The sequence below is a fragment of the Limanda limanda genome, chromosome 4 (genome assembly GCF_963576545.1).
Source record: "Limanda limanda chromosome 4, fLimLim1.1, whole genome shotgun sequence".
Lineage (NCBI taxonomy): Eukaryota > Metazoa > Chordata > Actinopteri > Pleuronectiformes > Pleuronectidae > Limanda > Limanda limanda.
This window is the reverse complement of record NC_083639.1, coordinates 16,144,889-16,216,977: the sequence shown is the minus strand read 5'-3', so window position 1 is coordinate 16,216,977 and position 72,089 is coordinate 16,144,889. Positions and strand designations below refer to the sequence as shown.

Genomic DNA, 72,089 nt, shown 5'->3' with positions numbered 1-72,089 from the left:
CTGAATTGTGATAAGTGCTGCTGCTGTGTTTATCTTTGAAATATCGGAGCTTGTTAAAATGATAAATCATTGAATAACATTATAACTTTATTTCCCCTTTTTAATAAATACTTTTGTAATTAAAGTATCTGTAGTCTGTGATTATTTGTGCATATGTATGTGATTGCAGCTGGATTATGATCGCCTGTGCTCGAACTTAGAAGCCTTCACTGTTTATTAAGTAATCGTTAATATTAAAATATTGACATTATTAATTTGACATTTATCATTATGAGACTGATAATTATAGCTTGACATCGTTGGTCCCTGGGAAACCAGGGTGGTGCCCCCCCCTTTCTCAATTATTAATATAGATAGTATTATTCTTAAATTGATAATTTTATTGTTTTTGACTAATTATTTTCATTATTCTTGGTTGATAACCTTATCATTGTTAATTGATAGCTTGTACTTTCTAATTGATAATTCCTATTTTCTCATTAGTGGTTTTATTGTTATTTGATTACTGATCATCTTCAATTAATAATTTAATTATTTTTGATAGATAATTTTTATTTTAATAATCATATTTCATGATTATTAATAATTAGCCAACGTCAAGTCTACTCCTATTGCACAACAATGTGTTGGAGAAAGACTCGGCTGAGGACTTTCCCACTGATGTCGCATCACTGGCGAGACTGGTGAGTGATGACAGACATTCTCTGCAGTCCACATGTACAACGGTAATTGAATCTACAATTAATTGTATGCACTTATATTGACTGAGAGATAAGAACTTTAAGATGATGAAAATGTCATGTTTCATTCAACTTTCTAATGTGTTTCGTCTATGCACTTCCTTGTGTTCTTTTAATGTACGACCTATGTCGCATCACTGGCGAGACTGGTGAGTGATGACAGACATTCGCTGCAGTCCACCTGTACAACGGTAATTGCATCTATTATTGTAAATAATGTGCATTGTTAACGTTACTTGGTGACAGTACGGGAATGAGCCCCAGGACACAGGTGTCTTAACCATACAATTAATGGATTCAATTGGGAAATGTTGAGCCAATGGAAGACAGTGGAACACAGAAAATACTATATACATGTCAAAATACTGATTGGATGGGTAGTTTACATCCAGCCTTCGAAGTTGCACACTGTGCACCCACTCTTCTCGTAGTGACCCCTGTTCACTACGAGGCAGACTGAACTACTATGTTCTTTTGAGCAAAAACATCAAGAATTCGATCACTGATGCTTGCTATGATATTTTTTCCCCTTTAACAGGTTAGTGACAAGGAACCAGATTACTCCACAGACAGCAGCGACACAGAGGAGAAATTGTTCCGATGTGGTTTGCCACAGCAGCCATGTGCCTTTTTTATCGACAGACAGGAATGGCAAAGGTTAAAGGAAAGTCAGAAGGGCAGACTTTTCCGAGGACTTCGGTGGACAAATGTGATTGCGAAAGGACTGAGGACCGTTAATCCTTACTGCAGCTTTGGCTTCAAGAGACACTCGGTGAAAACCCTGTTTTCAAAGAGCCAGGCAGCAATTTTCAAGTGCAATGGCCACTGTTGTTTCTCGGATTGCCCAGTAACAGTGGATGTTATGGTCAAGGACGAAACCACCCTGAAGGCAACCGTTGTTTTCTCCGGGGGAGATGTTTGCCACAATGTTCTTGACTTGAAAAGAAGGCCAGTTCGTGCTGATGCACGCAGGTCTGCTGGAGTAGTTCTGGCGACCAAACTCCCCAGGACTGTATACCTGGAGTCTTTGGTTAGAATTCCAGGAAGTCATTGAATCTGGATGCAGGGATGACGCCCCAACAAAAGACGTTTTAAAAACGATATCTGCAAGCCAAAGAAAGATGCGTAGACGTCATTCCAATGAGATTTTAAGCCTCCAGAAAATCTTTGAGGAACAAATCAACGCAGACAATCAGGTTTTCAAGAGATCATTGATCGGGCGCCACTTGATCTCACTGGTGAAGTGAACACATACCACGCACCAAATTTTGTTCCGTGTTTGGCAAAACATTTCCTCCCACATGCCACTTTGTGGTCTGGACTGACGCTAGGTTAGTTTAAATAAAAGTTGTACACTATTGTTTTGATTTAAGGAACCTAAATGTTTATTATCTCATACTAACAATGACCTCTAAATATTCCACGGCCTTTAGGTGATCTTGGACGTCATGGGACAGGACCATCATACCATCAATTGAGTCAGCGCCACAATGAGGTCAGGCAGTCAAAATCACACGTAAAACCTTGCATTCAGTTTTTTCTGTCTTCTATATATGAAATATATGGTACATATAAGTGTGTACAAAAAAAAATATATATTTTCCTTTGTTATATAATATAACAAAGGAAGCAGTAGCGGCCTTGCTAACTCCCAAGGCCTCAGCTGCAGCAGTAGCAGCCTTGCTAACTCCCAAGGCCTCAGCAGTAGCAGCCTTGGTAACTCCCAAGGCCTCAGCATCAGCAGCAGTAGCAGCCTTGCCAACTCCCAAGGCTCCAGCAGCAGCAGCAGTAGCAGCCTTGCTAACACATCAAGGCCTCAGCAGCAGCAACAGTAGCAGACTTGCTAACACATCAAGGCCCCAGCAGTAGCAGCAGTAGCAGCCTTGCTAACATCTCAAGGCCCCAGCAGCAGCAGTAGCAGCCTTGCTAACGTCTCAAGCCCCCAGCAGCAGCAGCCTTGCTAACATCTCAAGGCCCCAGCAGCAGCAGCCCTGCTAGCATCTCAAGGCCCCAGCAGCAGCAGTAATTTAAAGACAATGGCATTTTTCTTAACTTTAGTATGTTTGTTGACATTTTGGGACCTGACTCCAAGGAATTGCCCCTTGGTGAGTACCACTAGCTATGTGTCGAGCATGCAAGACACTTACTATAGTGGCACTAATGCTAATGTTGCTGGGCATTTACAGCAACCACAGTCTGATTTGGTCTGGGCCTCAAACCTGTGGTCGGACCCACCTAGGGACTTACCTAAACTTCTACGTTTTTTTACATTATATAATCTTACTCTTTCCCTTAAGGAAAGGCATTGCCTGGCTTTAACACATAAAAAAACTGCTTCAAAATGTAATGTGAGACGAGCAGTGATAATTGTACTACTCTTACTTCTGTCTGGAGATGTGCAATCAAACCCTGGTCCTGAATTGCAATGTATCCAGACTCCCGCTGATTTTAAATTAATGTCTGGTCTCAAATGTATTCATCTTAATGTGCGCAGCTTAGTACCAAAGATGGACATGGTCAGAATTTGGGTTAGATCAACAGATGCAGACATTGTGGTCATCCCAGAAACTTGGCTGACAAAATCTATTACAAATGAAGACATTAGCATACTCGGATACAATGTTTATCGTAGTGATAGGCCCAAGAAAGGCGGTGGTGTAGCCATTTTCGTTAAATCAAGATTTGATGCTTCAATTGTTCTGCCTGAGTCTATCTCTAAGCAATTCGAATTTTTGGCATTGAAGGTGGAAATAGCAAAGTCCCTCTCTATGACTGTTGTCGGGTGCTATAGGCCTCCATCTGCCACAAAGGAGGCATTATCGTCATTGCAGCATCTTCTGTCCAAATTAAATTATAATGAGCTTTTAATGGCTGGAGATCTGAATTGGGACTGGCTAAATGCAGTTTCGGATGAATTTAAATCTTTCTGTGACTCTATTAATCTTATCCAGCTGGTCAACCTACCTACAAGGCCAAATCTTAAAAAATCTGAAAAGTCCACTTTGATTGACCTAATTCTCACAAATGTTCCTCATAAATTCTTATCCTTGGGAGTTTTCTGCAATGATTTGAGTGATCATTGTGTTGTTGCTATTTGCAGGGACACAAAGATCCCCAAACGTAAACCACGCATTATTTTCAAGAGGAATTTAAAAATGTTTAATGAACAGGCTTTACATCATGATTTGTCTTTGGTAAATCGGGGACACATAGGTCTTTTGCCGGACGTGGAGCTAGCTTGGACATTCTTTAAGGAACACTTTGTGAAAATTGTAAATAAACATGCCCCCATCGGGAAATTCAGGGTTAAGGGACGAGATAATCCGTGGTTTTCCCCAGAGTTGTCAGATACCATCCATCGACGTAATGTGGCATGGGCCAAAGCCAGAAAAAGTGATTTTGCCTCTGACTGGTCTATTTTCAGGCAACTAAGGAACAAATGCACTACTCTTATTAAAAAGGCTAAATCTGAATATTATTTATCTGTCACAACTGAGAACCTTAATAATCCACAGAAATTTTGGAAAGTAATTAAATCTATATCTGTAAGTAAAAGTCCTCCGGCTCTTCCGATATTTGTTCTAAAAGACTCGGTCCCAGTCTATGATAGAACTGAGGTTCTAAATTGTTTTAACAATCATTTTGTATTATCTGGTTCTTTGTTTGATTCTACGGGAGCCGCCCCTGTGTTTCCCTGCACAGAAGCTCCAAGGTTTTCAGGAGAACCCTTTAATTTCTTACCTTTTACTGTGCAGCAAGTGCATCAAGCCCTCAAAACGTTGGCTAGCAGAAAATCCCCTGGACCTGATTCAATAGAGCCCTACTTTTTAAAAATAGCAGCTAATTTTGTAGCACAGCCTCTTACAATCCTTTTTAATCTCTCAATTGAAAACAAAAAAATTCCATCTGTATGGAAGTCAGCTTTTGTTACCCCCTTATTAAAAGGAGGTGATCCAGCAGCTTTAACCAACTACAGGCCAATATCAAATCTGTGTGCCTTGTCAAAAATTCTTGAATCTCTTGTGTGTGATCAGTTAAAAGAGTTTCTAACATTTAATGATCTTCTCTCACAACTTCAATCAGGCTTCAGGAAAAAACACAGTACCATCACTGCAGCTACAAAAGTGATCAATGATATATTAGTTGCTCTTGATAATAAGCAGCACTGTGCTTCACTTTTTATTGATCTGTCAAAGGCTTTTGACACTGTGGACCATGCTGTTTTAAAGCATAGGCTTTTTTGCTTGGGTTTGTCAAATCATGTAGTTTCCTGGTTCACAGATTATTTGAGTGACAGGACTCAGTGTATTAAATATGATGGTCTGTGTTCTGAATTTGTGAGTGTCCACAAGGGCGTGCCACAGGGTTCAATATTAGGACCCCTCTTGTTCATTATGTATATTAATGATTTGGGAAAAAACGTGTCAGATGCTAACATGCATTTTTATGCAGATGACACAATTATTTACTGTTTTGGATCAACTCCTGCTAGAGCTGTTGAATCTCTGCAGAAAGCTTTTGATGCAATCCAGCACACACTCCTGCAACTAAAATTAGTCCTCAACACTGAAAAAACTAAACAAATGTTGTTTTCAAACTCTAAGAAAGTACCTCAAACTGTCCCCACAGTGTCCACTCTTGAGGGAAATGTCATAGAGGTGGTTCATATCTATAAATATCTTGGTGTCTTGATTGATGATTCCCTTTCCTTCAAACCCCACATTGACAATCTTGTGAAGAAATTGAAACTTAAATTGGGCTTCTTCTTCAGGCACAAATTTTGTTTCTCTTTTGAGGTGAAAAAGCGGCTTGTCACTGCAACGTTCTTATCCAGTTTAGATTATGGAGATTTGATTTATATGAATGCCTCAGCTAAATGTCTATGTAAGATTGATGCTGTTTACCATGCTTCGCTGAGGTTTATCACTAACTGTAGAGCCCTGACCCATCACTGTGAATTGTATTCTCGAGTGGGTTGGCCCTCTTTGTCCACCAGGAGGCTGGGACATTGGTGCACTTTTATTTATAAGGCCATGCTTGGGCTACTGCCATCATATATTTGTAATTTAATCACACAGAAAAGTGTTGCTTCTTACAGTCTGCGCTCAAACAATCAGATGCTTTTGTTAGTTCCATTGGCCTGCACGGAATCAGGAAAAAGGGCATTCGTCCACTCTGCTCCCACCACATGGAACTGGCTGCAAAAAGATTTTAAATTAACCGAAATGATTTCTTTGAACGCTTTTAAATCTACGATGAGATCATTTCAGACCACTTCTTTTACTTGCAGATGTTTTTTATGAATTTTAATTTATTTGTAACAGTTTTTTATCATTTTAATTTCTGTTTATATGTTGTGAGTGTAATATTGTGAGTGTACATATGTTATTTGTTGCTGCCTTTTGGCCAGGACTCCCTCGAAAAAGAGGTTTTTAATCTCAATGGGACTTTCCTGGTTAAATAAAGGTCAAATAAAAAAAAAATATATATATATATATATATACAGTGTATACACACACACAATTTTTTTGTGTGTATGTATTGTGTTAGTCTTAAAAATGTAATAGATTTACATTTAATTATTCAGAACTACACCCAAGATAATCGGACACAGGGCATCATGGAAAAGAGTCAGTGGGACCTGAAGACCATAAGGTTACAAAGAAGACGATTTTCACGACTCGACGACTTTGTTCAAATATACCAAGAAATGCACGATGCCCTTCTGCTCGAGTATGCCGACATGGAAAGGTCAAGAAAGAAGAAAAGAATTACTGTCAATAAGCAATCTATTAAGAAACAAGGTTCCCACTTTATCCTAAGATACTGAAGACAATATTCTTGACCAAAGAAGTAATATCACAAATGTGTCACTGAGTGTATATGCCTGACATACAATATATATCTGTTTAAGTCCTTTCGAGTTGAAATGGAGAAATGGAGAAAGAGAAGTGCGCGACGCAAAGGGCTGTACGTTTCACCACTGTTGACTCGCCTGCCTTTAGAAGGACAGAAAAGAAAGGAATTTCTTTATGCGGTTTTAGTGTCAGTGTGACTTTTCAAAGTTTTGTCCCCTTGAATATAGCCAGCATGATTTATAACTCTCAATGTTTCACAATTTGTTAATGTTTGATTAACAGTTTTGATACTTTGGAATTTGATAATTGGATTAACATTGTGTGTGTTTCACTTTCAACAGAGGTCCAAAGACCCACCCACAATTTTGCCAAATAAACAACCTGAAGAACCCACCACAACACAGGTTGGTTCTTCGTTTTTTTGGCTGTTTTTAGCTTACTTTATAGGGGTGATGCTTGCTATGATATTTTTTCTTATTTAACAGGTTAGTGACAAGGAACCAGATTACTCCACAGACAGCAGCGACACAGAGGAGAAATTCTTCCGATGTGGTTTGCCACAGCAGCCATGTGCCTTTTTTATCGACAGACAGGAATGGCAAAGGTTAAAGGAAAGTCAGAAGGGCAGACTTTTCCGAGGACTTCAGTGGACAAATGTGATTGCGAAAGGACTGAGGACCGTTAATCCTTACTGCAGCTTTGGCTTCAAGAGACACTCGGTGAAAACCCTGTTTTCAAAGAGCCAGGCAGCAATTTTCAAGTGCAATGGCCACTGTTGTTTCTCGGATTGCCCCGTAACAGTGGATGTTATGGTCAAGGATGAAACCACCCTGAAGGCAACCGTTGTTTTCTCCGGGGGAGATGTTTGCCACAATGTTCTTGACTTGAAAAGAAGGCCAGTTCGTGCTGATGCACGCAGGTCTGCTGGAGTAGTTCTGGCGACCAAACTCCCCAGGACTGTATACCTGGAGTCTTTGGTTAGAATTCCAGAAAAAGTCATTGAATCTGGATGCAGGGATGACGCCCCAACAAAAGACGTTTTAAAAACGATATCTGCAAGCCAAAGAAAGATGCGTAGACGTCATTCCAATGAGATTTTAAGCCTCCAGAAAATCTTTGAGGAACAAATCAACGCAGACAATCAGGTTTTCAAGAGATCATTGATCGGGCGCCACTTGATCTCACTGGTGAAGTGAACACATACCACGCACCAAATTTTGTTCCGTGTTTGGCAAAACATTTCCTCCCACATGCCACTTTGTGGTCTGGACTGATGCTAGGTTAGTTTAAATAAAAGTTGTACACTATTGTTTTGATATAAGGAACCTAAATGTCTATTATCTCATACTAACAATGACCTCTAAATATTCCACGGCCTTTAGGTGATCTTGGACGTCATGGGACAGGACCATCATACCATCAATTGAGTCAGCGCCACAATGAGGTCAGGCAGTCAAAATCACACGTAAAACCTTGCATTCAATTTTTTCTGTCTTCTATATATGAAATATATGGTACATATAAGTGTGTGCAAAAAAAAAAATATATATATATATACAGTGTAAACACACACACAATTTTTTTTGTGTATGTATTGTGTTAGTCTTAAAAATGTAATAGATTTACGTTTAATTATTCAGAACTACACCCAAGATAATCGGACACAGGGCATCATGGAAAAGAGTCAGTGGGACCTGAAGACCATAAGGTTACAAAGAAGACGATTTTCACGGATCGACGACTTTGTGCAAATATACCAAGAAATGCACGATGCCCTTCTGCTCGAGTATGCCGACATGGAAAGGTCAAGAAAGAAGGTAAGAATTACTGTCAATAAGCAATCTATTAAGAAACAAGGTTCCCACTTTATCCTAAGTCACCACTTCCTGTTGCATCGTATGTTACATGTGGCCACACCACAGCATCTGTGACATACTTGCAGGCGTTTCAGACAGATCTTGTCAGGATGTATGGGGTGAGAGCCCACAAAAGGCCTGTGATGATTGTCTGTGATGGCTCTATGGTACTTCTGCAATCACTTGCAATGACATTTTGCAAGTCAAGTCTGGACAAGTACCAACGAATTGTCACTGGACAACATCCCAGTGGAAAGATCAACCTGCCCATTCTTCATCAATGTCTCAGCCACATAATGAAGAATGCCAAGGACCTTTGCAAAAAACAGTATGTATTATTTTCTTATAAATAAGGACCAATACATTTATAAAATAAATTACTGATGATAATAACTTTGTTATTTATACTGTGTTTCTAGGAATGCAAAACACTACAAGCTGGCAATGCACACCTTTGGCCTACTTGCATGTAGTTCAAGGCTTAAAGACTTGGATGAGGTTCTTCTCAGTATGATTGTAATCTTCTGCAGTCCTTGCACTGGGAAGAACACTGAAAAGCACCTTGAAACACTGCATGTCTTGATGGGAAAAAGGGGGACATTGGAGATGGATGACGAAGAAATCGTGCCGGAAGACTACAAGGTAATATTGAGTCAGTGGGACCTGAAGACCATAAGGTTACAAAGAAGACGATTTTCACGACTCAACGACTTTGTGCAAATATACCAAGAAATGCACGATGCCCTTCTGCTCGAGTATGCCGACATGGAAAGGTCAAGAAAGAAGGTAAGAATTACTGTCAATAAGCAATCTATTAAGAAACAAGGTTCCCACTTTATCCTAAGATACTGAAGACAATATTCTTGACCAAAGAAGTAATATCACAAATGTGTCACTGAGTGTATATGCCTGACATACAATATATATCTGTTTAAGTCCTTTCGAGTTGAAATGGAGAAATGGAGAAAGAGAAGTGCGCGACGCAAAGGGCTGTACGTTTCACCACTGTTGACTTGCCTGCCTTTAGAAGGACAGATAAGAAAGGTATTTCTTTATGCGGTTTTAGTGTCAGTGTGACTTTTCAAAGTTTTGTCCCCTTGAATATAGCCAGCATGATTTATAACTCTCAATGTTTTACAATTTGTTAATGTTTGATTAACAGTTTTGATACTTTGGATTTTGAGAATTGGATTATACGGTGGCCCTGAAAGCTCAACGAACAGCAACTTAAGAAAACACCTGCAAGTTGTCAAAACACCAGCAAAGTAAAAAAACATCTTCATCAATTTCACAACACAACACAACACATTACAGGAACGCGCTGCAAATAGAGAAACGCGCAGCAAATACCGTAAGGCGCTGCAAATAGAGAAACGCGCAGCAAATACCGTAACGTGCTGCAAAAAGACAAACGCGCTGCAAGAAGAGGCCACAACACAACGGAAGTGTTTCCAGGGGACACCTAAAAGTGATGGACACGCCCGGATGTTGTTGCTGCAGCTGTTCGGAGTTTCTTAAGCCGGTGTCCGTCTACTACGTGAAAGTTAACTAAACTGTAAGTTTTTTTGGGTTTCTTTTCATAAATAATCAACTTTATTAATGTATACTGTTAACCCCCGAGACGTATACGATCTCAAGTAGCATGTCTTTCGGAGGAATGCCTCCTCAATTGTATGAGCTCGAAACATGCCGTCTTTTCCTGTTAAACTGAAGAAACAGCGCTAAAAAGACAGCCCCTGTTTAAGAGTAATTTACAGCACTTAGCATTCACATTCTTCCTTTTCTCCAGGCAATGTATTGTCCATATTGTGGACACCAATTTGTTGGACGTAGTGGACGTTTTTGTGGCTCCTGTGGCAGCAACATTGAGTTTTTGTCACCTTTTGCAGAAGATGGTAAGCTCTTCACTAGTATTTGAGTTTAAATGTCTTCTTTGTGCATGATGTGGTACTGTGTTAATGAATGATGTAGACTTACTTTTGTAAGTAATGCCTGTGAAGGAATTATTCTTCTTGTATGTTAAACCTTCCTCTTTTAGGTAAAAGGTTAATTTAGAGTGTTTCCCAGGCCAACCTAAATGGAACAGGGCAATAATTAATGTTATTAAGTACATACGTGTTTGCCCTGCAATGACATGTTAAAATGGCTGCTGTGAAAAGGGCCTGTTGTTAAATGCTCTTTACACCATTGGTAAACCCACACAGGTGATAAAAGTATGCATATAGGTTTCTGTGTTCTGACTCATAAGCTTAATATGCTTAAATACAAAACAATAGTGGTCTGTTTACATCATTGGTAAAGAAGGTAATATTGAAGATGAGGTTATCATTGTCAGTGAGACTTTGATGCTAGTAATGTTAAATGCCAATCCAAGTTGAAGTTGCGCACACATTGAGCAGACTATTAGCACTTCTGTCCATCCTGGGAGAGGGATCCCTCACATGGGACTCTCTGAAGTTTTTACTATCTTTTTACCCTGTGAAAAGTTTTTTTTGTAGTTTTTCCTTACGCTTGTTTAGGGTTAAGGGCAGAGGTTGTCGCACCTTGTAAAGCCCTATGGTAAAGGGTTTTGTATTTATAAAGTGCTTTTCTAGTCTTGATGACCACTGAAATGTTTAACAGTACAGTTTTACATCACCCATTCACACACACATTCATACAGTGCATCTATTCACAGCACTTTGTTAATCTATTGGGGGCCATTCTGGGTTCAGCATCTTGCCCAAGGACACGGCATGCAGATAGGTCAGACTGGGGATCTAACTGCCAACCTTCAGGTTGGAGGACGACCACTCTACCCCTCAGCCACGGCTGCCCAATGGGACAAATTGTGATTTGTGAATATGAGCTATACAAATAAAAATTGATTGATTGACTTAATACTTTATACTATATGTGTGCATCAAACAGTTCACCCATTTTATTCTTTCTTGCTACTGATACATTTGTGTTTTTCTTATTCGTTTTGTCTCAGCATCCCTGCATTCCTAATGACCCTGTTCTATTTTCCCTTCTGGTCCAGGACCCATATCGGATGAAGTCACGGAGACAGGCCTCATCTACAAATATTTCTCAGTCACACATACGAGATGATCCTAGATTTTCTTGGAAAAAAGCACGACATTTTTATGAATCTCAGCACTTTAAAGAGGAGGCTGAAGGAAGCAGGCCTAACTAGGAGGACAAATTATACTCCCATTGCCACTGCGCAGGCAACTGTTGCTCAGGAACTGAGAGGCTCTGTTCAGTTGTTAGGTTACAGAGCCGTGTGGCAGACATTGCAACAGAAGTATCACCTGACAGTTAAAAGAGATGATGTAAGGCAAACCATTGCCAGACTAGATCCATCTGGAGTTCAACTTCGCTCTAGGCGCAGGTTTGTCAGAAGAGGATACTTCACAGAGGGACCAAACCAAGTTTGGCATGCTGATGGGTATGATAAATTGAAACCCTTTCGTATTGCCATCAGTGGCTGCATTGATGGCTTCTCAAGGAAAGTAATGTGGCTCAGGAGTGGCAGCACTAATAACGATCCAGGGATCATAGCACAGTATTATATGCAGTGTGTATCTGAGTTTGGACAACTTCCAGCCCGCCTTCGCACAGACTGTGGAACTGAAAATGGCACTATGGCAGCAATGCATTGTGCATTAAGATCTCAGCATACAGATGACTTTGCAGGATCCCTCAGTCACATGTATGGCACCTCAACGGCAAACCAACGAATCGAGAGTTGATAGTCTTTCTTCAGAAAGCAAAGGTACAGGACTTTTAAGGTCAATTCAAAGAACATGTACAGTGCTGTGAAAAAGTATTTGCCCCCTTCCGGGTTTCTTATTTTTTTTTTATATTTGTCACAAAATGTTTCAGATCATCAAACAAATTTTAATATTAGACAAAGATAACCAGAGTAAATACAAAAACAGATGAGAAACAAAGTAAATTTTTATTGAACAGAAAATCCTGAAGGAGATCAGTTCGTGACCTCAAGCTCAAGCGCACTTGGGTTATGCAGCAAGACAATGATCCGAAACACAACAGCATGTCCACCTCCAGGGTTTCCCCCAGAAAACTTGCTAAGCCTGGTGGTAGGGCTGCTAGAAGGCACCCGCGGGGGGGGGGGGTGTTGAGTCGGATTTTGAGCTGGACACCATTGTTTCTTATACTCTAAACATGTTGCACATTGTTTAATATGCACACCTAACTTTTTTATTTTGATAAGGGGTTAAATAGATACTTTGATATCTTTTTGAGTTGCACTGCTGACTTAACTTATAAGCCCTCTTTTTTATTAATTTTTATCACGTTGGAGTTGCTAGTTTAAACCTACAGTTTTGCACTTTAATATTTGAGCCTTTGTTTACATTTTGTTTTGTGCTGCATTATATGGTGACATACAGTTTGTTGTTATCAAAATAAAATTAACTGAATTGAAATGGTCAATTAGATTTTTTGGGAGGAAAATTAATCGTTTAGATTAATCGACTAATCGATAAAATAGTCGTCAGATTAATCGATAGAAAAATAGTCGTTAGTGGCAGCCCTACTTAATATTAAAAAAAATTCAAGTTTGCTGTGAACATAGCAGTCAGGCCTCTTATTTCAGAAACAATGAACCGTAACAGTTTGGTTACCAATAAAAGATAAGCGTACTACTTCTTTGCTTTCAGCCAGCTACTCAAACAGACAAGCAACAAAATAACAAACAAACAAAATACACAGGCAAGTGTCGGCCTAATTTGAAATAAATTAAACACAGAACTTTGTAGGGCTATTTGAGTCCTCCTCATATTTGTGGAAAATGTATGAAATAAGAAGTACCCTATTTTTAAATAAATAAAACCAAATAGCTGCAGCCTAATCGTGTAACGGACTAGGTTTATGTTTATGTTCGGTTTTGACTTATGTTCAGTAAAACACTGTGTTGAAGGAGCGTTCTGATGTCTGAGGATCAGTGAAGGCGACGTATGTTCAGTAAAACACTGTGTTAAAGGAGCATTCTGTTGTCCGAGGGTCAGTGAAGGCGTCTGGGTGGGACATGTGACTGTTTGGACCAATAGGATGGTTGCTTGGGGATCGGGGCCATGTCTGTGATCGGGGCTCAATGAGGAAGTGAAGTGTTGTTGATGTGCGCGAGTGACGGATTTTTATTTTTTTTTTTAAATAAAAAAAACATGCGACGCTTAGCCTGGCGGGGGGGGGAGTAAGGCCTGGCGGCCCGCCAGGCCTATACAGCACTGGGGGAAACCCTGCACCTCTGAAGGGCTCAAAAAAACCAAAATGACAGTTTTTTGAGTGGCCTAGTCAAAGTCCGGACTTAAATCGGCTTGAGATGCTGTGGCATGAACTTAAACAACCATCCAATGCTGCAAAAATGCAAAAAAAATAAAAATCAGGAAGGGGGCAAATACTTTTTCACAGCACTGTATGTAATGCTGCAATGTAGTCAGTTCTGTGTTTTATGTGTTTTCACATGCCCGAGGTTTGCAGCTGTGTCAACAATCTACATTATAAAAGAATAACAACACTACAAAGACATTGTCATTCCACCATTAGGACTCAGTTCTGGATTGATGTATTCAGTAACCTGAGAGAGAGGCACCTTTTCAACGGCAGCCATGAGCACAAGTGCCTCATACGGTATGTCTTCTTGGCCGTCTTGCAGAAGGAGCTTGATGAGTACAGACAACTTTGGAACAACCACACCATCCGACCTGTTCGTCAATCTCGTTGTCCATCGGGTAAACCAGAAGCCATGTACCACCTGCCTGACAGGTTTGTATTTACAGTACGTGCCATGTGACCATGTTTTATACATATATGATTGCATTTTCACTTGTGTTAATTTGAACACAATTTGTGTGATGCCTAAAGCAGATCAAGTGTATAGTGAGATGCTCTGCAACTTCTAAAGGGTCCTGCACTGAGACTTTGCTTACACCCTTGGTATACTGGCCCAATATGACAAATTCATCAAGTGACAAATTCCAAAGTATGAAAACTATTTCATTCTTTCCAAAGGGAACTCAGATACTGTTACACAAAAACAAAAAATTACCCTCCCACACCAAACCTACATTTATAATGTACAAAGCAAAAAGGTGAATTTATCTTATAAATACCAAAAAGTGCCTTGTGGTAGAAGCAAATATGACTTTATTTGTCTGAAAGAGCTTCTGTCAACCTATAAATTAACTTGTGGCTAATTTCTGTCAACAGAAATTTTGTTTACATTTTGTGACCGCTGAAAAACAGACTTAGTTTGAATTATGATTCTTATTTTGCATTTTTTCCTACCTTTTGGGGGGTTAAATGATCAATTTATAATGACTTGACTTATAGCTTTTTGATTTCTGACTGGCCTTAGGTTTGACGGAAGGGAATGTGGATTCCCATTGTCCCAGGAAGCCCTACACCAGTTTGATGACTTACTGCCAGCTCCGCGCAGTCTGTGTGGTGATGTTGATCTCCAAAGTCATTTTGCAGACTTGGAGAGACAGAGTGGGCTTGCTCTACCAGTCGACTGGACAACTGCTGTTGTGAATTACATATCACTCAAGAATATGTCTGGACTTAGGAGTCTTCAGCTCCTGGTTCTGTTTGATTGGTAGACATACGTGTTATGTAAATAAATTATTGTAAAAATAACTAACATTCAACAGCCTTGTGTATATGTTCATTTATTTGTTCTGTTACATCAGTTTCTTTTGTAAATATTAGATTTTGTCAATGACAAAACAATGAATATACCACACATGGAAAACCCTGTGGTCATTAATGAAAACTGTAACATGTAAAAAATAAAACAGCTTCAAGATGTTGAACAGTGTAACAGTACAATCAAAATGTTTAAACTGAATGTGCCTCGTTTTAATAAAATAGCTTGAAACTTTAACTTACAAATTGCAGGCTAAAAACTCAGACTGATATGAACATGTCTGCATTCCTAAAATGGTCATAAAATAAGTGGCACACTTGCAGCATTTGAATATAACAGCTTAACATCAACTTTGGTGAACATTTACAAATTGCAGGCTAAAAACTCAGACTGATATGAACATTAGGGATGAGCGAGTACAGCATTATCTGTATCTGTTAACCATATGAATTATCCGTATCCGTACTCAGAGTGGGCGGGGCCTAACCCGGAAGTGGGTGTGATTTAACCCGGAAGTGGGCTGGTTCAACATAACTTTCTTTTTTAACTTTGAAATTTTTTTATGATTTTTTTATTTTTATTTTTTTTAAATTTATTTCCACACCAGGTGTGTGTGGGTGTGTGTGTAAGTTAGATGCGAGGGATGTTCACTGTCTCCCGGCGAAACAAACACTCCGTGTTCCCAGCACAGAAAGACGCGAACCACATTCGTCCACAAGTCATACAGACTGGTCCTGTTATTTTCACTTTACACTAACACCTAAAGTCCAGTGCAGTGTAATTGTTTGCCGTGATAATTAAATGCCAGTGTGATAATAGATGACAATTTCAAACCATACAAACTGTCATGTTGTACTGTATTTAATAGAGGTTTACTTTACTGTAAAGTAAGTGTAAATGTAAAGTGAAAACAACAAAGCCAGTCACCATGACCCGTGAACAAATACAATTCACGTCCCTCTACACCAAAAACACAGAGTGCTCACCTCTCCGGGAGACAGTGAACGTCCCTCGCTACAGCTCCAGCGCTCCTCTACTGAGCCAATGCAGGTCTCGTGAAAAATGATCCAAAGACTCGTACCCGAAGACCCAGTCGGGAAATGAACGAATCATTTCTGCTTCCTTGACTGAGCCTATGGAACAGTCCCGATGCGCAGTGAACCTGAGTGACTGAGAGACAGAGAGCTGTTCTGTGAGTGAGTGAGCAGAGCCGTATGTGACGGGAGGAGGGCTGTGGCGCTGTGTGAGGATTTTCATTCAGTCCGAGCACAGATAATGACTCCGATTACTCGTATAATAATCGTACTCGGCAAAAGTGCTTTACCCGTACCGGATACTCGTTTCAGCCGAGTATCCGGCTCATCTCTAATGAACATGTCTGCATTCCTAAAATGGTCATAAAATAAGTGGCACATTTGCAGCATTTGAATATAATACTTTAACATTAACTTTGGTGAACCAGGTTTCGGGGTTTAAATAAGTACTTGCTGGACACTCCAGTGACCAGCAATTGGTTTGAGCTTTAAAGAAGCCCAAACCCATGGGCATTTTGTATGCCAAAATCCATGGCTTCTTGAAAGTCTTCATAGCTTCGTAAGATCGGAATCTTAATTGTATTAGAACATACATTTGCGATAGGAAATCGTGAGGTCTTCTGAAAAAGTATCTGTGGCTGTGGCTGTATAGTTGCAGGAGGAACTTCCCTCAGCCCGGTCCCAAACATCAGGACATCCTCCAAAGCAACACCTTCCGGGCGTGTCCATCACTTTTAGGTGTCCCCTGGAAACACTTCCGTTGTGTTGTGGCCTCTTCTTGCAGCGCGTTTGTCTTTTTGCAGCACGTTCCGGTATTTGCTGCGCGTTTCTCTATTTGCAGCGCGTTACGGTATTTGCTGCGCGTTTCTCTATTTGCAGCGCGTTACGGTATTTGCTGCGCGTTTCTCTATTTGCAGCGCCTTACGGTATTTGCTGCGCGTTTCTCTATTTGCAGCGCGTTATGGTATTTGCTGCGCGTTTCTCTATTTGCAGCGCGTTAAGGTATTTGCAGCGCTTTTCCTTTTTGCAGCGCGTTCCTGTAATGTGTTGTGTTGTGAAATTGGTGAAGATGTTTTTTTACTTTGCTGGTGTTTTGACAACTTGCAGGTGTTTTCTTAAGTTGCTGTTCGTTGAGCTTTCAGGGCCAGCGTAGGATTAACATTGAGTGTGTTTCACTTTCAACAGAGGTCCAAAGACCCACCCACAACTTTGCCAAATAAACAACCTGAAGAACCCACCACAACACAAGTTGGTTCTTCGTTTTTTTTGGCTCTGTTTTTAGCTTACTTTATAGGGGTGACCTTCTGACAATGTGGTGAGAGTCATATTTCTTAGGAAGCGCTGGAATATTTCCAGTTATTGGGCCAATTTTAATTTTCCTATTTTCCACACATACAGCTCACAGCAATTGGAGATGCAACTATTTAAATTGTTATTGTTATCATTAGTACAAGTTGTTGTTGTGGTGGTAGTGTCAGTGTGACTTTTCAAAGTTTTGTCCCCTTGAATATAGCCAAAAAAGGTAAAACTTTTTTAAGTTATTGATAGAAATTTCGATTGACACATTTTTGTAATGACTGAGAGATAAGAACTTTAAGATGATGAAAATGTCATGTTTCATTCAACTTTCTAATGTGTTTCGTCTATGCACTTCCTTGTGTTCTTTTAATGTACGAACCCCCCCCCCCCCCCCCCCCCCCATCTATCCTTCCAGGATGTGTGGTAGAAAGATTCGGCTGAGGACTTTCCCACTGATGTCGCATCACTGGCGGGACTGGAGAGTGATGACAGACATTCCCTGCAGTCCACCTGTACAACGGTAATTGAATCTATTATTGTAAATTACTTGGTGACAGTACGGTAATGAGCCCCAGCACACAGGTGTCTTGCCCATACAATTAATTGTATGCACTTAAATTGACTAAGTGATAAGAACTTTAACTATAAGCAAGGGAAGTCTAACCAGAATGCAGATGTGCTATCCCGCCTACCGTTGACTATCGAACCAGAGACCGAAGACACTGGTAAAGACTTTCTGGTGATCAGGGAAGACGAAGTGAGAGCTAGCTTGTGGCCTGCCCGTAAAGACCAGTTTAAGGAAGCAGGAAAGGGCCAGGTTGTCCAGGCCGCCCAAAGAACCAGAGTTTGTGGTTAAAGTTGGGAAGAGGTTAGGGAACTCCAGATGAAGGACCAGGATCTTAGACCCTTACTGGAGGCTGTGAAGATGGGTATGAGGCCTAGAAAACAACAGTTGCAAGGCATGAGCTTGTCGCAGCGGAAAGTGTGTGGACATTGGGAACGTTTGAGACTCCAACAGGGGGTGCTGGTCAGAGACCTGCAAGATCCACGGGACGGGGTGAATATCTGTCAGTTGATGGTGCCCAGGTCGCTACAACAACTCATTTATGAGTCTCACCATGACCATGGTGGTCACTTTAGTGTGAAGGGCACTTTGGCCAAGTTGAAGAGGGGCTACTATTGGTCTTCAATGTCTAAGGACGTTCAGGTATGGGTGCAGAAGTGCAAAAGGTGCATTCTAGCAAAAGATGCAGCTAGGGCAGCGATGCAAGATGCCTCCAAGCGACACAAAAGGCTGTATGATAGGCGGGCACGTGGGGCACTTATCCGGCCTGGAGACAGAGTTCTGCTTAGGAACCATAAACCACGTGGCAGGAATAAGATTCAGGACAAGTGGGAACCAGACCCCTATCTTGTCATCGCACAGAACCATCCAGACATGCCTGTGTATACTGTCAAGCCTGAGACTGGTGGCCCTACCAAGGTAGTACACAGGGATCAAATGAAACCTTGCGTCTTTGAGACCCCTATACCAGCCAACCCCACACGAGAGTGTAGACCCACATCCCATAATGTCTGAGAGTCCAGAAGATAGGCATCATAAATGTAAGCTTGTCATTATGTTTTAAGCACATGCCAACATGATCTGTTCTAAGAATACACGACACTTACCTCATGCAAAGTCTGCAGTTGAATAATCATGGTCTTTTCCTGAACTATTCCCAGGAGCCAACATCATCCTCAGCCAGTTCCAGGCTTCAAACTCCACAAGAAGAGGTACAGTGTAAAACTATTGTTCCACCAAAAAACATCAAAAAATAGATAGAAAAATCCAACAAATTGAATTTGTTATGTTTTACTGAATATGTATTGTGTTTTGCTTACCTCTCTAACTTTCGGCTCATCACATTGTGGAAGAAGAAGGACACAGAGGTTGTGGTTTCTGTGCTCCCCTGTCAGATAAGAGGCAGCCTTGTTATCCTCCACAGTGAGCTGAAGACGCTTCAACCTCGCAAGTGGCTGATAGGCGAGGTATTTTTACCTCTTTCATTTTTTAAAGCTCTAGTTCCAAAAATAAATCTGTTCTACAATGTAGTGTAATGTAATCTTATCATGTGTTCAAGGAATTTCATTTGTCTTTTAAGCAGTTTCACACGTCTTCTATATTTAGATTTGCGATATTACAAATTATGATTCTCACAAGAATTTCTCTGATTTAGGCAATTGAAGGCCTTTTACAGCTGGAGGCAAATCAGCAGCACGTTGGGAAAAACCTGTACATTCTCAACCACTACACAGCTGGTGTAATACTATTTGGGAAGAGAGAGCAGGTTGCCCGCCAAAGTTTATCCAAGGTAATCTGATTACTAAGTGTGTGTGTGTCCGTGTGTGTGTTAGTTGGAATTTTAGGTACTACAAATGTAATAGAAGCAAGAATTAAGATACATTTTGTGTATTATTTTGGAAAAGTGAAATGCATCATTTTATATCACTGGAAATATGTCAAAATAATGATTCATAATAAATATTTTTATACTTTCACAGGTGAACTTGGAGAACTTCCAGGGCATTGTTTCGTTTGTAAATATATCAAATGTACACTGGAATCTTTTGGTTAGTACGCGAGTAGTATTTTTGGTATTATTGTAAAGGTCTATTAAATATTTGGTTAATTAAATTCATTTTAACATTTTTAGTACATAAATGCAGTCAACCAGACTGTTTATCTGGTGGATCCTGCACACGGTTCCAATGAGGAAGAAAACTCCAAACTTGCCGCCGCAAAACTCAGGTTATTTTAATATATAATATATTTTAATATATTCAATATATATATATATATATGACACTGGATTAAACATTTGTAACCACATTTTAGTACGAATACTTGGATCTCATTAGAATTTTCCTTTTAAGTTGCAAACCTTCCCATTTTTTTTAAAATTCCAAATATCTTTCTTAAACAACACACAGTGAGTACCTGAAAATGAGGAGAGCGAGCCTAAGAAAAACTGAGTGGATCGACAAGAAATGGCAAGGAGGAGTACTGACTCATCCAAGACAGCAGGATAGCAGTAGCTGTGGGGTCATTGTCATCATGGTAAGTGATTTTGGATATAATTTGACACTTAAAAATGTATTATTTTTCTTAAGTGGTTTAGGTCACACTTGTCTTCAAAACATTCAGTCATTACACAGTTTTCTGTATAACAATCAGCAGTAGAACAGCTATGTAATAATGAATAGGACATATTTTCTTTACCTTAAGATAACTGCATTTTGCAATCACGAGGTACATAATATGAATTGAACGTTTGTGTTGGTTTAGATGGCCAGGGCGGTTATGAAGGCATTTCCCAATGTTCCAGTCCTAACATTTGGAACATCCAGGAACAAAATGGCGACTGAGAGAAAAAAAATGGCTCTTAAAAATATTGAAAGCATCAGGTTTGTGAAGAGTATTTGTCTGTGGTTAAGTTATGGACCATGCTAATCCGTAGGCCTGGGTGACGACAAAGGTGAATAGAGCTATTTATTAGATCTATGTTTACCACAACATGTAAATATTCTGCCTCTAGAAATTATTTGTATTTATACTTACTTACAAAACAAGGGCGGAGGTTTTAGTATGGACACTACTGCATGTAAGAATAAATTTCACATGTTGGTGTTTCTAATTTATTATCGGTTGTGGTTATATTTTAGTGTTTGATTTGTCCAATGATTGTGCCATGTGTTCGTTGACAAAACCACCTGGATCAGGGCCTCCATTGACAAATTGGGTGAGTCTTTTAAATTTCGCTTTGTTTTTTAATTGTTTTCATTAATATTTTTGAAGATCAATGACAGTGTCGCAAGACAAGCTGCTGTTAGGTTTTTCAAGTTGAACATGAGGTAGGATTAAACTGATTCTAAGATTGAATGTCATTTTAGTTACATTGCCTTAAAACTCATGTAATAGCATTTATAGGAGCATTTTCAGAAGAAATTTAAGTGGGAAATTCAACATTAATTGAAAACATATAAGCAACGTATTTACACTGATCATCTATGACATGTATTCATGCTTTTTAGTAACTATTAGGCAGATTAGTATTAGTAAATTATGATTGCACAATGTAATGCCTGTGAAAAAATGAACATTATGATTTCGATTGGTTCACTATAAGTCTCTGCTTTTACAATGCCACTCTATCTGCCACTGGGTCTGTGGCATCACTCTGTGTATCATCGACGCACAAGGCATACCTCTGCAGTGTCCATACAATTCCAACAGTACTTACTCCCCCAGGTCATTTAACTGTGGAACAATTCCACTTAAATGTAAGAGAATTCTCTGAAAATAATATTTTACATTTCCACATTGTCACACACAGATTCAATGTGACGAGTGTGGGAGATGGTTCCATGAACAATGCTTGGTTATGGACGCCAAGGAACTGCAACAAGCAAGGGCTGCAAGCTGGAGTTGCTGTTTATGTGCTTAAATCCCCTTCATCTCCTCCCCCGACACACTACCCCACCACCCGAAACTGTGTCTGACACGGCTATAGCAAAAATGTAAAAAGTTTATTGTAATGTTTGTTGGTTTATTATTTGCTCTCTGCAGTGTGAAATTCACATGTTTGAAGTGTGATTAAAAAATATATATCTACAGTACCAAAAAAGTGTTTTAATTTTTCCCCATTTTTTTCTTTTGCATTTTATTGATTCCACTCCCTGTCTCTGTAGCTTCTCATGCAGACTATTAATGTGGGCTATTAACTGGTTGAACTAGTGCAATCATGGAGGCAGAGGTAGCAAAATAAAGTAATTTAATATAACAAAAGCCCTTTAACAGGATACTGTACAGGAAACTAGAACCCGAGGATCAAAATCCAGCGGCAAGGCGCACGGAAGACACAGAGTATCCAGGACGGGACAGCGGGACAAGAACGAGCCATATACTACGTAAAACAACGAGTAACAACAAGTACAACCTGACACCGGACAAGGGGAAACACAGTGGCTTAAATACACAGGGAAGACAGGTGCAATTGGACACAGGTGAAACACATGAGGACTGAGGAGGATAATCACCGACAGGAAGTGAAGACAGAGACAACACACAAGGAACAAAAGACTACAAAATAAAACAGGAACCAGAAAACCCAAAGAGTGGAAATTAACAAACTAAAATGACAGATCATGACAACATTCGTCCTTTCACAGGTTTCCCCTTTAATTTTCTCAGTTATTTTACAGTAAAAATACACAAAAATATATCTCTGTATAGTCAGAGACACCATGAACAAGAATCCACTCAAATTAACTTTTAAGGTCTCAAGGAATATTTTTAATAAGCTTCCAAATATTGTTACATTACGAATACAGTGGTCCTTTTTTACAGACTTGCCCTTCAATTTGCAGTAAAAATACATAATTTACATGAACAGATATGTCATGAAGATGAACACAAAAAATCAAATGAGAGACTATAACTAAGATATAGTTGTCTTTTCGTTCTTTTTTAAGCGCTCCGGCTATCTATACCGCATGAGGCAGTAGTAGACGCGCAACAAAAACCCGAGTCGCGGCTGGCTTCCCAGATGACGGCTGACTTTACTGCGGTATGCGGAGCTGACGAGTGGGCACCCTCCGTCGGCCCAGTGCAACAGAGTAGCTGATGGTTAGATAGTGATCAACTTCGAACTTTAACAGGAAGAGTGGAAATGTTTGTTGGCGTGTGTGTGGCTGCGTGTGTGGCTGTGTGTGCGCGTGTGGAGCGCTGGCGGAGCCGCTCTGTCACAGCAACATTTTGGCGAAACTGTGTTCATGAAATGTAACGAGTAACGACTCATATTGTAGAAATGTAGCGGAGTAAAAGTATAGATAATAGCTGCAAAATGTAACGGAGTAAAACTAAAAAGTATGCACTATTATTTTTACTTAAGTAAAGTACAGATACGTAAAAATTTACTTAAGTACAGTAACGAAGTAAAAATACTTTGTTACATTCCACCAGGGCTGGACTGGGAGAACAAAACGGCCCGGGCATTTTTTGGCTCAGACCGGCCCACATAATTAGCCGAGCACATCTGCCATTAAATTGACGTAACTTATGTCTTCTAAATGTCTTAAAGTAGCTCATATTAAAAGTACTTAAGTATCAAAAGTATCTGGTGTTGAAATGTTCTTAAGTATCAAAAGTACAAGAACTAAAATTTAAAATGCAAAGTGCTTTTTATAGTAGGTCTATACAGACACAAAACAACCCAAAATGTTTCTCCTCAAGATTTATCTCAACTGACTGAAAAACTACAACAACAATATGCATATAATGTATAATTTTACCAATTTTGAACCCTAGATGCTGAGGTTCAAATAGTAATGGACCAGTGCATCTGAACTTCTATTTAACTATAAACAAGTGCCTCTTGTGTCTGCCCAAGAACATTAATAAACCACAGTATAACCACTATACTATAGGCACACAAAATAAGACACTATCTCTTATCCTATTCTAGAGGAAGTAAAAGTCGTAACAAGATTTCTGAAGGTGAACCTGCGGAGGGATAGACCAACCTCTCGCGCTGCCCCCCCCCCCCCCCCCCCCGACGGCAAACACGCCACCGGGACCTGCACATCTCAGGAGGGAGGGGGCAGCGAGTGAGTGAGTGAGAGAGAGAGAGAGAGAGAGGTGCGCCGTGGGTAGAGGCGTGCGACGCCAACCTCCGCTGCTCAAGTAACGAGCCAGTTTGGAGAATGTATTGAAAATTGAAAATGCGCGCTCACATGTCTGCCTCCACTCGCTCATCATTGTCGAGTCCTCCTCGCTCGTCTCCCGGCGCACCTGCTGCTGCTGGGCTGGTGAACCCGGCACCACATAGGTCCGTCAGTTTGGCACATTTAGCAGCCTCCACCTCCAGAGACTTCAGCTTTTTTTCCCGATGCGTTTTTTACTCTTATTATCCATTTTAAGTTTCTGTTTCAGCAGCAGCCCGTCCCGCGACTCCCACCGCCAATGCCATGAGGTCCCGCCCCACCCTGGTTTGTGTTGTGATTGACAGCACTGTCAGGGCTCTCTGAGCCTGTCAGCCCATGATTGATTGACAATGACAAACAATAGACCAATAATATGTGTCGATGCTGGCAACACACTGCTAGCCCTCTGTAGCCAATTGGCCGGCCCAATTGGAGGGAATTTAGAGAGGAAGAAGAGAAAAAAAACAAAACAACAACATAGCGGACCAGACCGGCCCACATTGGGTCAACGGCCCACCGGGATTATGCCCGGTATGCCAGATGGCCAGTCCACCCCTGCATTCCACCACTGCTCACAAGTGACTTCGTTTCAAAGTTCTGTGGTTTCAACCAATGGTGAACCAAGAGAAGTTCTCACCAGCAGCTACAGTCCGATTCATATGCTAATTAGATCGCACCTTCGCTCCGCCCCCCCGGGAGCGGGGGTATGTTTCTGCCCGTTACTTCCCGTTATTGCCGCTGGCGAACGCGGACTAACTGCCAGGAATTAGGCGCGTTCCCATTTGTTTCCAGAGGTTTCCATGGCAGAAGTTCGGCTTTTCGTCTAGTGAACAGTGTGGCAACAAATGCAGCTGCCTCCAAACAGTTTGACATCAAAGGCATCTGCCTCCAAACAGTTTGACATCAAAGGCATCTGCCTCCAGTTTGGCAACAAAGGCAGTTGGCTTTAAACAGTGTGTCATCAAAGGCAGCTTCCTTTACATATCAGTGGCAGTGTCTGTTGAAACCAGAAGTGCATCTACGAGGTGCATCCAGGCTGGTTGACCCTCCAGAATGTGTACATTTCGTTTCCAATGAAGTTGCCACCACAGAACAGGACTCACCAGGCAAAAAGGGAAGAGCTTCCAGCATAGTCCTTGAAATCAGCCGAGATGCCAGGGGAGAGCGCCATAGGCTCAGATCGATTCTCCCAAGATGAGATCGCCTTGCTATTGGGCCATACCTTTAAAGGTAAGGTAGTAGTTTAAAAGAACATGTTTGGGCTGCTTTTGGATTAAAGCAATAAGATCAGGCTCAAATTGAGATCAGTAGTTGCTCTCAATACTCACTCGCAGAGAAATCTATGGAGGATTTCCTGCTGTGTCAGTCTTGGAAAAATTTTAAATGTTAAATTAGATGTACTGATGTCGTCAGGTTTTTAATGACTATAGTAAAACATGTGTCTGTGTTTGTCTGTGTAGGTGACCTTGAGGCCAAATACCTGATGCTTAACAGGCTTAAACAGTCCAGCACTGCATGTGTGAATGCTGGCATGAGAATATCAGATGGATTATCAGTAAGTATTAATATCCAACATCATTGTGCATTGATGTTCATTAAGGTGCACCATTAAGTCATTCCTTGTTTACCATTTGTTAAAAAGCAAATAGTTTAATATATTTTGAAATTGTTCCAGGCTTACCTGCTTCTCTGTGTATAATTTGTGTATTCTCACAACTCACATGCACAGTTACCAACTCTTCTACTAACATTTTCATGATCTGTCCTGTAGGTGGCGATAAAATACGTCCTAAAGACCAAAGTGTTAAATCTTGCATTGGTGAGTGACCTGACCGGGTGACTCAGCACTAAACTGTTGAAATCACTGTTTTCCTTGTGTGTCTGTTGTTGATGAGGAAAACGCATGTACTTTTTCCTTTAGAGGTTAAATGGGAGGCGGTATTATATCCCCACAGAGGTCGTCCTTATGCACAAAGCCGCAGGTGGACAAGAGATAGTGGGCAAATCTGCGGCCGTGAATTTACTGGACTGGTATGACGTGGACGATGTGATTGTTCTCGTGATGGAGAGACCAGTCCTCAGTCGAAACCTCCTGTGCTACATAAATGAGAACTTTGATCTGAGGGACGAGAGCAAGGCAAAGGTACTGATGTTGGTGGAGCGCATTTCTTTGAGTTTCATGTTCTAGTGACCTCCACTATAAAGTTGTAACTTATGGATTTATTATTGGTTGAAAGGTCGAAAAAGTAATTTCAAAACCAATTGGAGATCACATGATATGATCAAAAGCTCCAAAACAGCCACTAAATAAACCTTGTACTCAGGTTGTAATTTGAGTTGCTGCTCCCAGAACTAAGAAAGGCCTTTGGAGCTCAGCTTATTCTTTCAAGTGGTCAGGACAAAATAGAAATTTGAACTCAGTTTGAACTACGATGTTATGAGTCCATAGCTCTGGTACGATCCAGAGCAGCTACTAAATAACCCTTGTTTGTCAGTGCCACCTCGTCCCTTACACCTAAGTAAGGACAAGGTGTGTCTCTTAATCTGTTTCAGGTAATCATGGAACAGCTGTTGAAGGCAGCCATAGATTTAGAGAAAAAGGGCGTCTTCCACCGAGATCTCAGACCAGAGAATATTCTAATTGAATTGGGCCATGCTGTTCCTAAAGTGCGGATCATTGACTTCGGATCTGGCTGCATTTTCATCAACGTCCGATACTACTACTTGCCAGGTACTTGCATATCTCCTAATCCTTCTTTTCATTAATCTGTTGATCTCTTGAGCTATTCTCAATCTGCTCCTCATTCTATCTTGCATATTGTAGGAGCCCATACTCGTGCTCCTCCAGAGTTTCTCTTCAGAGGGGAGTACACGCCCGGCCCCATGACAGTCTGGCAGTTGGGGGCACTGCTTTTTGAGATGCTAGATACATCCAGACGGTTTTCCACCCAAGCGTTCCTCAAGAAGGAAATTCAAATTAACAGTGAGCTGTCCCAAGGTAAGGACTAGCCTGAGTTTATTACTCTGCAGTTATTATGTTCCCTTCATGTTAAAGTCCCTCACTTTAGATTCCAGTCTTACTGTCTCTTTGTCTGTCCTCTCTCTTCACAGAATGCCAGGACTTGTTGAGGAGGTGTTTGGCTTTTAAGCCTCAGGACCGAATTATGCTGAAACAACTGCACGAGCACCCGTGGTTACAATGTGATCCATGACCTCGCTCGACCTCTGCTGAACCCACTGAGGAGCCCATGCAGCTGGGGTGAGCTAGGCTAACTGCTGCAGAACTTCACCAGAGATTTGGAGGGAGGCTTTGTCTGTACTGCAGCCAGCCTGGCCAAACCCTCACCCAGTGCTCTGGACGACCAAAAGGATTAAGGCCGATATATGCTACTCCGTTTTGACGGAGACGGACACATGGGAACACCTTCTCTGACGTGGAACCACCTCGGAGAGCTCTACGTGCAACTCTGATTTTTCTAACTATACGTCGGAATGTCATAGAGCCTACGGATACCCCTTGGCTGTGATTGGTCCGCCAACTACATCATTTCTGAGCAACATAATTTCCGGGAATCTCACATTTACGGACCTCACACTTCCTGTTTCATTCAATTATTTGCACCTTGTTTGTTTATAGTACTTTTTTTGCACCCTGTGCTATAATTTCTTTTGCACTTTGTTTGCACTTTTCTTGTTTTGCACATATTACTTATTTTGATTATTATTGTTTGTATATAAGCTTGTTATAAATAAAACACTAAATTCAACAGTTGGGGATTTTCTTTATTTAAATGGCTAAAAGTCAACATCAATTCATTTCTCACACCTATAGGAGTTCACACAGCCTGCAGTTTAAACAACAGGGCTGATTATATACCAAGACACTATGCTGCTTCTTTGCACGTTGTAAATATGTGTCTTTTCTCTCTCCGTCTCTGTGACAGGGAGGAAGCTGTTAGATGAAATAGAGAAGATGAGCTGAGTGGAAAGACCCATTAGATGCCAGCAGCAGGGGGTCAATTGAACAAATAAAAACACTCCCGTAATCTTGAGTTCCCATTGCCGACTGAATGCTGCCCTTTATCAGAGCATAAATAGGAACATGCTAACATTAGGCAACACACACAGTTGGTCTTTAAATTAGCCTGTTAACAATCAAAGATTCAAAGATTTGCTTTGATAGTTATGGTTCCATCAATTTATTTACACAAAACTAACCACATCTCGTTTGCTCCGGATAAAATGTAAAGATATTCCTCGGTAACTACCATTGTAGTTTCAGATACTACAACCAAATGTGTTGTGTCTCATAATCCCCTTTAGTTTCACTGGTTCACCTGTAAAATCATGTTTCAAACCTCCAGGTTAACATGTTTATCTTGACCTGGTTTTACTCTCTATCTATGCACCGTCTCTCCTCCTCTTCCTTCCTTCCTTCTCCTGCTCATCTGTCAACTTACTGTCCCCGTCCCGCTCACCTTCTGGCACCCCCCCCCCCCCCCAACATTTATTAATATGAATTAGAGAAAGTTTAAGTTCTCCCAGCAGCCAAGGAGGCCGCTCTAAAATAAGCTGTGGTGGTGACAGAGCCAATGCGTTATGTGTGTCGCAGGCCTGGGGGCTCTGGGGGCTGCTGGGTAGGGAACGTTGCGGAGGGTCCCTGGGGGTCCGCTGGCCTGGAAATGACACGGAGTGAAGGAAGAGCCCCCATACCCAAGAATCAGTCATCTCATCTGCAGGGGGAGAGGAGGAAGGACAAAGACGCATCGACCCACCGCCGGGCACACACACACACACACACACACACACACACACACACACACACACACACACACACACACACACACACACACACACACACCATGGGAAATGCATGCATCCCATTTCTCTTTCACACACACCTGAATATAATATTTCATGTGTGATTTTTAAATATGGCTTTAGAGAGGGATTAATGCCGGGGATGATGGGGGCCAATTATGGTTTCAGGACATCAGGGGCACTTCTTCAGAGCGGCCCAGCACAGGAGCACATTTATTCATAAAGCTCACACGTTTGCAGAAATACACGTGGATTTTAAGCTTTTAAAGGATCTCTTCGCCCAAATGACAGAAAGATATCAGACATGTTATTTTAACTTACCTCTCTGGTGTCTGTAGTCATGCAGGTCCCTTTGGGTTTAAGGCTCAATATGAAAGGTTACTGTGACGGTCAATTAGAGAAAATGTGGATTAATTGACTTTATGTTTAGTGAGAAAAACACTATTTTGCTCTCTTCACAGCAAAACTGATTCAGGTCGGTTCACGGAAACTGGCGGTTATTGCTTGGGCATGTCTCATCTATCTAGTAAATCATTCATAATGCTCTGAAACCTTTGCACCATAACGCCATGACGCCAAAAACAATGCCATCAGAACTATATCAATAAATACAGTATAAAACAACTCAATAAATTATAAGGCAAATTGCATTTGTGCAAAAGTAAACACAAAATGATTCTCAGCGCTGACATAAAACAAAAGGACGTTTTACAGATTAAATAAACACCTCTTTGGGGGCTTGTCATGAAAAGAGGTTGAAAAAGTCACTTGAAGGTTTTTTTGAGTCGTCATAAAGTCCATTTACTGTTCTTAAACTTCAGACATGAAAAAAAACTTAAATGATTGAAAATAGAAGTACCTCATGGTTCACCTTGCGTTGTCTGCAGTCCCACAATGAACTTGGCTGCATGGCACCACTACATTAGTTCATGGTAAGAAATGTCCAATAAAGACAACTAATGTATATGTGATTACAACTTTTTAGTATTTTATGATCCCTATAACATGTTAAACATCAGATTTTAATGATAGGATATAAATCATCTATATATTCAATTATTTATTGCGTGAATTTATTCTGTTGCATTATCAAATGTAATGTAACACCATCTATTAACCCCCCCCGACCCTACTCAGAAAGAGATTATAAAGATGTTTGTAAGATGTTTGTAATTATCTGGCCTCTGTATGTTGGAGTTAAAGGGCTCGTAATCATGTTTCAGTCACACCCACTTCTGAAACAGGATTGCAATAAAATCAATGGTTAACACGGGCCGATAATCACCACATCTGCACTGGGCTGGAAATAGCTGTGTGTGGTGCATCTTACCTACCACAGGGTCAATATCTGCCCCCACCTGATGACAGCTGACTGATCCGAAACTACACCGACAGCTTTTTGATGGGATGATTTTGGAGAAACCATCATTAAAGGCCCCAGAGGTTTGTGCAAGTAGCACACAGGAAATACAATCCAGTGTCAAATGGGACGGACAGAATCCCCCAGGAGGGACACACAATACTGGGAGCCATCTATAGGGAGTGGGGGGGGGGCGACGAAATATGTGAAAATTAAGAGCTGGGAAAAGCTTTTTGTGAAACAACCCCGAGTAAGGAGAGGCCTTTTTTTTCCTACCGAAAATTATACATCATTACAGCTGTGAAATTGCCCCCTGTGAGTTTCCTCCGATGTGCATGACGATGAGACGGCAAAATGTCAACTCCTCGTGCCTCCTGTAAATATTTAAGAAAACTGTGACTAAAAGGAGAAGTCCTCAGAGAAGGAGGGAAAGAAATACAGGGGGGGGGGGGGGGGGGGCAGAGTTAGCAGGCACGTGCACAGATAGACCCCTAGTGGTGCTCAAGCACCAGCCCTTTTGCCCTGGATGAGAAAAGTGCCCCTTCTGCTGGAGTCCAATTTTTTCCTCATTCATCAATATTTAAGAATAAAAATTACTCTCTCTGTCATCAATTCCCCCCAATGGGTTTGTAATCTGATGGGGCATTTATTTGAGTTCTTGTGAGAATTTCGCCTTGACATGCTCCGCGGCGCTCACAAGTAAGGCAGACAGACAGACAAGTAGGCAGACAGACAGGCAGATAATTTAAAGGCAGTTTTACTGTTCTACAAATTAGACAAGTTCACTAGTTTAATTTAATTATTGAAATGAAAGGTAGATCTTAAGTTGAGCTACGTGAGGTATATATTGTGGTATATTATTAGTGTTGTGCTGCTTATACTTCAACTCTGTCAGAAAACAGTAAACAAAAATGTGTGTGTACTGTGTTGTCAGGTTTATAGAGATTATGTAAGTCACTCTTGATTATTATGCACAAAATGTATTTATCTCATTTACAAAATTTGCAGCATAATGCCAAGAAAAGACAGACTCCAAAAGCAGAAGGATAGGGAACTGCAACAAGCAGTTCAGGGTAGCAGCTCTCTTTTATATTGGATCAGGCCATCAACTAGTACAACAAATGAGGGAGAATCAGTCAGTGTTTATGTATTTATTATTATTATTTTTAATTTCATAAACAATTTTGGTGATGGGTGCCATTTTTTTTGATTTGAGCACCTGCCCCCCAAAATGTCTGTGCACGTGCCTGAGAGTTAGTGTACATTCATGGAACATTTTCCCTTCATCTTAATTACCGCCGTGCAAGCCATGCAAATCCGATTGGCCGTTTATGCCAGGAAATTCATAACCACAGTGAGATATTAATTACTCCGGCAGGATTCGTGCTGCATTTGATATGCGCCAGGCGTCGTGGCCATTACCAGCCTCCTGTCTCCGCCTGCCCCGCGTGTCAGCGGTAATCAAATCTAAACGTTGACAACAACACATTCGCCAATCAATAGGAGATTGGAGGGATCCTTTTGATGGTGGAGTTCTAATCTCCTCTCTCTTGTGTCTCTTTAGCTGTGCCAATATCCTGTTAGCGTCTCTCGCACGCAACTGTATTAATTTCTCTCCAACGCTGCTCATTTTGGTTTGCTCCTTTAAAGCAAGGCCTTTTATGTCCCATATTGTTCCAAGAGCCATTAAGATTAAGTGGAGTCAAAGCCGGAGCAACTATCTGCTGTGTGTGAGGAAGAGGAGCTGCATGCAGCATAATGTTCTCCCAGCAAAGCGTGATTCAGAGAGTCGGATGAATGGGGAAGCGTGAGAAGGAGAAAACCCAAATGAAAACAGACAGGAGATGAAGGATGGATGGACGGAGAGAGAGAGGAGAGAGGGAACTGGGCTTAAACTTCATCAGTGGAGCAACACTGACCTCTGCTGGCGAGCTCGACCCCCTCGTCAGTGCTCGTTACCCACACCGACGCTGGTTTAAATCACCCTCCATGTGAATGAGAGGGAACATAGATCAAGCGCGTTGAGAAGCAGACATAAGAAAAGAAAAGAAAAACATAAAGCACTGTGCCAATTACTGGCCCGGCCTCTGTGTTGCTCTTCTAAAAATGTCATCAATCACCCGCTCCAATGTGCCCCCCCCCCCACTGGGGTCCCCGGTTCAACGCCCCTCATCTCCAGCCATAGGGAAGAGAAGCAGCGCTAGTGACAGTGCTACAGTCCGCACACCTTTTAGTGAACTTCAAGAGAAGAGCCAGACCGGATCTCACTGTCATTCTGACCCCCCCCCCCCCCCCAAAAGAAAGAGGGGACACGTTCTGGCTGCTTGCTGGCTGCTGACCAGAGACTATGATTGCAGCATGACTACTTGACATATAGTATTGAAGTTATCCTTCAAAAATGTTTACCCTCATCAATACTGCTAAAAAACTTTAATCTTGATGATGTTTTCTCACACTTGACATCTGTTGCACTTCTGTCCGTCCTGGGAGAGGGATCCCTCACATGTGTCTCTCTCTGAGGTTTCTACATATTTTTACCTGTTAAAGGGTTTTTAGTAGTTTTTCCTTACTCTTGTTGAGGGTGAAGGACAGATGATGTCACACCATGTTGAAGCCCTATGAGACGAATTGTTATTTGTGAATGTGGGCTATACAATTAAAATTTGATTGGTTGATTGATTGATTGACGTTCATCTTTCTCTCCAGGCTCCTCTGGCGTGGATCCATTCTCCACTGGAGATGCCACCTCGACCTGACGGGGGGGTGGGGTTACCCTAGGGGTCCTAGTAGCCCCAGACGATGACAAAAAGAAAGTTTAAAGAAACGGAACCAGTTCATGTGCAAGAGAATATTGCAGAGCCATGCACCCCTCTGAGTGTCTCCTTGTGTGTGTGTGTGTGCTTGTATTCCTGTCTCGCACTCATCCTCGACTAATGATGCACTGGCACGCACGGGCCTAGCTGCGTATCCGTTCACAGGGCTGGCACGTCTTAATGGCCCTGGCACGGTGGCACCCATCGCCCACGGTAAAGCGAGACATCCAGCTGGCTCGGAGGTGCGCACGCAGGCGGCACAGAACAGATGCCACTCACTCGTGCAGGCCAAAGTGACCCAGCAATCCGCTGGCTAAGCACCTAAGAAAAAAAATCCCAGCAAGCTAGAAGCGAGAGGCGTGAAGGCTCCGCTGGGTGACAGCACAGCGGGGAGCCTCGCCACAGTGGCCGCCTCTCTCTCTCTCTTTGTCCTTTTTCTGCTCCTGTCGGTGTTTGGTGCTGACCCTCACTCTCTCCCTCCGTCTCTTTCCACTTGTTTTCTCCCACCTGCAGTCTTTGCACCAGGACAGGAAGCCAGCACAAGTTGATCAGCGTCAGCCATACATGTGACCCTTGTAGAGAACAGCCCATCCTGACCTTCCTGTACTTGTTTCATTGTGTATTTGGTTTTCAATCCCTCTGTGTTGTTGTGAATCTGCACAACAAATTAAACCTCAGGCCCTGATGAAGAAACCTTGCACCTTCAACACAGACCCTTCCCTTCATCTCTGATTCATCCTCTTTTTCTTTTCTCATTTCAACCGCTCATTGTATCATTCAATTCCTCTGGTTTTAATTTAACATCACACAAAACCAATTTGCTTTATTTTAGTATCTGTCCCACCATGCTGTCGCTGGGTAGCAATGGTTTGTGTGTGTGTGTGTGTGTGTGTGTGTGTGTGTGTGTGTGTGTGTGTGTGTGTGTGTGTGTGTGTGTGTGTGTGTGTATAGGACCTTAATCTGTTTACACAGTAACTTTACGGAGACTTGTCTTCCTTATGAGGACGAAAAACAAGTAGCAGTAATCTTATTGTAATGATAATAATCATAATTTTTTTTTTTTTAACCCAAATCTTTTTAAAGGCTGGGTTAAGTTTAACTTCAGGTTTAGCTTAATGTTAAGTCAGGGTTAAGCAAGTAGTTGCTGTGGTTAAGGTTAGAGTTATTGTAATGTCCTCTGAAGTCACAGAGACAGGACTGAGTGTCTGTGAGTGTGTGTGTGTGTGTGTGTGTGTGTGTGTGTGTGTGTGTGTGTGTGTGTGTGTGTGTAAGCGTGCATATGTGTGTGGGGCTTCTAGCTGATGCACTCTATGACATATTGAGGTAATAAAAAGCTCCTCCGCAGGGATGGCGATGGCCCACTAATTAAACACCCCCTATGCGACCTTATTGCAGGCGCCAGTTGCCATAGAACCCAACAACATCCACTGCGGCCTGCGTCAAACTGCATCTCCTGTCTCTGAATCATAGGAAAGTGTGTGTGTCTGTGTGTGTGTGTGTGTGTTGGGGGGGGGGGCAAAGGGACGGATGTGAAGTTGCAAGGTCATTACCTCCGAAAGACGAATTACACTGCACACACACGATAATCCCCTTGCACAGGACGGAGGCATTGACTTGCAAGACAGACTTGTTTTCACGGCTGTGTAAAAACATTTAATCTGACAGCGTTACAACAGTTTGCTCGTGAACCATCCGCTGGAGCAGCGTACTATTCAGACAGGAGGCAGTTTCAGTTCCTTCCACAGTCTCAAGAGCAGAAAAACACCATATGCACAACTTCTGTGCAGATATTTAAGACTGTACCTTCTACGAATGTATGCTTTATTAATGAGATTATATTCACCTCAAGGTCAAAACTCTGCTCCAACACAAAGAGAGAGCTCTCCCGAAATGGTGTCATGACACCAAAGTATTACATGGAAAGGGAGAAGAGAAATTAAAAGAGAAACTAAGATTTAGAAATACACAACCCAACAAAAGCTGCATTAAACATTATTTTCTCTTGAAGGGTTCTTTCCCCCAAAAACACACATTATGAACCAGCTGATCACATACATATGTTCTGGTCTTGCCCTCTCGTCAGAAAATTTTGGGGAGACATTTTTCATGCTTACTCTACAATTTTTGGTGCGGTCATTCCTCCAAACCCATTATGTGCCATTTTTGGCTTAACTGTCCTCTTAAAGGCAGGGCCCATGTTGTCATAGCTTTCAACTCTCTGCTTGCAGATATACTCTGAAAGGTTCCATACAGAGCTTTGAGAGAACCTGGACCCCTTTCTTGTCGTACTATGAGAGCATACAAAGCCCACTACAAGAGAAAGATTAGATGGCAACCAACATCGCTGAACTCAACTTCACCGTTGAATGAGAACTGATCTGTAGTTGGTTTATTTGTCTGACAGGGACAGTGCTCATTTATCACTAGACAAAACACTTCAGAAGAGCCAGAGTTATATGCTCATTTCCATCTGTTACTACAAGGCAAACTGAAATCAAACAAAATTACCTATATATTAAAATATATCTATAGTAAGGTCATGTGCATTAAACGTAGCATCCACACTAGCTGTACAACATTGAGACACTGCAGCCTATAATAAGAACTGAGACCCTAAAGTTGTTTTATTCATGAGCAGTAGTGGAGTTGATTTTGCTGTGAATTCTTTCTGTGTGAAGTTTGCATCTTCATCCTATTCCTTTGGTATTAAAATTAAAATAATATTTTGAGGTGAGGGTGAATTGTCTGTTTGTGTTATTACATCTGAAACCATACTCTGAAGCTTCCTGTATTTCTTTGCTAAACCTAACAAGGTGCTGGACAGAACAAAACTTAGACTGTATTTTTCATAGTCCAGGTGCACAGAGCATTAACAACGTTTCTATAACTGCAATAACTGTGTGAGTGTGAGTGTCTGTGTGTGTGTGTGTGTAGGGTCAGGCCTGCTGAAAGAAGGTGTCCTCTGATTTGGTCCGCCGTGGGGCGGGGGGTCAGCGCGACAGACGACTCAGCACCTGTCAGCGGCCGAGTCCGACTCATCAGTCACCACCTCCATATGCTGCCCATTAAAACCAGACGTGTGGGCACCGGGCTGGCAGAGTCCACACACCTAGTGACCCTCTCCACATCTGTTGACAAAAACCTTAAACACATGCAGCGAGGAGCGGGGGGAGAGGACAGGCAACAGGGGGAGGAAAGCAAAGAGGACCAGCAGCCGTGTTTACATGTTGAGAATTCACTTCTCTGCTTATTAAAGTCAGCGAGCAAATACACCTCCTCTCATCATCGGTTACATGATGGTACAATACACAACCGTATTTTTTAGCTTTAACGAATCCCATGAAACAACCAAGACCTGCAACTTTGTGACATTCCTACCGTGTGTATAGCACTCAGCCCATTTCAAACCCGTAAATCTCTACTGTATAGGGTTCAAATGCAAACATCAATTCTTTTTAAGATCTTTGTCATTTCCTAAAACAGCTTTATATTGTACAGGGTTCATACACATTTTGACCAATGGATTTCCATGACTTTTCCATGACTTTAAACCAAATTTCCATGACCGAACATTTCGTGAAATCTCGGTGTATACGCGAAAAAGTGACAAAATGTAGTATTCAAACTAACAATGAGAATTCCAAGGCATACAGTGTACCTTAAATTACACAAACCCAAGTATGCCTGCTTATATTTTGAGCATATTTCTTTAAAAATATATGAATTATTTAAAACTCAGCGTAAATGAACTAGGGATGGGCATTCGATTAAATTGTCTTAATCGATCGTCGGAAGAATTAACGATCGATTTTTCGATTAATCATTCATATTTTTATATTAAAATTCACTATTTATAGCCTATATTAAAATGCAGTGAAAATAGAAAAAACAGCGTGTTTCCTCATTGAGATCTTTATTACAAGATGAACAACTCTTGTGGCAGTTAAACGGGATCCGTTCAATGTTACACTTGAAAATATGCGCTGCTGTAATCTTGAGCCCCGAGAGAGAGCAGCTAGCCGCTGAGAGCTAGCTCGATCTGACGGCTCTCGACCTCTCAGTCCGGTCGTTGTAACGCCCTCACTCCCGGAACCCCTCACCCAGACCCGGGTCTGTCCGGGTTACCCTCCGCCTGGACTGACGGTCCGTGTGCGGACATGAAGCCGAGCCGCGGAGGCTTAACTCCGGGCTGCTTCCTCCAGCTGCTAACAGACACGCTGTGCTGCGTTCAGGGCAACTCGGATATTCCGACCTCCTGCCACATAGCGAACATGCAATAGTTTATTGATGAAAAAATGTCATCAATGAAATTCTTAATGATCAATTAATCAATAGTCGAGTAATTATGCCCATCCCTAAAACGAACGACATGAAAATAAGAATAGAACAAATTTCCATGACTTTTCCAAAACTTTTGGGAGATTATTTTTTTCCATGACTTTTCCAGGCCTGGAAAAACACATTTTAAAAATCCATGGCTTTTCCAGGTTTTCCATGACCGTACGAACCCTGATTGTAGTTTTTAGAAAAAAATATTTTTAACTGTGGATGAATACGTGTTCAGTGGGTATTTGTGGCAGCAGAATAGTGTGTGAAAGATCAATTGAATAAACTAGAATACCCATGTTCATCATAAAGATGGACCATGTCACGCAGGCCAATAGACTCACTGGTGTGTTTTTTGTAGTTTTGGGGGAATAGATATTTACATCATAGAATAAACCGACTGTGTCCACACTGATCAGACTTTAAACACTTTATAACAATAAATAAAAAAGATAAAATGTCTGAATACAATGGAGATAAATGACTGTGTTGCTGTGAGTAGTTACTCATGAGGATTACTTTACTTTTACAGTTACAATAAATGCTAATGCCTCTCCCCCTGTCACATTTAGTGTGGGTTCCTTACTATTTATGCTGGTGCACGTGGCTATTTATATCCATTTATTATGGTTCATTTGTATACAGTGTATATAATGTATATATATTCTATATATATATATATATATCTGTTATTGTACAGTAGTTTGTCTTTCTTGAAGAAAATTGTACTTTCTTGATTCTTGTTGTGTTGGGTTTGTACCCTCATGGTTGAATGCCCTTTTTTTAGATAGCTTTGGATAAAAGTGTCAGCTAAATGAAATGTAATGTAATGTACTGTTGTAGTTTTGCTGCAGTGACAGTCAATGATCAGTCCCCGTGAAGCCTACAGCAGATTCTCAGGATTAGTCTGAGAAACAGTTGTCAATGTCAGAGAGCGCACTCATACGACAGGGCTCATTGACCGCTTCATGCAGATGCAGGTCATGAGATCAAGTGCATATTCCATGTATAGAGAAGTTGTCTGTAAACTTTTTACATTAAACACAGGAAAAATAACAATCCTCTGAAATAGTTGAAAGGAATATCTCTTACCTTACAGAACTGACTTAAGATCCTCCCCCTAAATTAATTAATTAATTTAATTAATTCAGTAAATCTGCACAAAAGTTCTGCTCTTAGACATTAGCATTCTGCAGATGCTTGATTTTTTTCATCACTATAGAAAAAAAATCAAAAAAATGCCCTAGTCAATGTCAAATCTTTCCACAAAAGTGTGCGAAAATCCATCCAGTAGTTTTTGGGTAACCCTGCTATCAATCCAAAAAAAAAAAAAAAAAAATGCAGATGAAAACATAACCTCCTCAGCGGATCAATGTTAAAAGGCTGGTACCCAGAGCAACGCAGGAAATATGTGAGAGCTGGAATTGAGAGTTAACAGTGAAAGAAAATCAGTCAATAGCACTGTAGTGTGAAAGGTAAGTGTGCATGGGCATTTGGGTGCAAGGCCTCGTGTGAATGTATCCATGTGTGTTTGCGTATGCGCGGGCAGTAGCTAGCATATCTCTGCTGAAGCCTAATGTGCCTGTGTGTTTTTAGTATGTGTGTGTAGTTCCGAGTGTGCGGCTGCTTGAGTGTGTAAAAGAAATGCAGAGGGCATTCTCTTCAAACAGACGGTATTCAAAGAGCAGGGAGTTTCAAAAGGAGACAGCACTGAGGGCAGTCGGGTTTGAACTGTGTTTGTGAAAAGCAGTCTGCCTTTTAATGAAAAAGAAAAAAAGGAATTCCTGAAGTGCATTTGCCGAGTTTTCTTGGAGGAAGTGGCCGAGCCAGACAGACAAGGAGAAAGGCAGTTTCCTGACCAATCAGAGAGCGATGAAAGAGAGGAGGGAGTCGGGGACTGGAAGGCGGAAAGGAAAGACAGGGGGAAGAGAAAGAGCAGGACACATAGAGGAAGAACATTGGCCCGGGGCGTTGCTACGTGCTGCGGCTCCTTTCTCCCCTTTCTTCTGCGGGAGGAAAGAAAATGAGAGGAGTCGAAAAAAGAACAAAAACCCACTTTCCATGCGTACCTATGGGAGAGCGGACGCCGGCGGTGCCCCATATAGCTGTAACAATCTGACCTCGGCGCGGCAGGAGTGATGGCCAGTGAATTGCAATGTCAGTAGCCCGGTGCCCTGTCATGCCAGCTCCCTCACACACACATAATAAACACACTCCATCACCTGTTCCCCTCAACCACACCACCCAAAGAGAGCATATTAATTATAGATGTACGTTAAATTACTTTCATTACCTCCCCTTGCTCAGTGGACGGGATAGAGACGGGGATGATGGATGGAAAGCGGTTCACTATAACTCCCCCATGTAGTAAATGGCCCTTCTCTTTCTTTCTCTAACCCTGTCGTTCTTGATTTTGCACCAATTCCTCCACGGTTGGTGGCTCTCTTTCTCCTTTTTGTCTCATCCCTGCATGCAACCCTGCTTCATGGCCTCCTGTGGAAAGGAGAAAACTGAATGATCCAGTATTTTATTGGACGCCACCAGGTCTGATGCTCATGACTTTTAATGTCATTTGGGCTAAAGTGACTGAACAAATGTGACCATGTTACTTTATGGAGAAAGTAGTTGATTTAAATATCTGCATTCTTTACATTGTGCTTTAAGTTATGACATGTACGACTATAAATTGGATTTAATATTCTGTAGAAAACAAATATGACCTTGTTGGTGTGTAGGTGTTGTGACATTTACTGTGTAAGCCCTCTTTGATGAACCTTAGCTGGACTGTTAATACTGGGTCTCCACTGTGGGAATCACATGACACCTGACATCTGAAAGTTCTAATGAAGACATCTCTAATGTGTAAATAGCACAACTCAGGTGTTATCTAGCATTATCCCTCAGTGTTCTCCCTGAGCAAACAACAGAGCAACACATCTCGTCGACAAATCTAAAGGCCACCGCAGGATCCTCAGTGTGTGTTTGTGTGTGTGTGTGTGTACGTGTGTGCACACTTGTCCTCACTTCACCGTGCTCTCTGTAAGTTTGATCCCACTCCGGCGACAGAAGCATTACATTGGGAGCCTGTGCTTGCTCAACACCCCGGGCCCATCTAATCTCTGCTGCTCTGAAACATCCCATTCAATTTCTTCTGCTGATAGATGCCAGTGCTCTTTGAGCCCTCTGGGAGCACAATCCTTCCTCCCCGCTTGTCTCAGACTCTTCGCTTGTGTAAGACCACTCCAGATTCATCAGGTCAGCCCCCTACTGTAAACAAGCCGAGATCTGACTCGCACAAATCCAAAGGTCAGGAGAAGGGCTGATAATCAACATCCACACAGCGCTGTCCTGTCCGCACTTTCTCTGTTAAGGTAGATGCTGCTGAACACAAACAAAGAATATGTTCACAGGGCACAAGCCGGATGTTTTCAAGAAGATTGATACCCAATTACAATCAGGCTCCTGATAGATGGGTACTTGTTTAACACCAGCTGACAGTTAACTGAGAGCTGTCAATTACTGCTGGTACATGGTGATACATTCTAATTGCAGTCCTCATTAAGAGATGAGTAAAACACACACACACACACACACTCGTTCAGAGCTTCTTCTTGTTTATCAGCTCCACTTTTTGTCAGTGTGCATCAAGCTGCTTTGCAATTAAATTACATTTTGCAGCAGAGTCAGCAAACGACCTCTGAACTGAGCGACTATCTGACTGCATGAGGCGTCTCGAGCAAGGCGCCGAAACCCAAACGGTGAGAGCTGTGGACGCCACTAGAATTTCTCAACTGTGGAGGCTCTCGTTAACCTTTAAACAGAAAAACATACATGCGACATGACATAACCAACATTACTGTTACTACCCAAAGGCATGTTATTCATAATTCTATTTTTTGTTTGTGCTACACTATTTTTCAACCAGCACTGCCAAGTCACCCGACCACCTCCGAGACCCTCTGGAGACCCAGATGTCTTCTTTAGCATTGAGCATGGAGGACACCGGTCATGAGGGTCCGCAGGAACACACATTACGGGGAGGGCAGCCTGCAGAGGAGGGTCAGCAGGCCAGAGGGAAGCAGGGGGTGAGCGAGAAATATAATAACGATAAACAGATTCCCAGCCGCAGCAGCACCCATCACCTCGTCTCAGGGGTAACTTTCCACCGTCATGTCCAAAGACCTTGCATAATACAAAGCTAAGGGACAGTAGATGGCAAAAAAAAGGTGTGAATGTGTGTTTGCCCGTGCATTTCTAATTTATTGGCCCACTGATTTGCTGATGTGTGTCAGGCTCCATGCAGCTCAGGGCACTAGCCTGGAACATTTGGGCCTCGCTTCATTAGGTGCTCACGCCCTTAAGCTGCTGACATTTCCAAACTTGTGCCCCAGTCTTCTAATTGTCATGGAAAATTGGAAAAAGACACCAACACTGGGAGGTTGTGTGGTAGATTCTGATTTGAGGGATTTTCTCAGGTCTGAGTTTAACTTGCGTCGCTGCGTTTCATTTGATGAAATGTTTGCTTATTACACACTTCAGTACTGAATGTTAAATAAATCGACAGTAAATAAAGGAAAAAACATCTTTGTCTTTAATGGCAGGTAAAGAATTTCATTAACAAAATGTATTGCTGATTTTATAAAGTACACACTGCAAAGTACAAAAGATCTGGTGCCAGTCCTATTAAGTTACCACAAGAACAGTTAAAGCGACTACATTCTGACCATTGACTGGTTCATGCGTCTCCCTCTGTCTGAGACAGATCTTAGTTCTGGGCCTGCCTCCCAAAAAGCACAATACTGTAGCAATGGTAGCACTGTCGGTTCTCGTGAACCAGCTGATAGACCAAACAGAACTTGAGCAGGACATTTCACAGTTTGTATTTTGTAGCCCTTATATTTCATATGTAACATTAGAACTTTGTAACATCTGTATCAGACTCAAAACTGCCTGGAGGTGCAAATATTATGATGACGCACACGCTTTATGAAAAAAAACTGTCAAAAATGCAAACAAGGCATTTCAGGATGTTAGTGTGCTGCATTTTCTGTGGGAGCAGAACTTTTAACTTTCAGATAAAAGCTGTTTAACCAACGCATTAGGAACCAAATTTGCGCACTTTGATATTTTTAGAGATGGATTAGATTATTCTGATACAAATGGTGAAGAATAACAGAAAAAAAGCAGACATGTGCGCTCATGACCTTGTGACTCAACAAAATTAACAATTCCTGCATTTCACTCAGATTTACCCTCACATATTGAGGCTAGCTGCCTTTATTAGCCAGTCATTCAATGTAATACAGTGAAGCCAAAGGAATACAGCACATACGCAATCCAGTGGTAGCAATAAAGAGCAGTGGTAAGAAAGAGGCAGTGTGTCATCTGCACACACTGCTATTCCTTCAAATTACCTCTAAAGTGCAAACAAACAAATGGACAACAGTATGTGGATGGTTAACCCAGCCGAGACAGTGAGACAGTACTTTTTACGTTAAGCACCTTCTCACTGTTAAGTCAAGACCTCCCCAAGAAAAAACATGTCTACAGTCAGCTGTCCATCATCTCTCACCCGCCTGTGGACATGGAGGTAGGTTCTAAACGTAAATGAAACAATTCTTGTATACAAACCAATGACTGTATACAAAGATGGACAACATGACATCCAAAAATTGAACCCAAAAAAACTTTTCTCCCCCTGGTGGTTAGAATAGGCTTTAAACCATGACTCCTCCATGTTAGCAGATGGGTCATAAACCAAACAAAAAGTTCAAGAACATGTTAAATTACTCTCAAACATGGTTTCTGTCAGTTTGGGTATTTCTTACCACTGTGATGTTTGCTCAGGCTTTCATCATTATCTGTGATTGCTTGGCTTCAGTTTTGAACAGTGGGAGGAAATGTATGCCGGCCCTCCATCTTTATATTTGGTCATGAGTATGAACCAGTGACATTATCTTCCCCTATGTTGTTAATTGTTTTCTAAATAACTATTGTAATGTGGTCACATTTGCTGCTAAAAACTATCACCCAAACTGTTGTTAGCTGTATATAACTATCAAATACCACAACTGCTTTTTCATACAGCTGAATGAGGCATGACAGGATGATCGTCTCTAAAATCATTTTAAGAAAAAGAGTCCTTCAAAAATGTTTATAATTCATTCTTTCAGTTTCAGGTAGACTTCTAAAAAGCTTCCAAGATTCATGTTAAAATTATTCACATTTAGACTCCATTGAAAGTGATAGGAGCTTCCTGCAGAACTTGCATCTGATTTAGTTAATACTGTTGAGTGATTTAAATTTGAAGTTAAAACAATCGATGAAGAGTTGCCTAAAATGTCTGTGTTTGGAATGCAATGGAAGGTCGTTTTTGCTTTTGTAAGGACGCCAGATGCCAATGACACGCCTAGAGAAACCAGACCGGCAAGAAATGTTACGCCACAGTCATGACTACGCTAGATGGGCATTGCCAGACCAGTTTGCTTTGGGGGGTGTCATCACTGGTGGCGGATCAGAACTACATCCAATCAGAGTAACACACGTGCGACAGAGTAACAAAAATATGTAAACAGACTACGGCGAACAGCAGTTGTTTTTCTTTGAGAGAAAATATACGACCCAGTTTGTTGAATAATGTCTCTAGTGGATTCAACAGTGGTAGCCATCTCTTTGTTAGCGTAAATTTTCCTGTCACTCTCTGTATCAAACCTGCCCTGTTTTAGATAAATTGTTGTGGTTGGCTCGATCAGTTTCAGAACAGATGGAAATCGGTTTGAATTGGGGGGGGGGTTTCCAGGCTGTATCTACATCCATAGTTGCACCTTTTATCCCAGTGTTCGCTGCACTAGGGAAGGTGCTTAGGTGCTTAGGGAATGCAATGGTCTATCAAAGAGGAAAGGTTGCCGAGGTCAGGTTCATGTAACAGTCGTGTGAAAACAAGCTTTCATTTCCAGCAGGCTTTGTGGATGCAGCACAGGTTCAACATGAAGGTTTTGTAATGTTTCTTTCATTACAAATAAAGAAACCGGCAGAAGGACTGAATGTTGTGTAGAGGGATGATTTTCTGCCTTTTCATCTTTACTAGTCTACGTTGTTTTGATATAACAAAAAATTCACTATACAGCCCAAAGGCCTCTGGGAGCTACAGATACACATGTGTTTGTATTGGTCCTCTTTTGGCAGCACAAATCATGTATTTCCTCACTTAGAGAAAACAAAATGGTAGAGTGTCAACCTGTCCCATCCAGCGGCACTACACTTATGACCCCTAGAATCCAGGCTGAACAGGAGCATATATTTAATTTGGTGGATTTCGGTGGATTCACCTCTTCAGCCGCGGGCTCAGTTCCTTCCATCACTGCCTCAGGTGTATGTTATATCTGTGCCTCTGAGAGGCTCACCTGCTCCTGGTTCTCTGAGGGGTTTTCCTTCTGCTCCCTGTCATTTTCCGTCTTCTCTTTATCTAGCATGTGGTAGTTGTAGATGTTTGCCACAAAGAGAAAGAGTCCACCGGCCACGATCACCGAGCCGCACATGAAGAAGAGGTACTTGTACTTGTACTCGGAGTCGCCGCAGAGGTCCACCAGTAAACCTGTGAGGAGAAATTATAATATTTCAAACTCCTGGTCCATCATGACAAGCAAAACACAATATGTCACTGAACAGTATCTTCATTTGACCAACTTGACACGTTTCGAGAGGACGAGCAAGACCAAACTCAGATTTGGCTTATGTGTGAAAGAGAGAGAGCGTGAAGTGGAGCCAGACTGACAAGAGCCGTGTCAGAAACGACAGAGGGTCATTACACCCTTCCTGGCTCTCACTGCAACTCTGGGAAAGCTATTTGGACGGCTTCTACCAAAACGAATCAGAGGAGAGGCCCAATCTGAGAGCTATAAATACCGAGACCAGGTCTGCAGACAAGTGACAAATGTGGTGTAGATCGGACGTAAGCTTCCAGGTTTTCAGAGACTTAACTGCATCCTCCCCGAACCCCCAGCACCCACTCACCTCCAGATATGGATCGATGGCCGAGTGTTGCCATCTCTCTGAATCTAGGATGGTCTGTGTGTTCAGGTCAATTAAAGTCCCCATTTATACCATTTCAGAACATAATTACATGAGTGTAAGGTTTTTTAATATCGGAATCAATTCGATCAAGAATATGTGTTTCATGGTCAACAGTCAGGCCTCATAGTATCAAACTAAATTTCAAAAGAGTCAGTAACAGGAAAATACTTCTCCTTCCTTGAATTTGGAAATGAGAACCACTGTGCGGAGAAGTTCAGATTCCACTTCCACTCTGTGTTTTTGTATTTATAACAGCAGATATGCAATAAATGTAATAAATGTGTGCTGACAGTAACAATAAAGTTTCATTTTTAAAACAAAAGATTCAGTTTATACAGAGGGAATATTTTATCATACCTACTCACAGAAAATAAGCAAATAGATGTAATTGAAAATGAAATTAAAATAAAAGGGACTAAAATATTGAAATAATATAACAATGATTCAGTTCTGTATTATGTCTTGAGAATAAATAAGCGGTTGTTTTTTACATTTGTGTGGGTGTGTGTTTCCTTTGCGATGTTGCCAATGCTAAAGGAGATAAGTTAGAAAGCCATGAATCCCCTTCCTGAATCATTTAGAAATTTTCATCAGGCTCACATCTTTATGGAAGCTGGTTGTGTTAGAATGAACATGCATAGCGAATTGTTAATCAAAACTGTTTTATTAGAACCAAAAATGTGTGTGATGAAGTAGCCAGCTGGACTTTAATGAGTAGATGTTGATAGTGATAGTTGTCTGGATGGCAGCCAGAATTTCTGCTTCCCTCAGGTTTTCATGATGAAAAGCTGGAGGAAAATGTGAAGCTGCACACCTTTAGTGAGCATGAATATTAGCATTTTTGCCATAAATTGTGTTTTTAAACATCAAATGGCTCGAAGTATCACACTCCTTTGCTTTTTTGTTCCTTTAGATCTACAGTGATCTCATAAATGACCTTTCGGGAATGGAACTGACAGAAATCGATGAGAGAGAATCCCTTTTATCATATATTATATAAAGATGAAGTCTCTTCCTGACAGAGGCAGTCAGCCAGGCAATTTGGGAAGCGGAAATGTTATTGCGCTCCTGATGAGGTCAGGAGGCGTTCCTATAGTGAGACACTCGCTCCTGCTAATCAGAGACCGGGGTTTATTCCTCTACATCATTTTATAATAAAAAAAAAACAGTGTCCAGTGTTTCAGTGTGGAGGAAGTGCTTTACATTTTACTTAAGTTAAAGTACACATAAATAGACAAAGATGTTCTCAAGTATATGTTAAAGTAGCACGTTAAGTTTTCCACTTGAGAAAAAGTAAGTACTTGCTTTTAGTATATTTAAAGTATTAAAAGTAAAAGTAACTTGCCAAGCATAGCCTGCTCCCTAATGCAATTATCTGTGATCTACTACATCATAAGGGCTCGTAGGTGTGATGAAGTTGCTGCTTGCTACGATTTGCTCTCGTTAAAAGGAGGCGGAGTCTTATGTTTTCGCCCCCCTTTGATTTAATCAATTCTCCTTTCATCATTGATGACCTCTAAAAATCTTTAAACTTGTAACTCTGTGTCTTGTAGAAAATGTAGAAGCAAATACAGACATTTGCATGATATATGTAGAAGAGTAAAAGTGAAAAGTGCCTGAAAATAAATCTACCTTAGAAAAAGGTACCTTGTTACATGTCACCACTGCAATTTATTTTCACCTCATCAGCAAACTTCAGCTTCTGTTCTGACTGCTGAGAGAGTTTTACTTAACATTGTTAGAGGCACCTTCATTGGGTACCATACAATCGATTAATTTTATAGGGCAGTTTCCTTCCTTGTTCATCTTAAGTACACTAATTATCATCTTTACGACAGATCGTGATGATGCTTGTGTGCGTGTGTGCACTCACAGTTGGACACTGGCAGGGGTCACTCTGCGATTGGATCAGTTCCAAGAATCTCAATGACAGCTGCCTCGTCTGATTGATAGCACTCATCTGATGCGTGTACACTGGTGACATAGGCCTCATTAAAACTATCCCTGATTGGCTGAGCAGTAATTAAGTCCATTTGGTGTAGCCACCTCTTTATAATGCATTCACAGCTTAATTATGGCCCAGGTACAGGACTTTGACGACGAGAGTTTGAACCGAGCGTCATTAAACACCCAAAGCAAAAGGCTAATTACACCCACTTACCTCGCGTTCTCCTAATTGGATTGACCCGCAGGTTTTGAGGAAGCAGTAACAAGCAGCGGAGTTGGGGGAGAAATAACGATTGTGCCCTCTGGAGGAGAACACTAGACGTGCAGGGAGGCACTTATTTACCCTATTAAATGAGCGCCTTGGAACACAGTCGCACCAGACAAACTGGGGGCCTATAAATTTTCACCTCATTAAAACCTGGGTTGGAGGCAAAAGAGAAGTTTGTCACTGGGACGATATGCACAGCTGATGAGCAGGTACTCCACGTCCTCTGTGTATTTGTCAGGGACACTGAACAAACTCAAGAGCTGGCATACTGATTGTTGCACAGACAGCACATCAGTTACTGGTGAGGAAGCTTATGTGTACCATTAAACAGATTTAAACTGCATAACACTAATACTCATTACACCTGCAGATGGATGTTTTAATGCGGACCTCTGTTATGGCAGTGTGTGGGATTATAGACACAAAGAATATAAAAGACATGTGGTTACTGTAATGCTTAATGTCTATATTTTTGTGATTTTATTTTCATCTATTTGAGAAAAGTGTTAAGAGTTAATGGTTTCAGCAGATGGTGAATCACCAGACAACAAACTTTGCAACATGTTTGAATTGAACTTTATGAGCATCGTCTTTGTTTCATCATTGGTGTGAATCCAGCAAAATAATTACCTCTGCCAGGAGGTTATGTTTCCATCCGCATTTGATTTTCTGTTTTTTCGCAGAAACTAGAACTAAACTCGTTTGAAGGAAGTGGTATGGGTCAGGGAACAACCCATTAAAATCTGGTGTAGAGGGGGGGGTGGATCCAGGTTTTTTTACTCACAGCGTCTTTAACATTACGAGAAAGGTTGCCTTTTTACATTTTCATTGATTTCTTGGAAGATAATTTGTGAATCTTCATTTAAAACAAATCTGGCCTATTCTGGAGGCTGATAATTATAAATCAAAAGATGCAAATTATTTTGCAAAAGATTCACTTATTAAAGGTTCAGTGTGTAGAATTTAGTGGCCTCTAGTGGTAAAGCTGCATGTTGCAGTTGAATACCCCTCAGCTCACCCTCCCCTTCCAAACATGAAAGATAACCTGTGGTAGCTTCAGTTGTTATGGAAAACTCAAAAGGTGTTTAGTTTGTGTTTGTTGTGCAGTTGTTTAGTTTGTACGACTGTGAAAACCATGGTGGTGTCTGTATAGGACCTGCTCCTATTGTAACTATAAAGTATGTAAAATAAAGGGCCCGTTCTAGGGTAAAGAAAACAACAATTCGTACCATTAAGTTGATCAGACCAAGTGAAAACATTACTAGTATTATTTCATATTCAACAGCCAATAGATCCCTTTCACCTAAATCTTACACACTGGACCTTTAACCAATCGATTGATCCATTTTATTAACAAATAAAGGGGCAAAGGATTCCCAAGCTATTGTACCACACTGTCATCCACAAATCCATAGTTGCTCAAGGTCTATAAAGCACTTACAAGTTGACATTCAGACAATACAATAAAATAATCAGTGTAGATACTTGTATACACAGTTGGCTCATAACTTTTATGAAGTTTTACTTCCACCACCTTATATCCATATAAATAGTGATGTCACTTTGTAGGAATGCACTGATACTCTAGATGTGGAGCTGCGCTATACTTGTTATACAATTTGTTAGACATCTGTCCATGTGAATGGTTTAAAAGACCATTTCACAACAAAGTAGCTGCATTAGCATTAAGCATCAATACATTCACATGCTTGAAGAACTTCTTCTCTGCCTGCCTCAATTCAAAGTGCTTTTGCTCGATTGATGAGAAATTCTTAGTGAAAAACTATTTTCTTTATGGCTCCCTTCTCAAAGACGGTGTCTATCATTACATTCAAAGCCTCTGTTTTTACTGAATCAACAGAAGAATGTTTTACAGTGGGAATTTCAAAAACTGCACCAGTCTTGAAAATGTCACGGACGCAAAGGGGGTAAACTATCAACCTGATTACATTGTGTCCAACACTTTCATCTAAAGCAGCAGACAGTGAGAACTATTTCTCCTATTTGTTCATTGAAGCAAAAGCATTTCAGTAATTCAGAAGTTATGCTGTGAAATAAAATAATAACACAAATCCCTACTAACAATAGCTATCAAGAGAATCATTTAATCTATAAATCAATAATGTCCATTTTGTTTATATAATCTGTTGAGCTATGTGACAGGCAGTGATGCTATCAAGGAGACATGACTGCTGGAGCTCCTGTGCGGAAAAACTCTGTTTACATGTTAGGGACTTATTCAGACTAATGACTTTATCTGTTTAATATCAGCATGTTGATGTTCATGTAAAAAGCATTTTTGTGTTTTTAAGCCAGTCAGACTGATTCTGTGTTTTGTGAAATGGAGAGTTTATGTGGAGTGTGTATAGTTACCTGCAGTAGGTGGTCCCAGTAGCATGGGGAAGCACTCGATGATGGTGACCATTCCAACAGCACTGGGGAAGCACTGACTTCCCATCAGGTCCATCAGGCATTCAAATATGAGGGCGAAGACCATGCCAAAACCAATGCCGAAAAACACTGTGTATCCTATCAGGAAGGCATGGGAATTCAGCAGCGGGCACAGTAAGTGGCACGTACCGTTGAAAACCATGGCAAAACTGAAGAAGTACTGGATTCTGGGCCTGATCCACTTGCTGTTGGCGAGCAGGCCGGTGGCAGGACGAACAAACATGTCCACAAAGCCCATTATAGAGAGCAGATAGGCCGCAGAGTACTCGTCTACACCCTGGCTGATGGCATAGGCCGGCAGGAAAAGGATGGGAGCATAGGCACCGAAGATGAACATCATGTTTCCTATGAGGTAAAAGACGAAGCCTCGATCCTTGAATAAAGATAAATTCAAAAAGTTCTTAGCCTCCTTCATGCAGCCTCCTTGTACCTTAGTGTTGCACTTGTTTGGCTCTTCTTCCAGCATCTTCTGTGATACACAAGAGTTTGGCTTACAGGGCAGAAGAACTGGTCTCATCAGGGCCCCGGCGACACAACAATTGAGCATTAGAGCCCCGAGGATTTGCAGACTTCCTCTCCAGCCAAACCTATCCAGTAAATATTGGTTTAGAGGAGCCACTAAACAAAGAAACACCGGACTCCCGGCCATGGCCAGTCCGTTGGCTAGAGGACGTCTGGCCAGGAAATATTTGCTGATGATGGTGAGGGATGCATTCAGATTCAAGGAAAGTCCACAACCTGTGTGAAGAAAAATAAATAAATACACAGTAACTTTACAAAAATATACAGTAAGAAACTCTTGTTGAACCCGAACACCAAAGGCCACTTGCTAGATTAAATTAAGAGCGATTCGGCCTGGTGCTCATTAAGGTTCCATCTCATCTCAGTTGTGGCAGCTAAAATCTCATCACAGAAAGCTGAATTAATTCAGAAATGACTTCTCCAGTTAAATGGAGAGAAATTAGACAGTCTGGGTAACATGTTCACTCTCCAGTGTTTTTATCAATAAATCAATCCAAGATTGAGAGCTACAGGTTGGTGTCTTGCTGCTGTATTCTGTCTGTCGATTCATCCTCTGGTTCCAAGAGTCTGTTCAAACAGAGGAGTAGCAGAGGACATTTCATAGATGTGGAGTTCAGAAACAGTTTCTTCCATGAAGAGGAAGCCCCTATCTTGATTTTACAATGTCATTATATATATATATTGAAGTGGAAGTGAAACATTATTTTTCCATACAATTTTATAAATAACCCTCTGTAATCGTTTACCTGACGAAATCAGACTAGATACTTTACGGTCTGTTTTTAAATCCTCGTTCAAAATGTACTTTGAACAAATAGTTTTTGCATGATAGTGTTTTGCTATCACTTATGTATCTTTTATCCTTTTCTTTTGCCAGCACTTTTAAATGATTTTATCCGCTGTCCTATATTTGAGATTTTTATAATTTGCTGTCTTTGATTTTTTTAATGGCTGTTTTGAAAGTTCCTATATAACTAAAGTTATTTCACTGTCTATTCAAGCATACTTTTTGAATTTGCTATTAAACCACTGCATTGACTGGTATCCGGGATGATATCTCGGAACTTCTCGTCCCTTATTCTATCTCCATTTGTTGGAAACACAGGCGACCGAATCAGAGGAACTGCCCCCTGGGATTTGAACCACAAACCTCTTTAGTGACAAAAGGCAAAATAAAACAGCTTAATAAACCACTGCCTCTCAAATATTCCATGTGTAAGTGCTTTACTTAAGAATCCACTATACCCTGCACACTATTTCTTAAGCATTACAACTTTTTTTGCTCTATTAAACTATTTCTTGCGCAATTTATCACTTGAACGTCCTCTGTTGCCCCACATACTTTAAAATATGAACCTTTCAGAGATTGAATGTCTATACGCCGCCCTCTGCGCCTCGTATGAATCCACAACTGCTTTCTGCAACCTTGTATAATGACAATAAGCTGGACCTTCATTGTTCATGCTTACTTCAAACTCCATCCTCTCCTACAGGACATGAGGATAATTGCTTACTGCGAGCCACTCACTGATTCTGTAAAGTTTTTCAACTAATTGGTTATCTCTTTGAATCCGTCCGCGTCTGTGCATGCATGTGTGCACGTGTGAGCATGTCTGCTAGGTAAGTCTTCCCGATGCCTTTGTGTCAGTGTGCCAGGGCACCGGGGAGCAGAGCAGGGCTCACACATGCTCCCAGGCACCACACGTGGTCCGGCCACTTGCTGGGCCTATTAATCCTCCACAGCAGTCCTTGGCAGGGTAATGAGCCTCACTGGGTGGCAGGGAAGCCCCATGTGACGTCCATAATGGTAGCCTATGGGAGAGTACAGAGGGCCACGTTAGGACCATGCTCTCTGGGATCAGGGACACTTCTGTCTTAATTACTGTCCTGCCTCTGTTCCCCTCAGTGCTCTAACCGCACCCCAGGAGCCGGGGCAGGTGCCAGGGGCCCCTGACAAACTGCACAGCAGCCCAGTCAGGAGAGGCTGGTGTGGTAACCCTGTTGTCGTGACAGGATCTGAAAGGAGGCAGGCTGCCAACCTCCCAGCCACATGGGGGCTTCACTAGGGCTGATGGGAATGGTAAGAAAGAAAGTGAGTAAGACTGTAATCCATATTGTGAAATTAGTTGGCTCGTTTACTGGATTGCTGTGATTGTTGTTGGTCAACCAAGAGATCATAGCCGTTCACAACTCATTAACAATCGTCCGGAGTGATCCAATCACAAGAGGTAAGAAATAAGTTCAGGTCTTCTCTGAACACACCTATATGCATCCTGAATGAGTCCTGAGATTCGATATCTCAAACCACATTCAGAAGTTGTCTGTGATGCATGTGGCCACATTATTTTCGCTGTGTGAATACAAATGCATCCTGGGACACATATGAAAGACCTAGCTGGTGTCCTCTGGCCCACTACAGTTTCACAATCAATCAAACCTATTTTCATGCCTCTCAGTGTCCATACGTTCATTTGTTTGTGGCCACAATATCAACTTTGATCAATACATAGTGATTGATACTTTTTCTCAAATTGGTAAAATCCTTAATTTGGCCCCTCCTGACTCCTCTCGCCCTCTCTCTGACACATCTGTAAACGCAGACTGGTTTAAAACCACATCATTTAGTCTTTATGAACAGAAATTAGGTGAGTGATAATTTGCCTATAGAGCAGGGAAGTGATCACAAGTGGTCACAGGAGACACATTCAGGACGCATGGTAATGCCAGACGTGAACACATGTACTTGTCCACTTGCGATCAGTTCCCTCGGGACGGATATTGATACCAAGTCTGATCAATCCCCAATTTTCGATGGATTCTCAAGGTCTACATCGAAGTAGCAGGGTCTATAAAGGTGGTGAAGCAGTGTCACATGTAAAAAAATACCAATATTTTATAAAACAATATAGAAGCACTGTACCTCCAACGACGCCAATGAAAAAGTAGATGTAAACGATGGAGTTCCCAAAGGAAGCCGTTACCATAGAGGCCCCACACATCAGTCCACCCAGCATCACCATTGGTCGGCTTCCAAAGCGTTTGACCAACATACTGCTCGCAGGTCCTGCACAGAAGAGGAGAAAGTATCAACATTTAAAGGTTACATCTCAATACAACAGTTTTAACATTTAGCTTCCACTCTGTTCGTGTTCAAGGACTCAGAGAACAAGTCCTCAATCGACTGAGTGATGGAACACCTCTGTACTTTTGCATTTACTGCAAAGCAACTTGGCCATTCATTATACTCCCCCTGATAATGTAGAATACTACACTCTGTGATCAATCAGCAATTAAACAGCCTTTTATATTCTGTCAGTCTTCCCTCCATCTCATAACCTTGCCTGAAAGAGTGAAGCTCCAGGTCCAGCCTTTCAGCAGCGTGCCATAATGAAAAAGTCATTATTCTCCTCGGTACCAGGACCAATCCTTTGAATACATAATAATTTAAGTCAAACATAGAAAATGGGTAGAGGTTCAAACTAATACAAAGGCTGCCATGATTATTGAAGGCTTCACATGCTGCTGCTTCTCATGGCAGGGGTAGGAGGAGGGTGTGAGTGGATAGTGATAACTGAAAACAGCCCGGTCAACCGTAAGATGATTCAATATTAACACCTACTGTCATCACCAGGATGTGCACCAGACTTGATTATCAATTTCTCAGCACGTGATAAAACCACTTTTGTCTTAAATATGTTTATATGTGTATGTTTTGTAAAACTTCAAATGTGCCAACATGTCTGTAACCGCATTATTTACATGTCCTTCTTAATTACAAGTTTATATATCCTAATTAACCGTTAATATCTTAAAGTAGACATACGCACCAAGCTAAATTTAAGGTTGTATTACCTTACTTGCCGTTGGTGTATATGGGTGGTTCCACCTTTTCAAACAAATTCAAAACTTGAGTTTAGATAATGTTTCAGAAACAGTATTTACTTGACAACCTGTATCTGTTTTTGACCATAGGGGCAGAACTCTACAACAAGCTGACTATCAAACACACACACACATTATTGAATATTAGTAATTTCAGTCAAATCTAAAGGAATATACATTCATGTTAGTGTCCTGTCTCTACAAGTTTCTGATAGAAACACCTGATTCATCACCTGCTAAATGCTGAAATATCTGTATGAGCACAAAAAGGTTATTCTAAGGGCATTAATCAAATATGTAAACAAGGGGTGAGCTTTCAAAACATTTTAGACCACAATAAAACACATCTGTGTCCATCAACAATAGAACATCATCAGTGTATTTCAGATGTCTAATTTCCCTCAGGCCTATGTACCTTAAAACTGTTGTATAACATAATGCATGCACATGCCTATGATCTATTTACAATGTCACCATGCTCTAATGCACAGTGGTGTTGTTCTAACACAAACTAAATACTGTAATCCAAAAAAACACAGTTTAGAAAAACAGTATAAAGAGGGTTTTTTTAAAAGAACATTTTCCTTTTGACCAATATCAATGTCAACAGATATTGCTTGGATCTGAAAAACTAGATTTTCTAGTTCCATGTTGAACTGTAGAGAACCTCTCAGCAGTTTTACCTGCTGTACAACTGTAGCTACTGTACATGAAATAAAAATATCCATCCTGCTGTTATACAGTTAACCAGGCGCCTGCAGGGGTCAAACATAGATCATCTTCCTCATTGTAGCTGTGTCACAATAGGGCATCTCCCACACTCTCACCATTTCCACTTCCATTATAACTTTATCATTTGGACTCCTTGAGTCAGAGGTTTTCTGAAAAGGCTGTCATGCCTCTCCCACGGGGACGAGGCATCAGACCCCAGTGTGCTGAACCCTCCTCTGATATATACCCCTGTCTTTCTACTCCACTGGGTGACATTGCTGATGCCTGGCCAAGGACAATATGATAAAGCCCTGTGCCTCAGCCACAGTGGAGGGGAATATTTCACCAGTTAGGCCTCTCCGAGTTAAGTGCAGGTGAGTCGCACACCCTTTTGTTCTGTAACCTTGAAAGCGGCTAATGATGAATTCATGTGACACGACACAAGACTTTTATTTAGGCACGTCTCGTGTCATCTAACGAGTTCTCCAAAGTACGTTTACAGGCTTGTAAAAAGAAGTGATCCACATTTCTCTGATTGCTTTGACCCTTGTGGAAGCAGTGGTAAGCCATGTGGATCTCATTTGACACAGAACCAGGAGCACATTTTTGCAACACATGCATGGATTCACCCGTCCAACACAAGCTTTTATTTTGTATAAATAAGCAACATATTACAACATTTTAACCACTGACCATCAAAAGTATCTTGTATTTAAAGGAAGATAAAAGGTCTACCCTTATGGTAAAGACACTAATCCACAAAAACTGCCTTATGGTTGAAACAGTGGAATAAGTTGAGGCCAGCCAAGGTCTGGACAATAGGGCCAAAAAAATATTTCAAGATAAAAATATATCAGTTGTAATTTTTGACTATCATTTTAACATTATTATTTCATATTAGTTTAAAGACTGGTTTTCTCTCTTGAGTGAAGGTTGTGGTTTTAAACTCTTCTCTATGAGCAGAGAATGACAAACAATTGACAAACAGCAAAAAGTTTTACACATCTGCGGAATACAATTCTGTGTTTAATCTCCTCAATGTACCAACACCACGCATATATCTATATTGATCCTTTGATATATGCCTACTGATGTAAATTATATTGCAAAAATTATTGAGATTGTTTATTGCCCAGCATGAGACTATTGCCCCATTAATGATGAGATGTAATGAGAGTTTTAGATTAGATTAGATTAGATTAGATTCAACTTTATTGTCTTTGCACAGTACAAGTACTTATACAACGAAATGCAGTTTAGCATCTAACCAGAAGTGCAAAAAAGGCAGTGAAAGTGCATATTTAAAGTGAATATGTAAATAAATAAGATCTGTACAGTAAGAAATATGGAATATTACAGTATTAAGAGGTATTGTATGATATACAAACGATGAATACACTATGAGCAGGATAAATATATAAATATATAAAAATATGAATACACTATAGGCGGGATATAATAAATATATACTGTTTGAATGAGTTAGAAACAGGAGAAGCTAAACTCTCTAAGGACATAGTCAAACGGTGTCAGAGTGGATAGTTTAATTAAAGTCAGGCGAGTCGTACATGCGACCAACCCCCCCTTATTACGCAGCCTCAAGCTATTTAAATGGGTCCAGTCAGTCATGTGAAGTCAATTTCTTCATTTTCTATCTTGTCCAAATGAGTGGACAGCACAACCATACACATTCTTTGGGGAAAGGACAGATAGTAAAAATGATTTTTCCATTTGCTAAAACTGGAATTCACTTTCTCTCATTTTGGCCGTCATGTGACTTTATGAGTTAAAAATAAAAATCAATAACTTCTTACAGATATGCAAGGCTGTAGTCAATGGTTAGGTTGTAGTCTGTTAAAGTGCAAATTCAAACAGGGGCTATAAGGCTATGTAAACAGACCATTATCGGTGCTACGGCTTGAAGGTGAGCTTGGTGGGTCAGCGCGTTTTCACTATAAAACTCATTTGATTTTTAGCTTCATAGACGATTGGCTGATCACTGCCTTATTGCCGCAGGAGGTTTCATAACAAATCTTGGAATTACATGATCATAATACAACCAAGGTATTTAGGCAGAAAACTTAATAATGAACACATAAGCTTTACAAATGCTGTGATGTGAATGACAATGGCTGTGACTGCACCAGATAACCCGCTAAGGATTGGTCAATGATAGCAAGGAAGATAAAGAAACTAAACTAGATAAACTTTGCTGCTGTATTAAATGCTGCTTGGAGATAGAAAACCAACAATGAATTAACTTAAATAATTTGTTTAAAACTAGATTGGCTTTAGTGAGACACTTTTCTGGACTAGAACATTATACATAACCATTGAGTTAGTATTAAGTTCATTATCAATGATCATTAAACTGTAGACAATCTTGCTGATAATCAGGAAAAAGTTTCCAAATGATTAAACCAATGTGAATTTGTCGGACTACCAGAGCATTTACTGTCTGAATCAACTCACCGCCTGCATACATGACTGCCAGCATGATGGAGGAAATCCATGCTATTTCACTGTAGCTGGCCCCTAGGTCCTCTTGGATTGCCTTGAAGAAAATGGACAGGACTTTGGGCGTGGAGTAGGCGAACCCGATGGAAATGTGAGCCCCGATCACAACCATCCAGCCCCAACCGCCATCCAGAGGTTTGTTGCCCAACGAGTCCGATGGTGACGGCGGCATGTTCCTGTTCAGAGAGGGGAATGAAACATACATTACACTTTATTATCTAAATAAATGTTATACCTGGAACAACAAGTAGAGCCTAAGCTATGTCTGAAAGCAGCTCATGTTATGTGTATTCTGTGGTGATATTTGTCCATGTCTAATATCTTTCCAAATTTGTCTTGTGTTGTTCTTTCATTTAACTAAAATAGTAGTGTGAAGCATTTTGGCTTTGACAAATTATTCCAAGGAACAAACATGAGGTTGGAGAACCTCTGGAATGAATTTCAAAATAAAAGACTGAAGACAAACTAAACATATCACACCCAAATAAAATGGCACATAGTTTTGCTGCGTCTGCGAACGTTTTTTTTCATTGTTTTGATTTGGGGAAATATTGGATTACAAATATCATGAATGCAAAAAGAAGAGTGGTCTGTAACAGACTATAAAATAAGCATTTTATAGAAACTATTTTCTAAGTTTGGTGAGTCACAGAAGTTTTCTTTACTCATCACATCAAGCTCTCAGTTATACGGACTCACATGTGACCTTTAAGTGATGATCTTATTTTTGACTAACATCTGGTGCAGAGACAGCATGTGACAGTGTGTGTGTGGCTAATGAGGACCACAGCGTTATTTACACAACACGCACACACACACGCGCACGCACACACACACACACACACACACACACACACACGTAGTTAGTTCCGTATATTAAAAGCTATTTACGAAAAAGACCACAACTAACATTTACGACCAAAGACAGTGTGCTCACTTATTATCCTCATGTGAAAAAATTGCGTGTAAATTCTTTAACTTCAGGCACTTTAGTTTGAAAAGACAAAGACGTAGAGGAGATACACGTGGACGACCGGAATTGAACTAAACATAGTGACCTCGCTGTGAAACTTTCAGTGTGAATGAATATAGTTAAAGACGGATAAACTCGAGTGTTTTCTAAAGTGTGAGCGGACATTACCTTTCATTCAGCGGCTCCACAGCTCGGTGGCTTGTCAACGAAGTTTCAGCCTCCTGCTTCACTCCACATCTGGTCACGTGGCCCAGCGGCGTCCTATGGGGGCTTGACTACAGTCATCGATCTTACCCTAGTGTTACATTTGACAGTAGTGATGTTCATTCATATTTTACATATGGGATTCACAACATTGATGTTTTTATACACCTAATTATAAACCATTCAAGGATGTTTATGCAGGTTTCAATGTGTATTCAAATAATTCACAATGACATTTCAATTGACAGTAAGAAATTGTTCATCTCCTTTCCTTTAATTTCTCTATTTAATATGTATGTTGTCTAAAAAATTAGTTTACATAATGTAGTTTTTTTTTCAACTAATATTAAATTATCTGTTAAATTAACCACACTGTGACTTCTGCTGGCAACTTTCTCTGTTTGTAAATTAATTTGTAAAAAACGAAAGACTAGATTCAGGATCACTTTTGTAGAGACATTTGTCTCCTCTGCATATTGTTCACCCTGCAGGTCTCACTGCTGCCGTCAGAGGAGTCTCTTCTGTTGCAACATCCTCAAATTCACTTAACAGTTAATTAATAGGAAAACTATAGTATACTAAAAATGTACAACAAAAAACACTTTTAACAGTTTTATTTTTCAAATTATGTGCAATGTGAATTTCACAGTTGAGCTCAACCACAACAACCCGAAACCCCAAAAACAGACAAAACCAGCAAAGTAAAAAGTGATGAGAGAAATGCATGACGAACACAATGGAATAGCACCCATAGGCGATGCGTGTAGTTGACCAGAAGCTAAGTATCGTAGCACCAAGGCCACGAACTGTTAAACAGATTTTATTTTGTAGCTTGTTGTATCACATGACTGGTGTTTGAAACATGACCTAACAATATTATTTTTGATCTGTAATGCTTAAGTTTCGGTGAGATGTTAAAAAGAAATACTACTGTACTACAGATAGGGGAGGAAAAATAGAGAAAATCAAAAATGTATAACTCATGTTGATCATCTCTTTTTCTCTCAACAGAGCAGGGTTACTCTACCATAACTAAATAGGTAATTACATAAGAAAATAAAACAGCCACTGGAGACAACAAAAAGAAAATCACATCTATTTTTTTTCAAGTTATAAAAGAAACTGAAGTTTAAAAAACTGTGCAAGTACAGCAAACCTATAGTACAGTATATTACACATAACAAAAACATTTAAATACAGTACTGTGTATCAGTAGAAATCCTGAGAGTTCTCCGTTCCTGGTTCACAAATGGCCGTCTGTGGACATGTGGATGAAGCTCAAACCTTCCCTCGCCCGTGATGAGGATCGTTCAAGCTGGGACGATTAAGAGTCGGCTCAAAGTCAGTCAACAGTGAATCTTCTCTTGGAGAAGTTATATCCTCAAGTCCTTCCTGGATGCGACTCTTCTAGTATTAATTTCCATGTAAATCTCTTAAGATGATTGCTATGCGGACGTTGAAACCTTTCTTTTGTAATAGAGGGGCACTCTGTCAAGATAAAATACAAGGGAAATGTGTAGTGCAAAGATGACACAGGAACCTGCATGAGGAAATTGACGGCACTGAAAATGTCACACTTTGACAGGGAACCCCACTCAGTGGTGGTATTACTTCTTCTATACAAGATTGTCAAAAAAAAAAAAAGGAAAATACAAAAAAAAAAGCAGCACCAACAACAGTTTGTGTCCTCTGTGTGATGGCGTGTAAAGACAGATTCATGGCCGGTAGATAAATTAGCACACAACCGGGGCCACCCTCGTTTGTTTATAGTCTGCTTGAGGGTGCTTGGTAAAGTTTGCAGTTTAAGGACCGCTGAAGTGGAGAGTGATTCAGTGCAACGCTGAGTAAGACTTTACAGATGCTCTTCATCAGAAGGTAGTTTTTTTCCCCGTTTGATTCTGATGCCACAGGCACATTGGCATCCCAAATGATCTGCACTAAATTACACATCACTTCAAGCCTGCAGCCATGCAACAGCCAAACAATCATTGTTGGAACCTAGGTGATTTTCACTAGCAGACAGAAAAACAATTAATGCACTTTTACTAAGGTAATATAACATAATACAGCCTAATCACAGTTCCATGAGTTATTGCTACCACAAAATGATTTTCAATGTCCAGATCAACGATAACAAGACCTCAAATGCTTTTTTGGCATTTAAGAGGAAGGCTCTTTCAACCCCGTGTAATACAATGTCAAAAAACAACCTTAACGGAGCCCAATGCTGAACAAAGCCTTTCACACAGTAGCTTTGTCAACATGACGGCCTGAAATGTCCCTTTTCTCCTAATCAAAGATCTCTGAAGTGTCTGAGGTAAGCCTGTTAGTTGGTCTGAATGTTCCACTTAGTGTTGTCACAATTTTGACTCCGTCCATATTTCTCCAATGTGGAGAACGTGTACTCTAGCATTTCACTTAAGCTGTCTTTGCATGTGACACAAAATGGATTCCAACTCAAAAGAGTAGGAGTTAGGAGCCCCCATGCAACTGGAATCTCAAAGTTAAAATGAAAAATAGCATGGAAGCCACACATAGTGTATTGTTTGACACACTGACGTTTGTGAAGGAAGAGAGGGCCATACAAATATTATTCAAGCTTCAAAAACACTAAGGTAATGTAAAACACAAGCACACTTCAAATTTAAACTTATCTGTCGAATAAGCTAGAGAGACTTGAGCACTGAATGAAAATAAAAAAAAACACACAAACCTCAGAGCCAACAACCTACTAATGAGCTACGGTACTCATCTTACCCGTATGTATATAGTTTATATAGTTATTTATATATATAGATTTTCACTCTATGCTGACACGTAGCATCCATATCACCAGAGGGCACTTTTATTTTGCCAACACCCTCATTTGCATGCTTATCAATTGTAAAAATCCTTACCTATATATGTATCTAACACAAAAACAGAACAACATGGCTCAACGAGAAGCGGAGAAAAAAAACAGAAAAAAGGATAATTGCACTTATGATTCATTGTACGGTTTTGTTAAACAAGCATTGGTGTGGGTAGTTGGTGCCGTCTGGGGGGGAAAAAAATACTGCAATCTTTAAAAGCACCCCCATTTTGATCATGTTAAACCAAAGTTTGAACGACTTAAGACTTTAACCAAAAATGATCCTTGTGGTGCAAACCCAAGGTAACACCAGGCACAAGGCAGGCAGGATCACACCACTCCATCTGCCTCACAGATTAGGTTCACAAAAAATGAGCTACCTCAAAGCACTTTCTGGAGACATTGTGGGTAAAGTTTGGCCACCACACATTCAAAATGGCGGCCCAAATCCCAGAGGCGGTCTGGTGTCTCGTAGATTTTGGTCCATACGTCTGCCTTGTCGTCGTACTGGTAGAGGGAGTTCTTCCGGCTGGTGCGAAACACGTGCTCCTCCACCATGACCTGTGTGGCTCGCACAAACAGGTGCAGCTTGCCGTGAAGCAGCATGGCCTTGATGTACGGACTTGTGGCTTGGTCAAAGGGGAGATCTCGCTTGCGGCTCCAAGTGTTCTTCTCTATGTCGTACACCTCCACGGTGAAGGTGCGCTGGTGGTTCTTGCAGATGCCAGCGATGTAGTAGATGCAGTTCTTGTACAAGGCAGCCAGACCTTGGCTCCGGGGGACACTCATAGGGGCCAGATGACTCCAGTAGTCCTTACGCGGATTAAAGCAGAAGAAATATTCACCTGCGGAAAAGAAAGAGAAACATTATTTATGTGAAATCAAATGCTTTAACATACTTCACCCATTTTCAGTTCTGTTTGAATTAATGATGAATATAACATGATTCCCTGTCATTTTCAGTCGACTGTAGAGAGGAAATAGTTTACCTAAGCAGATTAAACTCACCTTGGAGGACATAAATTCGATCTTTGTACTCCACAGTAGAATGAAACTCCATGGCAACTGGCATGGGGTTGACTGCTGTCCAACAGTTGTCCCTGGCATCATAGTACTCTACTGACTTTAACGCGTTCCGCCCATCGCCTTCGTAGACTCGGCCTCCCAGTGCATAAAGCTTCCCACAACAGTGCACGAGCCTGCAGCCTATCCTCGCTCGCAGTAGAGGTGCACGTGTAAGCCATCGGTTGCCTGCATGTTCGTACTGCCAGAAGTCACTCTCTGCTCTATGGTCTATAGACACCTCACTGTTGCTCGGCCGGTAACCGCCAGCGATGTAGATATCGTTCTCAGAGGACACCAAGATACCGACCTCCCGGAGATCATTGGGTGGTTTGCAGAGTTTGAACACCCTTCCAGTTGCTGTGTCAAGACAAGGCACCGTCTGCTTCTTCCCTGAGTGTTTGTGAGCGGCATCGAAGCAGATGACCATCTCAGAAGCGGTCATACCAAGGCGCTGTGGACAACCATTGGTGCCGGTGAGGCGGGCTTTGGCCTCAGCATGGTCTTTAGACAGAGACAGGGCACAGGCAAAGGGGGCGGGTATCCGAGTGAGAAAGGCCTCCTCCAGCAAGGGTAGACGGATGCACTGGGAAAAAACCTCGGCTAGGTGGGCCTCACGACCAGACAGATCATGCTCTAGCCAGCGGACAATGCTCTCATAGACATGCTCTTCCTTTTCCACGTTGAGGTCGTCATTGTTCAAAATACTGACCAGCTGCTCCTTGGTCATCTGGAGGAATTCTTGCTCCCACGACACACACAGGAACTATCACAAACACATAAAATAGTTCAGTATTTTGCAGGTAAACATAAAGGAGAGACACCAAACACAGTTATTAGTAGGGCTGCAACTAACGACTATTCTGACAGTCGATTAGTCACCGATTATTGAAACGATTAATCGACTAATCGGATTATGAATGACACAAATTCTCAATTGCTATTATTTAGCAAGCAGCTTTTAAATTTAGCTTAAGGTTGTTCAAGGCATGTGATGACTGAAAATAAAGACAATAAAGATCACTACTTCATTAAAAAAATGTCTTTTAATAAACTTTGCTAAGGGTACTGTTGACTAGGGGTGCAACGATTAGTCGACGTCGTCGACAAAAAACGATGACAAAAATAGTCGCCGACGAATTTACTCGTCGATGAATCGTTGGTGACGTCATAGCGCGTGTTTCTCGTGCCGCGCAGCGGAACTAAACGTTGTTTTACCGTAGGTGCTGATGCAAGTACCTGAGGAGTGAGCCATCTCGCTCCCTTCCTATCTCTGAAAGTCGGGCATGTGCAATAGCGACAGAACATGGACCAATGGTGGCGTCCACTGCCTCGCGACCAAGGAAGTAAAAAGTTTGGGAGAACTTCACTTTTAACAGCCCGAAAAAAACGACCTGCAATATCTCTGCGGCGGACCTGCTCTCCATGGAAGCAGGACACGCGCATTTTAGGAGGAGGCACGTGTGACATCGTAACGGAGACGATGCAGCCTCGCCTCTGTCAGATGTTATAGATACACGTATACCTGTGTGCAGGATTCTAGAATCCATTACAAAAATATGGTTAAAACTTTTTTTTAACGAGTTTAGCAGCGAAATGTTATCATATTGCCTGACAAACGTCTTTTTTTTAAATCACAATTATTTAGTCCGAAGAAGACTGTAGTTTCGTTTGTTGATGTTTTTATTAATGTTATTTTCCCTGTCCTTTTTTGTTCACACAAAAAATGGATACTTGATTTTTAATTTATTTTTAGTATCAGCACTTGGCCTGTTCTTGGTTCACAGGAAAAAGGGAAACTTGAATTTAAATAAAAAAAATTTTTAGCACTTTGCCTGTCCCTGGTTTTAAATGGACAAAAACTTGATTTTTCTTTGCTTTTGTGTCAACAGTACCCTTATATGCAGCAAAGTTTATTCAAAGACATGTTTTGTCGCTATTGCACATGCGCGACTTTCAGAGATAGAAAGGGAGCGAGATGGCTCACTCCTTAAGTACTTCCATCAGCACCTCCGGTAAAACGACCTTCAGTTCTGCTGTGCGGTACGAGAAACACGCGCTATGACGTAACCAACGATTCCTCAACGAGTAAATTCGTCGCCGACTATTTTTGTCATCGATTTTTGTTGACGACGTCGACTAATCGTTGCACCCCTAGTTATTAGAGTGTAAAATAATCGTTTTGGTGGGGAAAATGGATTAGTAAAAAAGGGATTTAAGAAGAGGGAGGCATAATCGTACAATCGATAAGAGCCATATGCTTGTGTTATACTAACCTTCTTGCGGATGTAGTCCTGTGAGCTGTCCCTCAGCTCCTGGTGCCCATAGGCATCAGCAAACATGTAGACCCCGATACAGTTCTGTGGGTCTAGCCGGCTAATCATGAACTGGGCACACTGGTCCTGTAGTGCAGGAATCTGGAAAATGCTGGCTGCGGTGAACAGGGCCTGTACATTGGACTCCGAGAGTGTGACCCTGGATGTGTAGGCATAGTCCAGGACAAGGTGCATGGATTCAGATTCCACCCCGACGATTCTGACCTCACGCTGGCTGCTCTCTGTAAGGCCACTGGTGAACATGGACCTGGTGGTGATGGTAGAGGAAATATAAATACTTCACTTTAGTAAATGATTCTCAAGTTAAAACTCAGCAAGTAAATGTGATCCAGATATCATTACATTGAATCAGACAACCTGTATCCAGCTTACCTAAAATATGGGCTGATTGCTGCAAGGACATTTCGGTGACATGAGAAAGTCTTGCCATGGTCCACTTCTACAACAATGTCTGTGAGCTGTGCTTCATCGAACAAGGATTTGAGCTGCTGAAGGATGTTACAGGCATGAACAGCATCTACCCCGTTATAATTAGTTGTTGGAGGTGTCCCATTTTGTACTTGTGACAGCTTCCCTACCTCTGGACAACACAGTATAGAGAGAGAGAGAAATAAACACAAGGTTAGCATATTACTTTTGGATCAGAGTCATTAACTTCAAAATTGTCAGGGACAAAACTCTTTAACCTGAGACCACATCTGGTTAGGGAACAGAATTCAGAGAAAGGCTAATACGACTCTAGTCTAGATGAATGGGTGGCGATAATGCACCTAGAAACATTTAGTGAAGAATCATTGACAATTTCAAAATCATCATTTTCAATGATAACAATTTTATCTTAAGTGTGTACTAGTTACTTGGAAATATTACAATAAGCACTGTGCAAGGACTCCATTATTTGTGACCAAAAAAACAAAACAACAGAAAGTAACAGTGTTATACTGAAACTGTCCATTCATTTAAAAAACTGATTCCCATGATAACAAAGTATTGAAGACTTGATCAGACTCATTAGAAAAAAAACGGCCATTTCCCAACATTCCTGTAAGCATTCTTGACACTCAATACAACTATATAGTTGTCCAGTCTTATGAAAACAGAAAACACCAGTTGATGACAGCATATCTAAACTGTCATACCTTTTATGAGACAACTTTTACATGACACAAAGGCGACAACTTTAAATGATAAATACAGTAATAATTAATCTACACTGTGTCAAAAAAAAGATTTGCAATATGTTAATCAAGACAGGTCAATGTAGAATAATCTAAGAAAAGGTTACTGGACCGGTGTGTTTAAGTGAGAAAGGTCCTGTATCTACTCTGATCTATAAAAAAAATAAACACATAATCAAAGTTGATTTACAATGTGGGCCACGAGTTTATCTGACCCAGTTATAATAATAATAAATAATGCCACTGCAAAACGACCCTTTCCTCTAAATCTGCTTGTTTGAAACTTTGAGCTGAAGTTGCCCACATTGTCACAGAGCGACTTAACACACGGGATAACATGTGGGCCTAGAAACTCGTGTGGCCCCCCGACACCGAGGGTCTACAAAGTAAACATGTTTCTTATCACACGTGTCATGGCAACTTATACACAAATGGCATCCCGACGTAACACATCCTGTAAAGTGCCGCTACACGCATGCACACCCGGAGACACACGAAGACAAACTTTTCCAACAAACACCTCGTGTTGACCGGGGCCAACTCCTTATCAGGACAAAGACTCCCGACCAGTGAGCTGAGAACCACTGCCTCGCCAGGTGGTAGCTAGCTGGCTAACTCCTCGCTTGAGTGCCCGGTACCCACAGTGATACTGGGGGGTAGCTTCGCAGACTAACGCCAACTTTAAATACCTAGAATATTAAAATGGTCAGTCTGCAGAAATGATGCTCTGAATGTTTGTTTACCAGGAAAAACAGCAGAGCTCGCCCGTGGTTAAGTTAGCTAGCTGACATGCAAGCTTAACTTTTAGCCGACAGCTACGGACCGAGCTAATGTTAGCAAGCTTTCTTTGACACAACATTGCGAGATGTAAAGGGCGATAAAGCCCTCGGTTGTTTCCAACTCCTCCCGTCTAACTCTTACACACACAGCAGAGACTAGCGCAGGGGCTGGGGCGTTAAACCCGGTGATAGCAGCTGTAGGAACAACTTGTCGACCCTTTGTCTCTTGTCACAAACAAGTGTTTACACAATCAGCTGTGCGCTGCGAGCTAACCGGCCGAAAGTTAGCTCCACGGCTAGCGCTAGCAGCGGAGCCCGGCTAGCGACAAGCAACACTTTTGAGGAGTCGTTCAGAGGCTGACCTCGTTCAACAAGAAGCCGACACGTCGCCACTCTGCCCGGCCCTGCACGGAGCTACACCCCGCTAACACGCCGACACACAAACCATACGCTCGCACGGCGTCATTGAAGTCTGATTGAAAGAGGAAAACAGGGAAGGATTTCGCTAACCTCCACTGGCAGCCATTCTCTCCAGTCTGTCTCGGGGGCTCACACCGAGAAACGTCAGTGAGCGCACAGCGGAGCCCCGGAAACAACGGGCAGCCAATCAGGGAGCGGAGAGCAGATCCGGCAGCCAATCACCGCGCTGTCGTCTGAAATAGGGAAAAAAGTTGATGCGTGTGGGTGAATGGTGACCAGTGAGGGAAGCACTCTCAGGGAAATCAAGCCAAACCAGTCAGGACAGCCCGGTTTAACCTGTGGTTTGAACAGGTGCTACGAACCACAGCACTCTGAGTGGAAGCTGTGTGTGACACCACTCCCAATGACAAGTCCAGTTTCTATACATACTCATATAGGCAAGATGGCAAATATGTGTGTGTGACAACACAAAACTGGTTTCAGTTTCAAACCATCCAGGGCCAGGATCCCCAGTATCGATACTGATGCATAATGCACATTGTGTTTGGTTGGTTTTTAGGGTATATTTTTCTTTAATTGAGTTAAGTATTTCTTATATGATAATCAACACAATGTTGACGGTTTGCAGAGGCTCTATAGACACATTCTTTGACCCCTACAATTATTCAATGTCCTGTATTTGTGTTTTAAGCTATAGAATGCCTACATTGCCTTCGAGATCAATAACTATCTATCTATCTATCTATCTATCTATCTATCTATCTATCTATCTATCTATCTATCTATCTATCTATCTATCTATCTATCTATCTTTCTATCTTTCTATCTATCTATCTATCTATCTATCTATCTATCTATCTATCTATCTATCTATCTATCTATCTATCTATCTATCTATCTATCTATCTATCTATCTATCTATCAATCTTTCTACATATATAACTATCTACCTATCTGTCTAACTATAGATCAATCTATCTTTGTATCTATCTATAATATAAGGGATATACATGTATTTTACTATAGAAGGTATGTTATTCACAGTTTGATTCAGGACATAGCTTAGTATTTTGGCAAACAAGGGATTTCTCTGTAATAGTCGCTGCTAATGACTAATTCATGTTTGTTTAAAAGCAAGTTATTCAATCGTAAATAACAAAAGATCAGACATTCTTCTGCTCCACTGGAACCTTTGCAGATCCTGTGGTTGTATTTCCAATAAGGACGAACATTGGTCTTAACCCACACAACTCACAATGATAGCAAGAGCCTTACACTGCATATATGTGTTTCTTCAGAGTTGGGGTGATGACTATAGTCAGGAGAGAGGGGAGAAAGCTATAAATAGCTGCAGATACAGAGATATTTTTGTAGGACTCTTGCTCCTCTTTGAAATTCTATAGTTCGATTTTTTTTTTTCAACAAGCATGTGCGTCTGAAACGTGCCTGAGCAAAATTTGGATCTGTGTAGTCGGAGTCCAGACCCAAAATAAAAATAATAGTGAAAATTAAAGAGTTCTTCCAAGCGAAAAATGACAACATGTCAAAACGAGAAAATTGATCATCTGCTATAGAATCATATCTAAAGACGTTAACTACCCTCAAAGCTATATGTGCTTTGAATGAGCTAATATAACACCAACAACAATGTGACATTCTTGACCAATAGTGTTTATTCACTATTACAATGTGTTATATTCTTTAATACTTTTATAATTCCATTATTCTACATGCATAGAAACGATCTTGTTTGTGGTGACTAACTTAATTGTGCATTTATTTGCACTAGCTCATGTTGGTTTGAGTTAAATAACAGTTTTTATAAGTATTTTGCTTCTGTATATGTGCTGCGCTGTGCCCCTGCACAACTCTCGTCAATTACGTCTTTGTAAGCACAGTGTGCCTGTGTGGCCCAGTTTGCAGAAACAAATTATCACTCGTACAGGTCAGAGTCCAATTTGCACCATAGATCAATTATTTGATGCGCTGCTCGAAGGACATTTTAAAGATTGTATTTTTGCACAGTCTCCAGTTTTTCCGACATCACAAAAAACAAGCCTTGTTTACTCTCTGACTCGTCTCATTAAATTGGTTTCCATGACTCGCAACAATAAAAAAAAGTGAAATTTTAAATGGCTGTAGACTTGTTATACCTCCAGCATGTTTTCATATTTTTGTCTAGTTATCTAATCGTATCTGTGCTGGCCGTGTAAACACGTAAACTGTATTTCCTGTTGTTGAAGTTGAACAAATTGAGTTCTGGTAGGTTTTTGCATGGCATCACTGCCCTAACATTGAAAAGAAGGTGAAATATTTAAGTTGTACAGACGGTGACAGAGGTAGTCAAAATTATCTTTCAGTCAAACTTGACAATTGTATATATCAATCTGACTTTTTTTAGTGATTTAACATCCATTCATGTGTAGATTGTATAATGTGCCTGTTGTGTTTATAGATTTATTAAACACAGTGATTATAAAAGGCCCGACCCTTTCTCACGTGCCACTGCTTCATGTACAATATGACTCTATGGAATGGATTTGCCTGACAAAGAAGCTACGTTACCAAATCTCTCCTTGAAAAGGTACATTTTAAAATTAAATATTTATAGTTGCCCAGGGAAACATGCATTTTTCATTCGCCAATTAATTCCAACTTAAGTGTTTCATTAAAATGTTCTATTATTATGTTGATTGCATATTTCAAGCTCATTTGTGGTGATGACAGTTGATAATTCATTGCAGTTTGAACTCGCTAACAGAGTCGAATTCGGGAGTTTGCTGGTGTAGGTCTTTTGACATTCACAACACTGCACCTGCAACCTCATCTTGTCAGGACAAATAGACTGTTTACAATAACATGTTATCATTTAATCTGTATTGATTATACAGATAATTCACTAATGGATTTGTAGATATAATTACATAAGACTTGCTTATGATGTTATTGTTAAGCACTGAACATTGTGCTCATAGAATACCCAATGCGCTATCCTGCTGCTGATATCTATTTCAAATAATATCGTAACTGTCTTGTGTAAATCTAATATGGAGCGTCAAATAAAGTAATTATGTATGGTATCAGTGAGGTATCATCAAATATGAAGCTTACAAAATACCACATATTTATTTTATTTTTCTGGACATCTTAGAGCTCCACTGCTTTTACCTCTTATTCCATCCATCCATTATATATACAATTATCCTTTTAAGGGTTGTATAGGGGCAGCTGGAACCAATCCTAGTTGAATTTAGGTAAGAGGTGGGATATGCTCTGGCCAGTATATTGCCAGGACAACATACAGAGAAAAAAAAAACATTCACACTAATATTCACATCCACTATCAGCATATATAAATAGATCTAAATACATTATTAATTAACCAAACTAACCCAACCGCAAACTGCATGTCTTTGGACAGTAGGAGGAAGCTGAGTCCCTGAACTCCACTCAGAGGGACCCTACGTCAAACCAGGTGTTGAACCAATAACCTTTTCGCTGTAAGGCGACCGTACTTAACACGGCACTACATGCCTTTACCAGTTATCATTGTACTATTACACAAACTATCTGCTTTCCTTGATTACACTTCATCTGAGACCTCAACACCATTCATCACTTTAACTTAACCTTCAAAGCCTTTCAGGTGTCACGTCTTCGTCTTGTGAAATAAGAACGCTTCCTCTCTCCAACTGCTTTGGTTTTTGCACTTCAGCTGATTTTGTCTGTCAGTTTATACATATGAATTTCTGTCAGGAATTCAGCTCCTTTACTGACACATGTCCATCATATTCTTTCAGTGCCTGGACTTCAGCTGAATCATCAACTCCTTTCAGCACTTTCACCTCATATGAACATTCTTCCAACTTTCCCTTTTTAAATGTCGGTTCACCATCTAGAAGTAGGAGGAGTCTATTTTAAAATGTGGACTCTAATATAGTCTTTCAGAATATCCGATGGTTTCAACTGCTATTTCACAAGTAACTATTCCTTACAAAAATTTGCTTATTCTTGTCATAAATGTATTACTTATAAATTTAACACAGTGCAGTCCAAAAGTACTTGAGCAGTAACATTTTTCAGTGTGCTGTCTCTGTACTTCAGCACATATTAAATATGAAGTGACTCAGTGACAGTGAGGGTAAAGTGCTGACTCTCAAATCTTGGAAAGTTGACCCTGTCACTTTTCCAAAATACAGGACTCTATGTATAATAGAAGGTTGTATACACCAAACCGTACATTGTTCACCTGTTTATCCAATATAAAGCCTTTTTATTTACACAGCACAAGTGTAAATAACAAAATGAATGACGACTGAGTTCTATTTAGCTACTTCAGTTTCAGGGTCCCCGGTGTTTTTCATGCTTTCTCAGCCGTGACCGACTTTGACTGTGGTTCTGGATAG

The 72,089-nt window shown here is 40.9% G+C and overlaps 3 protein-coding genes across 3 annotated transcripts; 1 reads left to right on the top strand and 2 right to left on the bottom strand.

The window, feature by feature from the left end:
* Positions 1–25,340: 25,340 nt before the first annotated feature.
* Positions 25,341–27,401, top strand: LOC132999573 (serine/threonine-protein kinase pim-1-like). The gene is made up of 7 exons (XM_061069268.1): positions 25,341–25,419; positions 25,650–25,744; positions 25,961–26,008; positions 26,111–26,332; positions 26,743–26,920; positions 27,014–27,187; positions 27,301–27,401. Exons 1-7 carry the CDS (start codon positions 25,341–25,343, stop codon positions 27,399–27,401), a joined length of 897 nt encoding a protein of 298 aa, XP_060925251.1.
* A 14,701-nt stretch (positions 27,402–42,102) lies between these two features.
* Positions 42,103–59,076, bottom strand: LOC133000094 (monocarboxylate transporter 2-like). The gene is made up of 5 exons (XM_061069967.1): positions 59,022–59,076; positions 57,836–58,056; positions 53,691–53,834; positions 50,171–50,986; positions 42,103–45,103 (listed from the first exon to the last, which is right to left on the bottom strand). Exons 2-5 carry the CDS (start codon positions 58,050–58,052, stop codon positions 44,886–44,888), a joined length of 1,395 nt encoding a protein of 464 aa, XP_060925950.1. The 5' UTR covers positions 58,053–58,056; positions 59,022–59,076; the 3' UTR covers positions 42,103–44,885.
* Positions 59,077–59,692: 616 nt separating this feature from the next.
* Positions 59,693–67,838, bottom strand: kbtbd8 (kelch repeat and BTB (POZ) domain containing 8). The gene is made up of 5 exons (XM_061069703.1): positions 67,774–67,838; positions 65,679–65,886; positions 65,247–65,553; positions 62,917–63,736; positions 59,693–62,753 (listed from the first exon to the last, which is right to left on the bottom strand). The coding sequence occupies exons 1-5, from the start codon at positions 67,787–67,789 to the stop codon at positions 62,290–62,292; spliced, it is 1,815 nt and encodes a 604-aa protein (XP_060925686.1). The 5' UTR covers positions 67,790–67,838; the 3' UTR covers positions 59,693–62,289.
* Positions 67,839–72,089: the final 4,251 nt, after the last annotated feature.

What these genes read in the sequence shown, in the direction of transcription:
- LOC132999573 (XM_061069268.1), top strand. Translation starts at nt 25,341, where the DNA reads ATGCCAGGGGAGAGCGCCATAGGCTCAGATCGATTCTCCCAAGATGAG. An exon ending in ATTGGGCCATACCTTTAAAG is followed by an intron (nt 25,420 to 25,649) that starts GTAAGGTAGTAG and finishes TTGTCTGTGTAG; the next exon opens with GTGACCTTGAGGCCAAATAC. An exon ending in TAACAGTGAGCTGTCCCAAG is followed by an intron (nt 27,188 to 27,300) that starts GTAAGGACTAGC and finishes CTCTCTTCACAG; the next exon opens with AATGCCAGGACTTGTTGAGG.
- LOC133000094 (XM_061069967.1), bottom strand. Translation starts at nt 58,052, where the DNA reads ATGCCGCCGTCACCATCGGACTCGTTGGGCAACAAACCTCTGGATGGC. An exon ending in TTTCATTGGCGTCGTTGGAG is followed by an intron (nt 50,987 to 53,690) that starts GTACAGTGCTTC and finishes TTCTTCACACAG; the next exon opens with GTTGTGGACTTTCCTTGAAT. An exon ending in ACTGGGACCACCTACTGCAG is followed by an intron (nt 45,104 to 50,170) that starts GTAACTATACAC and finishes TTCTCCTCACAG; the next exon opens with GTTTACTGGTGGACCTCTGC.
- kbtbd8 (XM_061069703.1), bottom strand. An exon ending in GCAATCAGCCCATATTTTAG is followed by an intron (nt 65,554 to 65,678) that starts GTAAGCTGGATA and finishes CATCACCACCAG; the next exon opens with GTCCATGTTCACCAGTGGCC. An exon ending in TCGAATTTATGTCCTCCAAG is followed by an intron (nt 62,754 to 62,916) that starts GTGAGTTTAATC and finishes TCTTTTCCGCAG; the next exon opens with GTGAATATTTCTTCTGCTTT.